Source organism: Ambystoma mexicanum, chromosome 8 (genome assembly GCF_040938575.1).
Source record: "Ambystoma mexicanum isolate Mex_15411 chromosome 8, UKY_AmexF1_1, whole genome shotgun sequence".
NCBI lineage: Eukaryota > Metazoa > Chordata > Amphibia > Caudata > Ambystomatidae > Ambystoma > Ambystoma mexicanum.
In genome coordinates, this window is record NC_090929.1 from 897,734,375 (window position 1) to 897,806,463 (window position 72,089).

Here is a 72,089-nt window from a genome sequence, read left to right on the forward strand (position 1 = left end):
CCATTCAAGAGTGCATTCTCTTTAAAACACTTTGTATAACTTACAAATGCCTCTCTAACACTGCACTCATACACCTTTCCCAAAAATTCTCCAGACCCCTTTCGGCTAGACCCACATGGTCCACTCACGCTCATCTACTGTTGACACCAAGATTCAGATTGCAAAGAGCAGGGGGCTGCAGCTTCCCAGTAGTGGCGGTGAAGCATTGGAATGCACTACCACTCTCTCTAAGAGCAGAACCCTCATTCTGGACATTTTGCAAATATCTCAAAACCTGGCTCTTCTCACATGACCTCTAATCTCCTATAAACCCTTGTTACCAACTACAGGACCATTCAAGTAACTAAGTTCCTTCCCAACTAAGTGTTTTTACTGTCAAACATATGGACTGTCAAGTATTGCCTACTATAACAACTGTAACCAGCGCCCAAATGCCTTTGGGCTTGGTGAGCTATACAAATGCCAAATAAATAAATATATTTGACCAGCATCTTTGTGCTTGCAAGGCTTTGATAGCAAGAGCCACAAAGGTGCACAGGTATAGGATAACATGAATCAGGTGGTTGTAAAGTAGCTAAGTGCCTGCTTGATACCATTGGGCAATGTGACAGCATACAATGGTTCCTTTGTAATTTCTTCCCTGAGGCTGGGGAACACAATCTATGTCCCTTGCTTTTATCATGTTCTCTACCTTATAATTAAATAGTTTGTCAGTGATTGCTTGCTGTGAGATACACTTTTTTCCCATTTAACAACTCATACAAAGGCAGAAATGCTTTGCAAGTATTGCAGGTGTAAAACAAACTCCAAAACCGCCAACTAAAAATGTAAGTGTAGACCTACTGGATTTTAACATTGCAAATGCTTATAGACCTCTGTGAGCATAGCAATGCTGAGACACACTGCTACAGTCACAGTGCAGCATTAGATGAGCCCTTCTTCACTCATACTCATTGGAATCTCATGTGCAATGTCTAACCCTTTGATGAAGTCACAGAGAATCTGAGTCATAACTCTGTATTGCTTAGTGAGGTGCTTCAACTGAGATCATTTAACTCAATGAGTCTGTCCAAAAAGGCAACGAAACATGAAAACACAAATCAGCAATTGCTCAGCTTGTGTGAAAACTGATATGATATGATTTGATGAGTCATTTATAAAGCACCTGTATACATGTGTTCCTAGATGCGACAAGACAAGCTAGGAAGACATAGGGAGGACGAAACAATGATCTTACTAGGCCTTGTGTCATTCAGATGTGCAAGTGCAGGGGGTGGGGGGGGTGAAGTGTCAGGGGGAGGGAGCAAGAGAAGTGTGGCCAGGGCATCAATTGCAGCCAGGGGGAGCCAGCTATGGGAAGTGCAAAAAAGGGGGTGGGGAGGGCTGTAGGGTTACAGATGAAGCCCCTAAGTGCCCAGAGGCCAAGAGGAAGTGCAGGTGCTTGCAGGTCGTGGTAGCAGCCTGGTGCCAGTTGAGTTCAGAGGGTAGCCAGGCAACCAGCTAGCAGTGAGTCAGACAGGTGGTTAGCAAGGGAGAGCAAGAGAGAAGGCAAAAGCGGAAAGGAAGGTCTTGAGCTACTTCTGGAACCTGATGTGGTCCTGCTCGAGTTTGAGAAGGGCAGGGAGGGATCGACCTCCCACTCTCTGTCTGAAGAAACGTCTGACCGTCAGAGAGTTCGAGGTACCTGAGCGAAGGGCTCAAGAAGGAAAATGTTTAGGAAGAGAGAGTTGGATATAGTGCGGTTCCCGGCCCCAGACAGCCTTTTGGGATGATCATGGACAAAACTCATGAAAGAAAACATTGAATCTCTTCTGGCATATTTCCTTGACCCTTGTTTTAAGGTAAACATGGCTGCATTTCAGACTGTGGACAGTAAGACGACAAATCAGCATGCCACAGTTGAAATGTGCAAGATTACACTAAAAAGGCAGTCTTAAAAACATTTGCTTACATAGCACAGCCATGAAGGGCAGACATGTGGTGACCGTTCTCAAAAGAAAGAAAGAATTTTGTCTTCTGGAACTTCTCTCTTACCTAATGCAACTCTGTCTCGCTGTCGATTTCAGTATTCTCTTTCCTTGATTCACTGAGTTCTTCCTTCAAGGATCTTCTCCGGGTGTTGAAGTATCTTGTTTTTTTAGGAGTTGTGGTCTGTCTCTCGGAGGCGAGTAAAGCTTTGTTCCACCTGAGAGCTCCAATTAAATGGCTTGGCTGACTTCTTCAAAAGGGCAATGATGGGTAACACCACCTCTGAAAACTGGGGAATGAAGCGACAATAGAAATGCGCGAGCCCCAGGAAACGCTGCACTTCTTTGTCAGAGGTGGGTACTGGCCAGTCCAGAATGGCTGATACCTTCTTCTTCTTCATCCGGATACCATCGTGAGAAAGAATATAGCCGAGGTAGGGGACGGATGAGACACAAAACAGGCATTTCTCCGGTTTGGATAGTAGCAGATTTTCCTGAAGACGTCTCAAGACTTTCTGCAGATGATCTATGTGTTCCTGAAGAGAAGACAAGAAAACCAGGATGTCATCTAAGGCGATGATGACTGTCAGATACATCATGTCCGAAAATATTCAGTCCATAAAACTCTGGAAGATTGCAGGGGCTTTGACTAACCCAAAGGGCATCACCCTGTACTCATACAAACCAAAAGGGGTGCAAAACGCTGTTTTCCACTCATCTCCTGCGCGGATGCGCAGGAAATGGTATGCGCTTCCTAGGTCCAGTTTTGAAAAAACTCTAGCTCCTTGGACTGCTTCAATGATATCTGTTATCAGAGGCATAGGATATTGGTCTTGGATGATTACCTTGTTAAGACCTTGATAGTCTATGCAGTGCGGAGGTTCGGTTGAGTGCCTTTTTGGGATAAAAAACAGGGAAGCTCCTCAGGGATATCTGGATGGGCTAATGAGACCATTTTGTAAATTGGAATCCAAGTAGGTCTTAAGGACTTCTTTCTCTGAGAGTGAGAGTGAAAACATTCTGCCGAATGGAACTAAGGCTTCAGGTACCAAATCAATGGCACTGTCTTCAGGCCTGTGGGGAGGTAATTCCTGTGATATTCTTTACACAAAAACTTGACTGAAGGGCTCAACTCAGTAGGGATGTGGTGGATAGCAAGTGTCTTTTCCTGATCCGTAGCAAGGGTTTGGACCATGCTGTACTGTATTCCGTTCAGACAATGGCCTTTGCAGTAGCCGGAGTTAAACTCCAGCTGATTCTGGGTCCAGTCTATCCAAGGGTTGTGTTTTCTCAACCAGGTTATGCCCAATATATTGGGAAAGTGTGCTGCTCGGATAATGTCAAACGCAAGACGTTCTGTGTGTCGCAATATGATAACCTGTAGTTCCTCTGTGGTTTGGGTTATGGGCCCTGAACTGAGAGGGCTACCATCAACCACTTGTACCTTTTGTCCTTCTGTTCTTTGTAGGCGGTGGAGGCCCACCCTATCTGCCCAACTGGTATCTACGAAAGTGCTGGCTGCCCCACAGTCCAGGAGTGCCATGGCTTCAATCTTGTGGTCACCAGAAAGGACTTTTATAAATTCATTAATTGATTACATACAAGCAGAAAAAGACTTGTATGGCTATCACCATGAGTCTGGCATCCTCCAGTGGGGGCGAAGAGGCAACTGACAAAGTGACATAGGGACTGGATGAATAACCTCGGAATCCCGTCCCTCCTAGGACCAGAGTCTTGCGTTTCCCGAATGACTAGGTGGTACCTCTGGGCACTCTCGCTGTAAATGACCATCCGATCCATAGTAGGCACATAATCCCTTATCCCTTCAGTATTTTTGTTCTTCGGGAGTCAATGGAGACCTGGCGGTGCCTATTTGCATAGGTTCTTCTCTTGAAGGAGCAGGTGCTGCAAGAGGAGGGAGGTCAGTGATAGAAAAGGCACTTCGATAGCGTCTTCATTCTGTTTGTCATTCCGGCAGTCTGTATTCGATCTGTAGGGCTGAAGACAAGTCTGAGAAGGTGGAAGGTCTGGGGGTTCTCTCAGGTTCATCCTTAATTTCCTCTTTCAACCCACATCGGAATATAGTGTATTGGGCTTGTTCAGGCCATCCAGCCTCGGCTGCAAGCCTCTTGAAGGTAGTGATGTATGTTAACAGGTCCGCAGACCCTTCACAGACGTCTAACAGGTCTTCACACTCCATGTAGGATGTTTCCGGGCGCTCAAATGCCTGTTTAAGATGAGCTATGAAGCTCCCATAATCATGCAAAAGAGGACTGGAACCCGTGACAAGGGGAGTGGCCCATGCCAAAGTGTTTCCAGTCAGGTTCGAAATCACAAAGCCTACACAGGCATGTTCAGAGGTATACGTAGTGCTCCAAACCGTGTAATGGATCAGACAGGCGTCAAGGAATACCTTTTTAATTTCTTTGGCGTGCCATCAAACTTTCCGGTGGGCAAGGTAATGGGGGGCAATTCAGCAGGTTGACGTTCTCAGGTTGTGACAAACTGCCTGAGGACAGTGTTCTTGGCTTTAAGGTTCTGTACTTCCATCGTCAAACCCTGGACCGCAGCCAACAGCACCTGGACCTGTTTGGCTGTTGCGATGTTAGTAATTGGGCATTGCAAGATGTCAATTTCAGGATTCTCTTCCCCTGATTCACTGAGTTCTCCCTCTTCCGCCTGTGTCTGACGATTCCGTGTTGAGTTCTTCCTTCAAGGATCTTCTCCGGGTGTTGTGGTCTACCTCGGTAGGAAGCCACCGTTACTGTCTTTCTCTGACTGTAACAACATAACTCCCCTTCCAGAATAGCCGGATGTGGAAAAAGCCAATCTGGCACAAAAATAGCCAAGAGACTGGTGGTACGCAGCAAGGACGGTGGTTTAGGAGCGTCACTCAGGATTCGAAGAATGAAAGCAAGGAGGAGACCCCGCCTCGTGATCTCAGGTAGGGCGGGGGAATCCAGAGAAGGTAACTCCATTAGGAAGTGTACAAGACAATAGGGGGCAAAGCCCTTGAAAAGGAAGAAGCGCAAAAGAAGGCAGGTACTAGCAGAAAGTATACCTGGTAAATAGAAAGAGGGATAGAGTACGGAAAGTAGAGGGAGCGGTAGGGGAAGCCATGAGGAAAGCGGCAGCAGAGGAAACTGCAGAGTAGCGGCAGAGAGAGAGGCGCGAAAGCAAGGATAGTTTTCGCGTGTGGAACAAGTGGAAAGCACCAAGCGTTGGAGTAGCAGATAGCAGAGACACTGCAGTTGCAACGCAATGGGCCACCGGAAGGAAAGTGTAGAAGAACCTCCCAGCTGCGCCATCTTGCCCAGGAAGACTAGACCGCACATTTGATGCATCTGTGTGTTTGGCAGCACCATTAATGGCAGCGGCCCATCTTCCACCTTTGCCACAACCTCCACACTCCTGGGCATATGACAGGGGAATCCCATGTAGAGTGTGCAACTCTCACACCTATACCCTTGTAGGACTCACGTCCCAGTATGAATTTTTCAATATCTGTGCCTGGGTGTACACAACACTATTAGTTCTCCTGGTGGTCTATGTGGTGAGCAGCATGTGTCCATATAACCACTTACATCACAGGGTACCCCAACTAGGGTACAATCAGAACATGTTTTCAGTGCTACTGATACAAATGTCTCCAACAAAAGGAGAAGCCCTTCTGTGCGACATACCGAACAACTATAGTTCATCAAAATAAATGAGTTGCATGTACCAATTAACTAAGACAAGATATTGGTGTTTCTAAAAGCACAGCAACAGTATCCTGAAAGATGTCAGCAGCTGAACATAGATGAGTCAGAGCATGATGTGTATCCTAGTTGAAGACAGGGCAGCCAGGGCAGTGAAGTGAGGGTTATAGCTACTGTTGTTTTGTATGAATCCTAGAAATTAAGCCTCTGAAGATTTACCAATACTCTGGTTATGATGAGGAAGATGGCTGGGGTGATGAGGATTAACAAATGTGGTGATTCCCCAGAGAGGGAAGTTGCATGCCTGCTAAATATTCTTAATGTATCACAAGAGTTCATGAGGACATTCCCTGCATAGGCATAGTGAAAGCGTTTTTACTATTGAGTTCCCAAGGGATAATTAAAGGACTCAAGAGACAATGAGATAACAGCAAAACAGGTATATTGAATGGTGGAGTAGGGGAGGAGTAAAAGTGAAAACCATGGCGATGTATGTCCATGTAATTAGAGTGACACTAGAAAATCAATAATTACAGTGGCTATTCACAAGGCACATGGTCAGTCTCTATTTCAGGTTGTTACCCTGGAATTGTTCATAAAAGGAAGCACCAGTTCCAAGATGGTCCTTCTCACTAGAAGAAAATAAGGTCCTTCCTGGTTCCTTGGAACCGGTCCCGCAAACTCTTTTTTATTCATGACAGTCATTTGTGCCTCTCAGGGCCATATTTCCAGAGACCAAATGTTGGCCACTTTCAGTTTGTGGACCTTGATCCTGTGCTGCAAATACTCTTCCGAACTCTTCCTGGCAATGGTTGGCCTTCTGCTGTAACAGGCCTACTGTGTATTTGTATCAAAACCACCTGGTTACCGCCGGACTCGTATTACCATTCCGCCTCTGTGATTCCCAGAATTACCGGGGCATTACAACCCCGGTGACCCGGGAATTCCGGAGGCGGAATGGTGTTAATCCCCATTCCATTGAGTCCCATAGGACTCAATGGGAACGGGGATCATGGAAACACCGGCACCATCTCGTGATGGTGCCAGTGTTTCCTCGTCCGCCTGCAGGCGGGCGGTGTTAAACCCGCCAGGTCAGACCTGGCAGGTTTGACGCCTCCGCCTGCAGGAGTTGTGATCACCCGGCATGGAAACAACAGTGGCGGCGGGTTTACCGCCACCGTTGTTTCCATATCGGGTCGATTGTAATGAGGCCCATTGTCTTTATAGTGCCCCCCACACACAGAGCAATCTCTCATGAATCTCTCCTATGGCTGGTAGCGTCAGAGCCTATCACAGCCTTTTCATCTCCCCTGGGTCTTTTGTACCTGGGCTCTACCTTTAGACAATCTAATGGTCCCCGGAACTCAACAGAATCACTGAGTTAGCAGGCTTTATGCCAATTCCAGCAGGGCTGGCATAGAAAGACTACGAAGCCTCTTTTGCATGATTATTCAGACGTGTCTAGTAGTGAATTATATCATTGTTTGGCACAAAATCATTAAGGCTGTCACTTGCTGCAGTCCTGGTATTCTGACTCTGCTCCACCTCGGGTTCCTGACTCAACCTTCTACCTCGTGATTTCATTGACCGTTTTGACTTCACCGATCATAGGCTTTCCTTGACATCACTTATTTTCTCCGACCTCTTTTCCAATGCGTCTAATTCTCATCCAGATGTTCTACATCCTGACTATTCATTTTCGTTCCCATCTGGAACAACTCCCTGCTCACTCCTCCATCCTCTCCGTTGATGCTGCCCCTCTTTTTTCCTTCCTCCTTCTCTTCTTTGATCTTCTTCTTTCACCTGTTCTTGCCCTCTTCATATTCATTTCTCTCACTTGAGGTTTCCCTTCTTTGTGTCTTTCTCCTCTAATCTTCTTCTCTCCTCCTTTCTCCTGCTCTCACCCTTCTTAAACTCATTCCATTATCTGCCCTACATTCTTCCCTCTGCTACGCATTCTTCTCCCCAACTTACTATAAAATCTCACTCTGGTACCGGTGTTTGACTTCCTTTTATATCTGGGCTTGTAATTGGTCTAATTTAATGTTTGTGTGTTAGCACCTGTGGGAATCATGATTTGGGACCTATAATTGATTGATGTCCGTCAGCCCTGCCCCTGGATCTGTTGTTACTAAGTATCTAGTATTGGGAACTGATTGACCAGCAGCTTGGAATCAGGTTGCCCTATCATTGTGGCCACGTAATCCTGAAATGCTTCCATCATTTGCCCCTAAGTCTCCACAATCCACCAGAATTCTGTTTGCCCTTGGCTGAAGCCACAGCATCTACCTTACGTTTAGGGGCACAGAGCAGTTTGTGGGGTATGGCCATGTGCCCACAGGTCTGCTGTCATAGAGGTTTGCAGACCACAATTTCGTCGGAGAACTTGTGTGCCACAGAACCTGTGAACAAGTGTGCACCTTCTGCTCATTTTGGGTGGGGCATTTCTTCAATGTTTCATAGATGCCAGGAAGAGGGGTAGAGGCCCTTGATGAACCACCATACACCACGTCAGGGTCACCATCACACAGAGAGTAGTTTACATTGCCCTCCAGGTTCTCTTGTCTCCCACTTTCTGACCTCACAAATCTGATTCCATCACAAAGCCCTTTTTTGGGTCCTCCAAATGTTCCTTCACTTGAACCACTTCTTTGAGGGACATGCCCCATTTGGTATCGCAATTGTTTTGGATAGGACAGGCTCCTGTTTGTTGGGAATCTCTAAGTCACAATAATACATTTTTCAAGAATTCACTGGCTTTCCACTCTTGGATACAGAACATTGTTGGATTCCCCTTAGACTAGAATTCTAGCTAACATGTTAAGCTCTTTGGCCTTTGGTCCTGAGCCTGCCTTAGTCACCTGTGTGGGGTTTTGCAACATCTTACCCAGAGAGACTGGTGAAATGCAGGGCCCTTCCCTAGAATTTGCAGGTTTCCTTCTGTGAGTTTGACATAGAGGGCAGTTCCATCAGTATTCAATACCTGGAAACCGGATGTCTTCTCTCCTGTTAGCAAGGTGGTAATTCAGTGTTTACCACCTGCATTCGTTGCTACCCTTTCAATGCTTATAAAGAATGCTCCGGGCCTTTTCCCTCCTGATTTTTCTGGAGTATGGTGGGGGTTGTTGGGCCAAACCGATTGGCTTCATTACAGACATTTATATTTGTTCAATTGCATTTAGTTGCCTGTGACTAATCCTTGAAGACGTTTCACAAGAGTTGTTCCACTGCCAGACAGTCCATCGGTTTCAGCACCACTATCTGCTATTTTGCTTACATGGGCAAAAAGAATTTGACCCACTAGGTCCTCAACAAGGAGGTCAGGATCTATTTGTTATCATTGGGGTGGGCCCGCATTTGGGTAAGATGGCCCAGTGCTTTGATACTGTCTCCTTGGCAAAGAGTGTTTTATTTCTCTGCAGGGATTTGCACATAATTTCCCTTTTACAGTGTATTCCAGGGTGACCCGAGGTTCTGGATATTCTAGACCCTCTTCGGTTGTTCCTTCTTCAGCACAGGAGGTTCAGGGGGAATCTGGCTCTGATGGGTTTCTGTAGACCTCGGCTTCTGCCCGTTAAGAAGGGGTTTCCTGTATTCAGAATTCTGTTTGGTCACACACAGAGCCAGAATGTCAGTCTCAGGTTTCTGGTTCGCTGTCAATTGTGCTATGATCAGTGGACATGCGCCATCTGATTTGCTGTCGTAAAGAATTTTGGCTGCAAATACTGTTGGGAATGCATGCGACCGAGAACCTTTGAAGAAGTGTGCAACTCCTGCTCTTTTTTGGCCTCCATTCCTGCAGTAATGCCTAAAGACCAGGAAAAGGAGGAAGGTCCTGGAGGATCCACCACATACCAACTCTAGATCAACCACATGTAGTGGGTAGTTTCTTCTGGTCCCATGGTCTTTCGTTCCCCCACTTCCTGGCCTCAGATATGCAGCTCAAGAGGCTACAGGATGATGGCAGGTGTTGCTTTCCATCAATAAATCATTAGGGACCAGCCTGTGAATGGCTGGTCACTCCTGACATTGAAGCATTATACACTAATATGCCACAAGATGCAGTCATCAATGTTCTAACTGCCATTCTAATTACCAAACCATTACCCCAGAGGGTCCCTACTCATGTATTGATGGTTTGGTCTCTTTGTTCTCAAAGAGAATTACTTTATTTATAAAGGGAAATTCTATAAGCAGATCAGGGGCATTTCGACAGAGGGGTCATTTGCACCCAGTTTGGCGAACTTGCTTGTTGACAATTTTTAATGCACTCATATATGTCTTCCAAATAATGATTATTGTCACATATCACATTGTATTGTAGATACATTGATGATAGCTTAATCTTTTGGAAGGGCAATTTTGCTACTGGTGAATCATTTCTCACATGGATTAATTCTCTGGATGAGAATCCCAAACGTATGGCTACCTATAATCAGAAAGAGATAGCATTCATAGATATGCTACTAAGAGAGAGAGAAGGGAAAATTGAGGTCACGTTATTCAGAAAATCCACTGATCGGAATACCATTCTACATGGTATGAGCCAACACCCGATGAGTCTTCGTAAAAACATCCTGTTTAATCAGTTCCTGAGGGCTCGTCGCAATCGTACATCCTTGAATGAGTTCTATGCCCAAGCCCAAATTATGACACAAGGCTTGGCCAAGAGAGGCTACTCCAAGAAACTTTTAAAGCGCTCTATGAAAAGAGCTCACTTTTATGATTGACGGCATTTGCTCCAACACAGGTCTAACCCGGTGATGGAGAGGTTGATTTGTGCCACCACCTATAGCACATTAAGTAACAAGATTCGGAATGTGGCGAATAAATATTGGCACATACTACAATTAATTGGTCCAGAACTTCCCAAACCTCTTTTTGCATTTAAATGAGTTGTTGATTTTCGACAGTTCCTGGTACGTGGATTAGGTAAGGATGATATCACTAAAGTGGATATTCGTTCCGAACTGGGACTGCCTCCTCTATGTGAGCATTATCCTTGTGGTAATTGCACTTTATGCAGGTTTACTATGAAAGCTACAGAATTCAGACATGTTAACAAGGTAAAGATGCTTAAAAGTCACACTTATTGCAAAACAAAACATGTGATATACGTGATAATGTGCCCATGTGAACTGTACAACGTTGGCAACATTTTGGACCTGTACATACCAGAATTATTGAACATCGTTCTCGTATTCGTACACATACTACTGATGCACCTTTGGTGGCACACTATATGGAGGCAATGCATAATGAGAACGATTTGAGATGATTGGTGATTGAGAACATTGAGGTGAGTGACAGGGGCGGCTCAATTAAACGGCTGTCAGAGAGGGAACAATTTTTGATATACCATCTCAAATCACATTGGTAGATCTCAAAGAATTCCTGGAGTGGAACATTTAACATGGTTGTTGAATCTTTGACTCTTTGGCACGTCCACTGATGTCCATTTTAGCCCTGGTTTGGCTGCATCTTTTGGTGAATTGTCGGCTTATGGATTGTTCTGCTTTCCTGCATTCTATCAGTACCCTTGTTTTCACATTTATGTGCTCATCCTGTATCTATTACTGAGCACGCCCTGTTTTAAAATCGTTTCATTTCCGGTGGAAACATTCAACCAGTTTTCAGTTTAGTTTCCACACAAATGGTCTCATAACCTTGCCGGTACCCTGGCGGTAAACCCTCGAGGATACTGGCAAAGGCTATTACCATTTCTGGCACTTGGTCCAGCGGCACTGCCACCTGATTACGAGTGTCAGAGTGCCAGTGTTAATCCCCATTCATGGAGTCCCTTAGGAATTCATGAGGGGATCTGCTATCATTACCAGCACCAACAATACCGGTGCCGGTAATTACAGCTTTTTTTGCTGGTGGGGTGCCTGCGTTACCTCCAGCTTTTAGCTGAAGGTAACTCAGGTGCCCCACTGGCAAACCTGTTTTTGGCCGTTCCAGTAAAGTGCTGGTATTCATCAATACCAGCACTTTATTACCTAACCTGCTGCCTTGGATTGAGGCCCAAAGCTTCCTTATTATTTCTTAAGGACGGTATGAAGGGAGTTTTGTAGGTTTATTACTTACACTGTACGATCTCTTGGCACGGTACTAATGGCCGCTATTTACTATGAAGTGCTTCACTGCTAATGGTAATGAGGCCCCATTGGCTGCGTGTAACTGGGATGGCATCACGCAGTATGAGAGTGAGTCAGTTTCGGATTCAGCCTTCGTGTATGAGAGCGGCACTGAGGGGGTGTTCTTGCTTATTAGGGAACATGTGGTGGTCTTCCCCATTTGCATTAGATACAAATTTAAGTCACGTGTTTAACACCTAGTTAGTGATTAAGTACAGTTAATTTCCATTAGCATGTTGTCAAACCTTAGTGATGTTAGCTGGAGATGGACTTTGATCCATTTGTCCATTATAGCATTTAATGACTGTATCGGTTTTGACCGGATTTACCATAAATGTTACAATGAGGGACTGACTCCCCTTAATTCAAGGTGCTATTGTCCAGGCCAAAGCCTTAACGGCATGGCATCAGTGACCTCTTCTAGTAGGTCTTATTTTCTTTTTTGTATTGCAGTGTTGGACACGTGGAACTTTAAATATGCTACAGGGCCTGCCATCTTCACAACAAACTCGTTTTAGGTACTGTATTTAGTTTTGAAAGGGTAAGCACGTAGTTTGGTGTAGGGTGCACTTTGTGTGATGATTTTTTAACTATGGAACTTGGGTTCATTTTTCATTGGTGGCCATAAGATGTTAGCAGCTCATTATATCATTAGTTTTTGTGTTTGCTGTAGGGATTATCTTGTGACAGCCTGGTTGAAGTTATCAAGCTTCTAAAAATCTTTTCATCTAGCCAAGACTGAATGGTCTCTGTTTTTCAGCACTGAATAAGACTTTTTAGTCGAAACTAGCATGCGATGAATGAGGGACATTTTCTTTACACAGCCACTGTCTTTCACAGTGGTTGGGTTAATGTTACACTATGAAACGTTGGCACCAATTGGGCTTCTCATTGGCCATTTATTGCATGTGTGTGTACTGTAAGGGTGCAGAAGTAAGGCTCGGACAGTGGCATATTTCTGGGTAGAAACTGTTATTATTCAGGAAAGGGGTGGTAAAATGTCTCTCTATCCCTAAAACTTAGAAGGGTTTCCCTGCCTCCGAGAAAACTAAGGAAATTGTCAAAATTTCCAAAACTAAAAGGTCTGTCACTGTAGTGTCTCAAAAGCCTACCTCTGCCCCTAACACTAATAACTTAAACTATCTGTGTAAGGAGGATCTCTTCTCAAAGTAATGTGTTCATTGTAGTTCCAACCAACAGAACAATTCCCAGTCTCTTGGGTAATCAAAACTGGTGTGATAAAGAAATGTTCACAAATGTAGGCCTCCAAGGCTAGGGTCATGATCCTTTGCCGTAGAGTCCTTCTTGTTCTACTTTCTTTCAATTTGGGCCTCTCAGGCCTGTATTTTATTCAGCAAATGTCACTGGATAATTCACAACACAAGAATATATTTCTTGAATTCACATTGCTTTATCCGAATAGCTTTGCACACCCCCTTTACCAAGGGTAAAATTCCTTTTGATTAAATATTCTTCTCAGAACTGCTTGGTTTACTCTCCTGCCAAGCAATTATCCTCTCATGGACTTCTCATTTGGGTGCGGGTGCAGACTCGCAATATTCTTAATGGTTTGGTTTAGCAATTGTCCTCTCATATTGATGCAATTCCCCGTCTCGTGCTGTAGCATTTTATCCCCTTGGTCTGTTCCCCTGCCAAGCATACAACTCTTCCTTCTTTGTTCCCTTTACAATTAGGGTCCCAGATCCTCTTATTCTCGGTTTCTCATAATGGTGCGGGTTCCCAAGTCGCACTCCATTCCCAGGGTCCCAGACCCTCTAATTCCAGCTTCCGCATTCACCCCCTTTCTTCCCCAAAACTTCAGCACCACTCGGGTAACCGGGATACCTGTTTGTCATTTCTGTGCAGGTACCTGCTTTTCCCGAGGAGCGGCTTGTTTCCTGAAGGCTCTGGTAGTGTTCTGGGAACCGCCAAGGTCTGCAGTGTCTCTGCAGATGTCTTGTTCTTCCCAGCTGCGCCTCCCTTTCTCAGGTGCTTTGTCACAGCCTAGGAAGCCGAGCGGTGTGACTCTGTAGTAGCCCGAGCGGTCCCTCCATCCTGGAACACATTCAGGTTCTTCTCCTCTGGTCACGGCTTCCCTCATGGCTCTCATCTGCTCGGCTGGTGCCTGGCTCGCTGTATTCCTCCTCAAAGGACAGCGCTCTCTCAGCGTCTCAGCTGACTTGCCTTTGAACTTTTGCACTGGATGGTTGAATTGCTTTGGTCCAATCACATATCGTGAGACACTAGAGCTCTCACGCTACTTCTCTAGAGTGATCCTTGGACTCCCGATCATCTTCTTCTTCTCAGTACTCAAAGTAGAGCCATATGTAGCATACTTAGTATTCTCTGGTGTTTTAGTTTTGTCAAGTGGTTTAGGTTTCACAGTATACTTGAAATAGAGCCATATGTAGCATACTTTGCATAATCATTGTTTGATTCTTGTCACATATATTAGGTTGGCTAACGACAATAGAACAAATTGGCTCTATCTAAAAAGGGGGAAGGAGGAATTAGCACTACGAAAGATTTGGGTGTAGGGATGTTGGGGTATACCGCGTTTTCGGAGAAACATCGACATATAGTTGGCCCTCTTCACTAACTTCTGCAATTGTCTGCATTCCACTCCCACCACGGCAGGACAAGAATTATTACTTATTAATAATATTTGTGGTGGGAAGGATCGCTGTCCCTATTTATACAGTTTCTCCGTAGGCATGTGAATAGAATATTGTACTGTCTAGCTAAAGGTGTATAGGGAGACCATAAAAGCCACACTAAATGATTCATTCTTATCCAAAACAAATGTCTTCTGGATTTCTGAAGGAGGGCAACTTCCCTTCAAAGGTTTACCTTCCCTTGAATCATCTTCTTTTCAACGCCCTAAACATCACACTAAACTACATGTCGTTCTTCGTTATTTTTACATTCCTTTATTTTTGTCTTTTGAAAATGAAAATAACATAAGCAGCCCCATCCCATGCCCTTACTGCCAGTGCTACAAAAACTACACTGTTAGCATTTTCACATGTCTTTGCGGCAATGCTTCTGAAAACGGAGAAGGCCATTAGCCAATCTTGCCTTCACTGTCCCAGCCAAGGATTCAACAGATGACTTAAAGTCAAACTCCCTGTTCATTTACGTTATTAGTTACAACAGAAAAGCTAGCGGACTGGATATGACTGAAGCCAAAAGATGGAGCTGGGAGAAAAAAATCAACTACAGAAGCTTCTCTTTAGGACCTTGGCCCTCAGGCCTTCCTTCTCTTTCTTCTCACCAAATCCGCCAACCTGGTAGCAAAACTGCTTATCACAGTATTTGGGGATTTTAGTGCCCCACACATCTTTCTTGACACTTGGAAGGGCTCCAATGGTCAAGATGTACCATTGGTCCACCTTGACTTCTGGAATACCTGTCGTCATCACCAATGGTACCCAGGGTCCTCTTAATGTGACCCAGGCATCCCACGCGTTAACTGCAGTTTGGCCTCGAGAGTTGCAGCCTGATTCCTCCCTTTCCAGTGGCGTGGTCTAGCTCAGCTGCTTTCTCTCCAAGGCCTTATAATGATGACAAACATTTCTCCAACGCTTTATGAGCAGATGTAGGGTTGCAATAGATGGTCCTTTCCCACCTTGCCCTCTACTCTTTAGCTCACTCTTTCCCGCTCTTTCGGATTAATTTCTGCCTTAGTCTCTTATGTCACTATCTCGCTTCTGTCAATAGTGGGGCTCACCTGTGATTCGGTGTCTGATTCGCAGGAAGATATTTCAGCCTCAGCAGATAGCGTCGTCCGGTCCGGAGTCTTTTTTTTAGAGAAGAGATACGGTCTGTTCCGGGAACTCGCCACAGTGGTTGTGTAGGGAGACAAACAGCAACCAATGCGGAGGACTCCCTGCACAGCCTGTTGAGGGGAAAAAGCCAGTGGCAGAAAAAACCCCTGAATTGTTTGAATGCGTACAGGGCTGGATGGAAGATCTTTCAGTTCCGGGAAGGAAACAGTCACTGAAGTGCGTTAGAGCAAGCGCCCCGAAAGAACAAGGGCAAGAAGGTCCGCAGCAGAGGATCCGGAAAGTCCCAGGTATCAGATCCAGCTTCGATCTCCGACAAGTTCCTTCATCCACCCAATAAGGATCGACAGCAGGTAGGGCGTAGTGGAACACAGGAGGAAGGCCAAAACAAACTACAAGACAGAGCCGTGAAACCAGACGTGATACAGCAAGACGCTAATGAATAGCACCGGAGAAAAAGACCATAAGTATCGAAAATAAGGAAAGGCAGAATACGGATGAATTCACCAAATGTTTGCGGAGAGAGAAAGTAAATGGAAAAGCCAGAGGCTCGAAGGAGCAGTAAACGTGGCAAGTTGAAAATAACAGAGCCGGAGGAAAGGCAGTCCGAAAATGCCGAGAAAAAGAGGCGGAGTCACCTGAAAGTGCAAAGTCGAGCGGAGGTAGAGAAACGGAGGAAGGAAACAGAAAGAAAGAAAAGATTCCGAGAGTAGTACCGCTAAAGGCTGAAAAAGAACAAGGACGCTAAGGAAGAGAGAAATCCAAACGGGAGGTTATTACACAGAGGGCACGGGAACCGAAGGCACCAGTGTAGCGAAGAACAGGAAACAGTTGCAACGCAAGGAGGGGGCGTGGCTAACCTCAATATGAAGAGCCCAGGACGTAACAGCTAGACCGCTGCACAGGGCGCCGTGAAGGGTGCCTTAATGGCGCTTCCATCGCGTCCAACACTTCCATCGCCCTGTCCCCATGACAGTATGCCCCCTTCTAGGGGTACCTACCCCGGGTTTACCGGGATGAAGGGCATGAAACTGCCTTACACATCTGGGAGCTGAAATACCTGTCACAGGTTCCCAGGAATCTTCAGCCTGAGAATATCCTTTCCACCGGATCAAGTACTGAAGTCTGCCTCTGTAATATCTGGAGTCCAGGATCTTGTCTACTTCATAGACTTCTGGGTCAGGTTCCCGGCTCTTTATCTGGAATCTTCTTTTCCGGTGGTGAAGATCAGGGATAAATGACTTCAACAAAGAAGAGTGAAACACTGGGTGGATTCGGCTGAGTTGATGAGGAAGTTTTAGTCGAAAAGCCACTGGATTAATCCGAGCAGTGATTGAATATGGACCTAGATATTTGGGGGCCAATTTTGATGGATGAGTCCATCTGGGTAGGTACTTGGTAGAGAGCCAGACCTTATCTCCGACTTGCCAGTTAGGATCTTGGGTGCGGTGTAGGTCTGCCTGATGTTTATATCGGGCTCGACTTTCTTGCAGATTACTAACAGCCATCTGTTGGGTCTTGTGTATGTTTTCTAATAGGGAATCCACTGTTGGCAGGTTTGAAGGTTGGATCTTATCCAGCGGAAAGGATCGGGGGTGTTGCCCATATGTGCAGAAGAAGGGTGACATCTTGATGGCTGAGTGTACTGTATTATTATAAGAGAATTCGGCTAAGGGTAGGAGTGACACCCAGTCGTCTTGTTGATTATTGACAAAGCAACGGAGATACTGCTCCATGGTGGCATTGAGCCGCTCTGTCTGTCCATTTGACTGGGGATGGTATCCAGAGGTGAGAGCTCTTTCAATCCCTAGCAGGCCACATAACGTCTTCCAGAATGTTGAAGTGAATTGTGAGCCTCGGTCAGATAGGATGGTAGTTGGAATACCATGGAGTCTAATCACGTCTCTGAGAAACACCTGTGCCATCTCCGGAGCCGAAGGTATTCCTTTCAGAGGGGTGAAATGACCCATCTTGCTGAAACTGTCGACCGTAACCATGATTGCAGTGCATCCTTGTGATAACGGAAGATCAGTCACAAAATCCGTGGAGACATGTGCCCACGGAGTAGTTGGAAGTCTGGGTTGTAACAGTAGCCCTGCCGGTTTAGAAGGGATTGTCTTACTTCTGGCACAGATAGGACAAGAACTAACAAATTGTTTGATGTCGGAAAGCATGGACGGCCACCAAAACATCCGTCGGATAAGGTCAGATGTGGCAGCGAAGCCCTTGTGCCCTGCGATCCGAGAATGGTGACCCCAATGAAGGACTCGTTCTTGTAGTCCGGCAACAGGTACAAAGAGTCTTCCTTGATGGAACCACATTTCTTCTTTCTTGGTTAGTTTGTTCTTTACACATTTGGGAAGAGGCTTGAGAGCCTCTATCGAGGCTTCTTTTACTTTCTGAAGAAACTTGGAAAGTGAATGAACAAATCGGACTTCTGGGAACATATCTTCTCCCTTAAAAGGTGGACTGGCAAAAGAAGAAGGACTCCTGGATAAGCAGTCTGCCAATATGTTCTTGCTACCTGGAAGGTAGGTAATGTAAAAATCATATTGAGCAAAGAAATAAGCCCATCGGGCTTGTCTGGAGTTCCTGCACTCCATTTGTTGTAACACCTTAAGATTGCTATGGTCTGTACGAATTTCAAATGGGTGTCTTGACCCTTGAAGTAGATGTCTCCATTCCGAGCATGCCTTTTTAATGGCCAACAGCTCCTTTTCAATTACTGAGTAATTGTACTCACTGGGGTTTAGTGTGCGCGAGAGGTAGGCAATAGGGTGTTCAACCCTGTTGAACTCTTGTTTGAGTACTGCCCCCAGGGCTCCCGCTGAAGCGTCCGTTTCAACAATGAAGGGTATTCTTTGATCAGGTTGTTTTAGTATGGGGGCGGAACAAAAGGCTTTCTTCAATCCTTGAAACGCTTGTTCCGCAGTGTGATTCCAACTGAAGGGAACGTTCTTTTTTAGAAGAGTAGTGATGGGGAGTACTTGTTCAGAGAAGTTGAGAATGAACCTTCTATAGAAGTTGGAGAGACCCAAGAAGGCTTGTACCTCTTTTACAGTGGAAGGAGAGGGCCATTCGAGAATAGCCGTGACCTTCTTCTGATCCATTTCGATGCCTTGTTCAGATAGGACAAATCCTAAGTAGGGTACGGAAGGCACAGCAATAAGACATTTTTCGGGTTTAGCAAAGAGTTGATGGCGCCTCAGTCTCCTCAGAACCTCGGCAAGATGTTCCTGATGTTGATGAGGATGGCGAGAGAAAACTAAAATGTCGTCCAAGTAGACAATAACTGAAACAAATAATAAGTCACCAAATAGATGGTCCATAAACCTCTGGAAGGCTGCCGGGGCATTGACTAGACCAAACGGCATAACTCTGTATTCAAACAGTCCAAAAGGTGTACGGAAAGCCGTCTTCCATTCGTCCCCTTTCTTTACCCTTAAGAGGTGATAGGCACCTCTTAGGTCAAGTTTACTAAACAGGCGTGCCCCTTCGACTGCTTCCAGTATGTCCTTGATCAAAGGCATTGGGTAGCGATCTCTCACAGTGATCTTGTTTAGTCCTCTATAATCGATGCAGGGGCGCAGCTCACTAGTATCCTTCTTGGCAATGAAAAACAAAGAAGCTCCAGCTGGAGATTTAGAAGGCCGGATCAATCCGTTTTGTAGGTTTTGATCTAAATAGATCCTTAAAGCTTGCTTTTCGGGTAAGGTCAAGGAGAACATGCGCCCAAAAGGGACCGAAGTCTCCGGAATCAGGTCAATAACACAGTCTTCCGGACGATGTGGGGGTAGATCCTTAGGTAGTCGATCTTCAAATACATCAGCATACTCCTGAAATACTGAATGGATATGATGGACCTGAAGAGTGTCAGAAATCACCGAGGGACACGAGACAGCAACTCTTTCTGTTTGATTATGGAGACAACAATGATGGACACAAAACTCCGAATCAAATCTTATGGTGTTGAGGGACCAGTTTATCGTTGGATTGTGTCGACGTAGCCAAGGGATCCCAAGAATTACAGGAAAATGTGCTGCTCTTATGACATCGAATTCGAGGATTTCCTTGTGATGAGAAATACATACTTGGATGTTGGTCGCTGCTTGCACAATAGGTCCCGAACTCAAGGGGCGTCCGTCTACTCCTTCCACCTTTTGTTTCTCCTCTTTATTCACTAGGCAGATGCCTTCTTGTGTGGCCCAGTTTACGTCGAGGAAATTGCCAGCTGCTCCGCTGTCAATGAGGGCTAGGGCTGTTTTCTCAGGCTGATCTTTCCACTGCAGAGTGAGTTGTAAAACCATAAGATGTGGATCTTCTCCTGAAGTTTGAGCACAAGGTGAGCCTTCCACTACACCCCGGTAAGCGGCTCCTTCTAAACCCGGGGTCTGTCGTTTCCCCGACGCCGTGGGGGTACTTCTGGGCAGTCCCTAAGGAAGTGAGCGTCAGATGCACAATACATGCAAAGGCCTCTTTCTTTTCTTCTGTTTCTTTCCATGGAGGAAAGGGGACCCCTGGCTGTGCTGATTTGCATTGGTTCTTCCCCTCCCCGGTGGGATGGTTGAGGTGTCGAGGATGGGTTTCCAGGAACTGGGGTTATCTGAGGTCGACCCTTTCTTCTTTCTGTCTTCCGTTCCATGATACGATAGTCGATTTGAAGAACCAGAGAGAATAATTCAGTTAGCGTAGCCGGTCTAGGAACCCTTGCCAACTCGTCTTTTAGATCTTCATGTAGACCTCTTCTGAATGCAGTATATTGCACGGTCTCGGGCCAACCCACTTCAGCAGCCAGTCTCTTAAATGCTGAGATATAGGACATTAGGTCCGTAGATCCTTGCTTGATATCAAACATTGCTTCACCCGCCAAGAAGCCGATCTCCTGGCGTTCAAAAGACTGTCGTAACAAGTTAGTGAAGGCGTTATAATCTTGTAGGACCGGATTGTTGGACGTGACCAACGGAGTAGCCCAAGCTAGGGCATTCCCAATCATGTTTGATATGAGAAATCCCACTCGAGTGCGGTCTGAGGCATATGTAGTGGGCCGGAAAGTAAAGTAAACCAGGCAGGCATCCAAAAACTCTTTAACCTTCTTGGGTGCTCCATCAAATTTCCCAACTGCAAGAGAAAAAGGCGGTAGGTCGGACAGATGGGCGTCTCTAGTGGTCACCATTTGTCGGAGTATTGCATTTTCCGTCTTCACTCCCTGCATCTCCAGGGAGAGGCTCTGTACTGCATTTATCAGCTCCTGGACCTGCTCTGCTGAGGCCATTACTGGGCGTTGCAATCTGTCAATAGTGGGGCTCACCTGTGATTCGGTGTCTGATTCGCAGGAAGATATTTCAGCCTCAGCAGATAGCGTCGTCCGGTCCGGAGTCTTTTTTTTAGAGAAGAGATACGGTCTGTTCCGGGAACTCGCCACAGTGGTTGTGTAGGGAGACAAACAGCAACCAATGCGGAGGACTCCCTGCACAGCCTGTTGAGGGGAAAAAGCCAGTGGCAGAAAAAACCCCTGAATTGTTTGAATGCGTACAGGGCTGGATGGAAGATCTTTCAGTTCCGGGAAGGAAACAGTCACTGAAGTGCGTTAGAGCAAGCGCCCCGAAAGAACAAGGGCAAGAAGGTCCGCAGCAGAGGATCCGGAAAGTCCCAGGTATCAGATCCAGCTTCGATCTCCGACAAGTTCCTTCATCCACCCAATAAGGATCGACAGCAGGTAGGGCGTAGTGGAACACAGGAGGAAGGCCAAAACAAACTACAAGACAGAGCCGTGAAACCAGACGTGATACAGCAAGACGCTAATGAATAGCACCGGAGAAAAAGACCATAAGTATCGAAAATAAGGAAAGGCAGAATACGGATGAATTCACCAAATGTTTGCGGAGAGAGAAAGTAAATGGAAAAGCCAGAGGCTCGAAGGAGCAGTAAACGTGGCAAGTTGAAAATAACAGAGCCGGAGGAAAGGCAGTCCGAAAATGCCGAGAAAAAGAGGCGGAGTCACCTGAAAGTGCAAAGTCGAGCGGAGGTAGAGAAACGGAGGAAGGAAACAGAAAGAAAGAAAAGATTCCGAGAGTAGTACCGCTAAAGGCTGAAAAAGAACAAGGACGCTAAGGAAGAGAGAAATCCAAACGGGAGGTTATTACACAGAGGGCACGGGAACCGAAGGCACCAGTGTAGCGAAGAACAGGAAACAGTTGCAACGCAAGGAGGGGGCGTGGCTAACCTCAATATGAAGAGCCCAGGACGTAACAGCTAGACCGCTGCACAGGGCGCCGTGAAGGGTGCCTTAATGGCGCTTCCATCGCGTCCAACACTTCCATCGCCCTGTCCCCATGACAGCTTCTTCCTTCCATTTCTCTTGAATACTCGTGGTTCAATCACACACCCCATTCCTTTGGCTCAAATCCTTTCTTTCTGTCACCTGGAACCTCCTGCGCAATAGCTTTTCTTTCTTTTCTCCTCTTACTCCTTTGATACCCTCCCTCTCTCTTTTCCTTCTGACACCATCTGTTTCATTCTGCAGCTGTTTACTTTCTTCTCCTTCTCTCTGTCTGTTGTTAGCTATTCTTCACTGCTTCGTATGCCCTGTTTTTTTTTTTTTTTTTTATTGTAAAACTTCAACTTGATATTTCATATCATGTTTTTGTTACATTTTCAAAAGAAAGAAAATTTAGATACATTTTCTTTTTTTTCATCTTTTCATCTTTTTCATCTCCTCCCTGGGTAGCCTTAGTCAAATTTAACAATAGATGTTATACTATAGGGTAACACAGTTACCGGAAAGGGCAACCACCATGAAGGCAGATCTTTCAGATACTAGCGGCCTTCAATTGGGTACTGACTTTAGGGCTTCATCAAAGAAGTTGATGAGGTTGCAGGAAAGCTTGATGTTAACCTGCTGTGGCGTAGTCCCACCAATCGTCAGGCTCCTGGGATTGTGTTTTGAATTCATTTAGGTGCACCTCACGGAGATTTGTCAGCATTGGGCACAATATAGCTAGGTGCTTTAGGGATTCGACTTCTGTAGTTTTGCAAAAGTGGCAGTAATTATTTGCTGTTTCTTTATTCTTTTGCCTCCAGAGCATCTCATTAGTATTTAGAGCGTTCAGTCGCAGCCTTAGAAATTGTGCCCTATGATGGCGAGGCGGACAGTTTGTGAGATATTTTGGTTGACAGTTCAATTTGACTTGACTTCTGGAAGTGGGCAGGGTTGATTTGAGGGCTAGGCGGGTATTGTAGGTTGTGATCCAATCCCATTTTGCTAGCTTCTTCTTGGCGTGTTGTGGGCGCTTGACTAGCTCTTCCTCCGATATGCCTGCATCAGCCATAATAGAATTTAGTTTGAGCTTCCATGTGTGAATAAGGACATTGTCGATGGATTCTTGCCCCGGCTTGAAGATGTTGTATGCGGGATGGTAGAGCCGAGTAGTATTTTGCGCAAGGTAGATAGAGATTTCCAGACAATTGTCATATACATAGAGTTCAAAGCTAGCTCGTATCTCAAGGCTGACATAGAGATATAATTCGGAAGGCTCAGGACACGTCTCCAAAACTTTCCCTCCAATTGGCACCATAGGTTGTGATTGATATTCAAGGCTGCTTTGCCGCCAAAAGTGATAGTTGGAATTACTTTTTGAAGATAGAACATTACTACGTGAGTGACAGAAAATTTCCCGTAGTCAATGTTTATTTTGGCAGCTTGGAGACTCAGGATCTTTATTTTGTCCATCAGATCACTGCTCCATGCAGCTTCGCAGACCGAGTCATTGACCATTACTCCAAGGTAGCGGATAGACTTGACAACATTTAGCACTTTTTTTTCTATGTGCCATTGGAAAGACCTGTCTTTTTTTGACCTACCTTGACCGATGCACATGATTTTTGTTTTCTCTGCATTTAAATAGAGCTTGTTAAAGGTTAGAAACTCATGCAGGCGAAGGAGAAGATGTTGAAGGCCAATTTGAGTTTGATCAACCAACACTATGTCGTCAGCATAAACCAGGTGATTAATGAAGGATCCATTAAGCTTGGGGGGAAAACAATGGACAGACTTTAGCCACTCCGGTAAATCAGCTATAAAGAGTTTAAAAAGTTCTGCTGCGAGGGGGCAACCTTGTTTGACGCCTTTAAATGTTCTTATTGGATCTGTGAGGTTGCCTTGTGAATTGACTCTGATTTGAATGGACGTGTTGGAGTGCAGGGCGATGATGGGCTCTAGCAGATGCTCTGGACAATGCCACAATCGTAGTTTTGCCCATAGTTTGGTCCTATTTATGGCGTCAAAGGCTTGTCGAAGATCGACAAACGCCAGGAAGATTCTTTTTTTCGCCTCCATCGCTGACAACTTTAAGAATGATAATATTGTCAGATTCACGTCAGTCCCCACGTTTTTCGTGAACCCTGTTTGGCGACAGTCAAGTTTTCCTGCTGAAATTGCCCAATTCACCAGCTGTTGGCGCAAAAAAGAGCCGAATACTTTCCCAATAGTATCTAGGAGGGCGATCGGGCGATAGTTAGTAGGATCGGCTCGACATCCCTTCTTGTATATCAGAACTACAATTGCCCTGCACCAGGAGGAAGGCAGTTTCCTGCTGTTTGAGATCTGAGAGAACAACTCGTGGATGAATTTCGCCCAGTGTACGCTGTGTTTTTTGAGCATGAGATTTGATATTTGGTCCGGGCCAGCAGCTCTTGAATTTTTCAGCTTAGAGATTGCATGTTCAATCTCTTTGCAAGAAGGTGTGATGTCCCAAATAGAAAGTGTCACGTCAGGCTGCGAGGGATCTTCAGACTCAGGTTTTTCGTACATTAAGGTGAAGTATTCGCGAATTTGTCGCTGGTGATTTCATTAGATATTGCTGGGGATGATTTGGAGCGGCCCTTATTCAGGATGGCCCAGATTTCACGGGTATTTTTCTGTACGAGAAGTTTTAACATCGTTTCTGCACGACATTGATCGATGATGGTTGAGTGTGATCTCAGCCAATTTGATAATCTTGTCGTCAGTTTTTGATCTTCATTGCCTTACAACGTAGGTCGCACGGCTTTCTTTTAATTTGCCTGAGATCTTTCCTTAATAGTTTTTTTGCCAATGCAATTTCAGAACTATATAGATGTTTCGGCAATGATGCGAACGTTCTTGAGTTGGAAATTGTTTGAGTGTGGTCCATCAGCAGATGTGTATATTCTACTATCTCAAATTCGTTTACGCTGTGGCTTAGGTTGACAATAGCAGATCCATTGATTACTAATCGATTGCCTGCTGCATTTGTTTGTAATTGAAAGGAGTATTTGTCTGGCGTGTTGCAGTGCTCTTCACGCCAAACAAGCCGCAGCAGGTTATGATCGCTAGATGACATCAGCTGCACTTTAAGGGAAGAGACTTTGTGGAAGAGATCCGCCGAGGCCCAAATATAGTCGAGGGTATTTGTTCGAGCCATGCAATGCCACGTCGGATTTGCAGGAGAATCACCCTTTATTGTTCCATTTAGCATCTGGCAGTTGTGTTCCAGAAGATCCTTTGACCAAGTTTGGCCTCGCTGAGCTACTTCAAGATCAGGAAGCCGAACGTTTAACTTAGTAAGTGGGTCATATTTAAACCAACTGCAGTTGAGGTCGCCGCAGATGAGTACAGAAACATTGTCGTATTCTAAAAAGGTGTGATCTATTTCATTCAAAACTGACTGAATGAAAGATGTTGATGAAATCATGGCGGGATTCCAGTATCCATTTATTATTAGAAGATTGGAAACGGTGGCTCTTAGTGAAATTTTGATCAGAGTGCTTTGCACGAATGGATTAGGGTTGGTGAAGACAACGAGCGACCACCAGTTCTGGATTTTCAAGAGTGTTAACAAGCCCGCAAAAGGTCGACCTTTGGGGTTCTTGCCAGCTGGATTTATCAGCGTAATGAATCCATCGCGAGTGGGGGGATCCCGTAGCCACGTTTCCTGTAGGCATATCACAAACACATTCACCAAAGATTCTTGAAATGTGTTAAACAAGTGCGTGAATCCTCTGGTGTTCCATGACAGTAGAATTAGTTCTTGTTGTTTGACGTTGGCTCATTGTTATCTACGTGGTCCATTTGGGAATCATTTCGCATTGTTGGCTCTTCTTTCAAATGACTGATGCGTGGCAGCATCTAAAATGTCGGGTGATGAGACTAGAGATTGGCGCAAGGCCAGTCGCCTGGCGGTGCCGTGACTTGCTTCATGGTCACGATTTGCCTTAGAAGATGAAACGGCTCTCGTAGTAAGAGGCTCGAGGGTGAGATCGAAGCCGTAAAGCAGGAGATCTTCGTTTGCTTGAAGTAGCATGTTTTTTACCGCCGTCGATGAAATATGGAGAAACACTTGGTCGGAAGACGTTTCCGTTATATATTCCACAATTTTGATGTCGTCTGATGAAATGGCTCGCAGTGGTGGTATGCATGCGAGCAGTTTTAGAATGTTTCCTCTATTTAGATTAACTTTGTTGCCGTCTTAATGAATGTTTTGGAGACGGAGTTTCCACTTGCTAGTTTGAGACTCAAAATTGGCAGGACCGGAAGCGCGCTGAACTGGAGGCAAGCGCAATTTTAACTGATTCGACGTGTGTTTAGGATTTAGCCTAGAACTTAGTGGTTGCTGGGCTTTCCTCTTTGTTGAGGGTGAGATTTGTCGAACATTGGGCCTTGATTGTGCGATCTTCGAAGTTTTATTTGCCTCTAGCTTCTCCCTCATTGATGGCCCAGTTGATATTACAGCTGGGGCTACAATAGAAGCATTGGTGGAATTCTCAAGGTCAGCTGAGTAAGTCGATAGATCACATAGGTCAACAGAAGAGTCATGAGAGCCATTTCCAATGGAAACATCGTTGGAGGCTATGCGCTGGCATTTTGCTGAGGTCCTTGAGGGACTCGGTCTAGCACCTATTGATCTTGATGGTGCATTGTTTGTAGGTTTTATTACAGTCGTTGTATGAACATGCCGAGTGAACAGACTTGTCTTCTTCGGGGTTGTTAGGTTCCTTATAAAAAAAAAATTGATTTGCTGTTGTTTTTGTTTAGGTTGAATACATTTTTTGTTAGGATGCTCTGCCTGTTGTCCGGTAGACTTTTTCAGATTAGTTTCGGCGCTTGTAATGATTGTTTTTGCTGGCCCTTTGAATATATTAAATTAATTCACTGATGTGGAGGTTTGTGCCGGTACATGTCCTTGTGACGGAATTGCTTTTGTTGCGAGACTGCTTGTTTGAGGGATTGATCCCTGCATTTTCGAGTTTGGAACCGAAGTGTCATGGGAGGGAGCCAGAAGGCTCATTGTTGGATCAGACTGCGGGGGTTTGTTTTCAATTGTCGCAGGTGCGGTCGAGACTTGAGGATGAGGGGATCCTGATGAATTTTCTTGTGTCTTGCAAGCGTCTCGGGAGGCGAAGATTGTGTTTTTTCGCATCCATTTCACGGCGTCCAACAAACCTTCCATTAGAGAGTCGTTTTGACAATGATGACGAGCAGCTAGATCGCTCAACCTGTCTTGCCATCTCGCCGCATTTTCAGCATTTGATGTCATTTGGGCTTGAAGGAAGCACGAAAAGTGTTCAAGTTTATCGATTTTTGCCGTTAGGTTAGAGATGGCAGCACCTTGATCACTTATAGATCCTATCAATGATTCAAAAATGTTGGTGAATGGAGCTAAGGCAACAGCCGAGGCAGCTAAGACATTGTTGTGTATCTGAGAGAGCGCTTCGGGTGAAATGCCAAGCGATTGAGGTGCAGAATCATGAAGGGACAAGGAGCCAACTGAATTATCCAAGTTATAATGCGGGTTAAAGGTGGAAAATATTTTTGCAGAACTCGTCGGATGAACTTCTTCGCCAAACTGAGATGGCCTTGGGTGTGGAGTACTTGCATTCAGCGTTGAGTTTTCACATACAGGAGGTATGATGGAAGTACGTTTTGCCTTAAGCTCGGCGACTCTTTGCAGGCGACTAGCGCGAGCAATCGCACTCCAATCGCATTGAATAGGGAGTGGATTGAGTTCTGGTGCCGGTGGCTGAGGGGTGCTGAATGGCTGAACATCGCTGAGCTGATCATTTGCACTCAAGATGGAAGAGCGACCAACGTCTGGAGCTTGACATGCCAAAGCACTATCGTTATCAAGTTCGGTGCATTCAAAGGCTGCTCCTAGAGCAGTACGACCTGCTGTTTTTAGAATGGGAGGATCAATTTGGGAACAAATTGGATTGATTGTGGCCAAAAAACGTGGAATATTAGCAGGGGCCATCAATGTATTTTCGGTGCTGACCAAGGCGATCTTGGGGCCGCGCGACAGAACCGGAAAATGACAAGAGCTTTCCTCCTGTAACAGAATGTCATTGGGCCTCATTACGACCCTGGCGCTAAGTGAAAAACGATGGCGGTAAATGGTTACCGCCATCGTTTTCCGCCAGGTCCGATCATGACCCGTGACCGTTAACTACGATGCCATTAGCGGCATCGTAGTTAACGCTGCCGCTAACTGCGCCAAGGGGGCACGCACGCGACCTCCCACACCGTACTTAGCGCCATGGCGGAAAGGTACGCGAATGCCGACCCAAGCGGACATGCACCTAACGCCATCACCCAGCCCGTTAAGTACCTTACCGCCATGGTGCTAATTACGCCATCGCGAACCAACCGTAAAGGGCCATGTAAAGTGAATGCAGCTGCCACAAGTGCACAGAAACAGCACAGGTGAAGGCAATACAGACTCAGGAAGTACAAAAAGAGCACACCCCACCCCTTCCCACACCCAGTCACACTCCACAATGATACCAATACGACTAGCAATGTTGGGGCTGGAGGACCTGATAGCAATGCAAGTGCTACAACAGCAACAACAACAACAGGCAGCACAGAGGAGACGCAGGAGGAGAAGGAGGGCAAGGCAGGCCCAGCAAGCCCCACCAGCACAGCCAGTGCCACCACGCAGGCAGCCCCCAATCCCACGCATCAGAGCCAATCCATTCAACCTCACTGCTGAGCAGATCCACACCCTGTACCGTTTGGACCGGGACACCATCACCGCCATCGTAGACATGACACACAACGACATCGTCAGCATGATAGAAACTCCAACCGCCATCCCACCCCTACTGAAGGTAGTGTCTGTACTACACTTCCTGGCCACAGGCACCTACCAGCACACAGTGGGGCACTTGCATGGCATTTCACAACCATTATTCTCACGAACACTCATCCAAGTGCTCAATGCCCTCCTCAAGCACACAGACGACCACATCTCATTACCACGGACTGCCCAGGAGATTGCAAACACCAAAGTGGGTTTCCATGCACTAGCCGGCATACCCGGTTGCATCGGTGCCATCGACTGCACCCATGTGGAATTGGTGGTTCCACGTGCCATGGAGGTACCGTACCGCAACCGGAAACAGTTCCACTCAATCAACGTGCAAATGGTCTGTGACTCCAACAAGATCATCACACATTGTTGTGCCCGATTCCCCGGATCAACCCATGATTCCATGGTCCTGATGAACTCCACAATACCACGCTACATGGAGCGACATGCAGGCCCAAGATCCTGGCTACTCGATGAGTCCAATGTCATGGAAGTGGGCAGGTGAATGACATACCGATGCATACTCCACCTGGCTGAGGGGGGGGGAATGATGCATACTCCACCTGGCTGAAAGGGGGGGGGAATGATGCATACTCCACCTGGCTGAGGGGGGGGGGAATGATGCATACTCCACCTGGCTGAAAGGGGGGGGGGGGAATGATGCATACTCCACCTGGCTGAAAGGGGGGGGAATGATGCATACTCCACCTGGCTGAAAGGGGGGGGTGATGCATACTCCACCTGGCTGAAAGGGGGGGAGGGGAATGATGCATACTCCACCTGGCTGTGAGTAGCAGAGAGAACGGAGACAGAGGATACCCTGAAGCAACCCATACTCCACCCAACACCAGTAAAGCCAATAGCCAATGCATGCAGCCCTATCATGTGAATGAGATTGTGTCCCAACAATGACACAACCATCTTCAAGTGCATTCTACCAAATCAGACCACATTGTCAACAATGAAAAGCACCTACCTGCACGTCACCAAACACCATCAACCGATAGGCCTGTCCCCCATAACTGCCCACGAAGGAGGCACATGACGGACAGAAACATCAACACACCATTACACAGAAAGCAGGGCCCCCCACAATGTCCCTGTCTACATCAGCATTGCTCACTGGGGTCATGATGAGGCCCACAGCAATGTTGCAATGATGTGCGCATTGCCCTCACAGGACATGTGCCAGGCCAACTAACCAAACGGCATGAACGAACACAGTGGATGGGCACTCACAATGCACCAACCCCTCTGCATACATTGGGTGATGGCATGCAAAACAGGCCATGGGAGCCATGAGCATATACTGGTTGCATTGCGTGAATCAATTAGTGCATGTAGAAGTGAGCCAAAGTAACAGTTGGATGCAAGCCATGGTGGCACATCATGTTCTTGATCAGGCGACATGACTGACACATACATTCTCGCCTACATACAGGTGATGCAGGCTATCCCCTGAAGAGGTGGCTCCTTACACCAGTCCGGAACCCGCAGAACCAGCACGAGGAGGACTTCAACCGTGCACATACACATACTCGTGTGGTCATAGAGCAGACATTCGGCCTATTGAAGGCACGGTTCCGAAGCCTCAGCAGGTCTGGTGGGGCACTCCTGTACCGCCATGAGAAGGTGGCAAAGATCGTCATGGCATGTGTCATGCTACACAATATGTGCGTCAGACGGAATGTGCCCCTGCCCACTGACGCAGAACTGCAACCACCTGACGATGAGGAGGGTGCAGATGGGGCGGCACCCCATGGAGGAGGCGATGCACAGGAGGGGCGTGCAATGCGCCAAAGTATCATCGACCACTGCTTCTAGCACACACGGCTGGTGTGTATCACATGGAGACTGCACTTGGGGCACTGTGTGTCTCTGGGACATGCACACTGTGGACTGTACACCAATAAAGCACACATATGCAATGAAAATGTCCACAAATTTCATTTCGGGAAAGCAAAAAGTGTATTTCAATCATAAAACGTCGTGACACAACCACTTCCCCCTCCCCCCTCCACCCTGCACACCCCAACACACCCCCTCTCCCCTCCCCCTCCACATCCCAACACACCCTCTCCCCCCTCCCCCCTGCACACCCCAACACACACCCTCCCACCTCCCCCCTGCACACCCCAACACACCCCCTCCCCCCTCCCCCCTGCACACCCCAACACACCCCCTCCCACCTCCCCCCTGCACACCCCAACACACCCCCTCCCACCTCCCCCCTGCACACCCCAACACACCCCATGTAGGTGTCAACAGATGCCTGTGACAGCGGCCACAGGCTGTTACAAGCCCCCTCTCCCGGCCCCCGGGGCACCCCTGGCTGTGGAGCGCAGGTTACGCCCGGAACGTCGGACGGGGCTGCTCTGTGCAGAACTGGCAGCGGAGGATGTCCCTGCCTGCCCCCGTGCATGCACGTCCTGTAGGGTGTGGGTGAGCTCAGTGAGCGCACGACGCAAGCCGGCAAGTTCACCACAGATGTCCCTGGACATGGCCTGCATGGCATCCATCAGGGTGGCAGTGCTCTGCGCTACTTCGGCCCTTAGGGTCTCCGTGGCCTGTTCAATGGTTGCCCTAGCCCCCACACATTCCGCGGCATGCTCAGTCAGCATCGTGGACAGTTGTTGCTGCCGTTCTATGATGTCTTCAAGGGACTGCTGCCCCTGCTGGGCCATGCCCAGTGCTGGTGGTGTGATGGAGGGGCTGCTCCCCTCCTGTGGACTGAGGACTGGGCATGGGGTAGAAGGCCACTCCTCTACCTCTGTGTGCCCCTGTGTGTGATCCTCATGGGGGCTGGCGTCTGACAAACAGGGGGAATGTAGTAGGTCAGTGGGGCTTCTGACTTCGTGCTCCTCAATGTCAGAGTCTGAACATGCAGCAATTGCAGCTGTTTCTCCCATGTTGCTGCTGGCCGCAGACCTGGTGCCTTCTGTGGCAGGCAATGTTGGTACAGGTGGAGCTGCTGCTGCTGGCCTGCTGCCTACAGGGGTGCTTGCCGGTGGCCCGTCCGGTTTGCTTCAGTGGATTCTGCTTGTTGTGGGGTTTGCCTCACTGCAGCTGAGGTTGAGGGTGCGGGGATGGTATTATTGGCCTTCTTGGCTCTCTTCGTCACAGGGGTGTCCTGGTCCTCGGGGTGTGAATCTGTGCCTGTGGTGGAGCAAAGGAGGGAGGGCGTTATTGATGGGTCTGCGGACTTTGGAATGACAATGATTGACATGATTCTGGTCAGTAGATGAGGCAGATTTCAGGCAGGGCCATGCAGGTTGTCTCCTTTTTGTGTGGAATATGGATGCAGGTATGTGGGTGCCAGCAGTGTATACAGGGTGGTGCTCGCATGTGGCTATGGGCAGTGTGGAGCTAATGTGTTGCATTTACACTCTAGGGCAACCTTGTGCTACACATGAATGGACTGCAGTGACTATGGGATGTATTGTTTGAGGCACCTACCTTCATCGCCTGATGTCGGAGCTCCCCTTTCCATCCCTCCGACGCCTTCAATGCCTTCCATGCCAATCGTTGTTGCACAAATCTCCTCCCACGGTTGGAGTTTTAGTGGGGATTCCGAACCTCCACCGGTACCCAGGGCAAGGTTGCGGTTCGCAGAGATGACGGCTCTGACCCGTATGCGAAGGTCATCCCAGCGGTTCCTGCACTGCTGTGGTGTGCGGGTACGGTCCCCACCGCGCTGACGCGCTCGGCCACCAGGGCCCAGATGGCCTTCTTTTTCGCTATCGCTGTCCTGGTCATTTCCGGGGAGAAAACGACAGCTGTGTTGTCTTGCAGGGTCTCCGCAAGCATGCAGAGTTCCTCCCGGCTAAATCTTTCCTGGCGCTGGCGGTCACATGCCTTCTTAACAACTTTAGGCATTTTTGGGTAGTTGGATGGGTGGGTGATTGGTTGGGACAGGTGTCTGGGTTGGATCTGGTGTTGTTCGGTAGGAGGGCAATGGATTGTGTTTTTAAAGATGGCCGACGTGCTGTTTCCCGTTCCGCCGCGATGACGCTATTTCCGGTTCTGCTTTTTACGGTGACCGCTAATTGCGGCCACCGCTAATTACGGTGGCTGCTAATTACGGTGGCCGCTACTTACGGTAGCGGAAGTGCACCTTGCTCGACTTACGATGCCGGTAGGGGCCTTTTCCGCCATGGCGTTAATTGCATTACCGCCATGGCGTGATGCTCGTGCGCGATGGGTCGTAATGTGGCGCTCTTTACGCCATCGGCCCACGGCGTAAACGCTCATTACGCCATGGCGGTAATGACGGCAGATTACCGCCTTGGTCGTAATGAGGCCCATTGACTGTGGGGAGACAAATCAACCCCACAGATGGCGTAAATAGTCGTTTATTGTTCAGAGCTTGTTTGGGAAGTAAATCGTTCATCGCAAAGTTTCCCATCTCAAGATTCGAGATTTTTAACAGTTCTTCGTCAGTCACTAAACGTGACAAGAGACCTTTGTCTGTAGAAAGACCAGCAGCATTCGTGAAGTTGTTGTTATGAAAGGGCGTAGGTGCCATTATAGCCGGTTGCGTCGTTTGTGATGTATCAGATGTTTTAACATCGGACCGAGGCACCGGAATATCGCCTGGAACGCTAACTGAGTTCAGGGAATCCACCTTACCCGCTCTGTTTGCTGATATGTCTGTTTCACCGACAAATGAGATTTCATCATTAGATAGTGGGGAATCTCGATGAATCGAGATTGTCTGACTGTGCTGCTAAGGCATTAGATGGAACTGTGAGCAGTACAGGTGGAATTAAGGCATCGGTTTGCGCGCATCGCTCTTCAAGAGACAACAAGGCTAGGGGCTTTGGAGAGCTGATAGCTTCTGTTGGTAATAACCCATTTGTAGCCATAAGCGCACGCCCAGTAGCTTTGCTTACCTTAGGGCCGACTGCAGCTTTCATCATGGACCAAGGATTTGTAGATCGCCGTTGCTGTAAGGATTTTTTTCGGGTCTGTGGGCCGTCTGCCAATAAAGTCATTATTTGCGGCGGCTCGGCAAGAGTACGTAGGATGAAGCCACCAGTGCCTAACAGTCGCTTAACAGTCACAGGGGTTTACTCCTGAGTGGCTTAACGCCGCAAGGGTGGGAGCCTCTGTCCTTTCAAGGCCGGCCCGAGTCACGTGATGGGGTCACGTGCCGATGTTGCCACGCCTCGTCCAGGAAGGGTGTTGGAGCGGCGTTCGGGGCAGGAGCAGGGGGCAGCTCGCAATGCCGGATCAGGTGGAAGCAGCTTCTGTGGGCAGCTTCTGAGGGCTTCAAAGTGCTTTCTGTAGTAAGTTCTACACACTGGGCGAGCGGCAGCCTCTGTCCTTTCAAGGCCGGCCCGAGTCACGTCATGGGGTCACGTGCCGATGTTGCCACGCCTCCTCCAGGAAGCGTGTTGGAGCGGCGTTCGCGGCAGGAGCAGGGGGCAGCTCGCAATGCCGGATCAGGTGGAAGCAGCTTCTGTGGGCAGCTTCTGAGGGCTTCAAAGTGCTTTCTGTAGTAAGTTCTGCCATGGTTTTAACTCCTTCACCTCCTCAGTTTTCTCCTCCGACTCTCTGCTCTCCCTTTTTCCTCATCCCCTCTCCTTTCTTCTCCCTCCGCTATTTTATCCTCCAGCACTCTACCTGTTTATTTGTCTTACTCCTTTGGTCTTTTCTCCCCCTCCGTGGCGCCCCCAGCTGAGGTCCTCTTTTAAGCTCCACACTTCTTTCCACCTATGCTCCTCTTTCTCCCACCTTGTCTCCCTTGGCAATCTCCTCTCCACCTCAACATCTTTTTCTCCCTCCTCCACTCTCTTCTCTTCATCAACTCCTCTTTCTACCTCATATGCTCTCCTCCTTTGCTCCTTTGTCTCCACCTCTCCTTCTCCTCACACATAGCCACATTACAAACATATTTGCTCCTGTTATACTCCTAACTCCAACACTATGGGTCTGAGCGAGTCCCCTTTTATTTCCGCTGAGGCTTGGTTCCATGTGTTTCCAGTGAATTAATGTATTCAGCTGTGCTTGGGTTATGTATGTAATTGGTGATTATTCCTTTGAACTACAGAATAAGCACTTGGGATCAATTGCCCCCAGGCTATCGGACAACCTATCAAAATGACTGGTTGCCCTCCTTGTTCTGCATGTTATGCACTGACTGTTCATACTGGTTTTAAGCCTTGAGCTTTCCTGCTCTTGATCAAGATGACACTGACGTCTACCAGTTCACATCAATGGACACTTGGAAGCTCTCCAGACTGCTGAGCGAGCCACGTTCGCAGGCTTCTCAATTTGAACCAACCAGGTCTCACTGATACATAATCTGTGGATCCCTGTTCTGATATCTCTGTGAACTAAAGAGTTGTTCTGTATCATTCTGTTATGTGACTGGTGTTGTATGCTTTCAACTTGATGCTTGTCTGTCATTCTTTTACAAGTGCTGAGTTTGTGGGCAAGCCTTATGGTGGCAAGGTGGTTGGGATTATTAGGTGGGAAACACATGTGAGGTTTTGGACGGGCTTGTGTACTTAGGGGAGCCACCATGACGCCCTCTGTGGCCTGTAACACATATCTACTGGAGGTCACCAGCCCCCAGGGCCACCCCAGACCCGCTCGCTGGTCTCCAGGATGGACATTGTCACGTCCATGCACTATGCAGCATGTCCTTAGCTATCGGGCAATGTTGTCCATTTCCCTACCTCTAGAACACTGAGATGTGTACCTGCATACCTTTGGATGCTGCCTGTACTGAGTTTGGGCCTTCTGTATGGAGAGCAAAACTCGCCCGCTCGTCCATGCTGAGAGTGGAAAGCCTTCTCCTCACTTTCTTGAGGTTGGGTTGGGAAAGTGTCATTTACTTTTCTATTGCTGCACCAGAGTAGTTTAAACAGAGCTGCTGCACTCAGTAGGTGGCTGGCTGATATATTTTACCTCCTCATGGTCACCAGAAACAAAGTGCATTGGAACGTTTCAGAATTTGCTAGTGAAACCGCCTCTGTGACCAAACAATAATCTGCAGCACTAAAGGATGACAGCAGAAGGGTACGGATCCTTCTATCCTACATATATTCCTAGAGGGGCATCTGTAATTGCCTTGCTTGGTACTAATTGTTCCTGGTCCCTCAGCTATTGGATGTGCCACCATCAACTCCACCACCCTTCAACTGGCAAAGAGATCTTCCCTCCATGTATCCCTCAGGCTCTTTGCCATTAACATCAGTCCCACCATCACCACCAGTCCCACCAACAACCCCAGCAACATGTCATATAGCTGTGCCACCCCCTCTTCAGAGGCAAGGTTGAAGGACAATATTTCCATATTCACCTGCTCCTCTGCATCACGATCACCATACCCACAGATGGTCAGCAATGCGTCACCATCCTCCCAGCAGAATTGGCTTCCTTGAACAAACTCACTTCACAAAACAAAATGGCACCCCAAACTAAGAAAAGAAATAAGGGTTCCCTACCAAAAAAACAAAGGTTTCAAACAGCATGCAATCCTCCTCCCTGGCAAGACAGCAAATTACTGCCTAATACCCCTACAAACTTCTCCACTGATCCTCTTTCTGTTGTGTGGACTATCTCTTCCTCACCTTCGTGCAGCCAAACTTAACCAACAAAGGAAACAGAAAGCTGCTAGCATCCTACCTAGACATCCAAACTCGCTTTCCACTCATGAATTCGCCTGAATCCTCTCAAGAATTCCTGGAATCGCACATGAACATTACAATCTTGGCTGAATACTTCACTAAAATCTGATTCATGGTAAAGTCTTACAATCTCACCCAAAATGTTTGGGCATCAGAATTATTTCACAGTCTCCCATGGATTGACCTGAATCCAGCCGTTGAGCCTGCAGGGATTCGTCAGAGGGTTTTCAAGAGATTCTTCCAGGCTTGTACGAAGCCCAACTTTTTAAAATGTTCTTTATTTGAGGCCTATTCAATCTAGCTCGATTAAAGCCTTTCTGATTTTATGTCATTTAATCCGATTTATAAAGATCCTCAGAGACAGCAAATAACTAGTATCAGGTCAGTGTAGATAGAGAAACAGCATCAGTCCAAAACTCAGCTTATGCATGGAGATTGTTGGTATTATTTAGCAGGGGATGCTGCTCCATAATGGGCGACATGGCGTCAACCCACCCATTTTGGATGAGCTGCCACCAAGCCAACCAAATAAAAACACAAGCAGCTGAAGGAGCGCTCCTGAGCTGGCTTCCTGTTTGTACCTTTATTCGAATGTCCAATGGGCCATGCAAGGCCGGGGTATTTTGCTTGGCTCATTGGATGCAGGCTGCGGTTCTGCAGCTCTGAATCTGCAAGAGGAAGCACCTGAACCTCCCCGCACATGTAGAGCTTTTAGGAGCATCCTCCAAGTCACGTTCCGTCTCCGGTGCACATGCGCAGGGACTAAGAAACACTCCCTGCTTCCTGGCTCATGTTTCTCGGAGCTGACCATCGCGGGACCTGGCGGAACAGACTCAGAATGGGGTGCTTGCAGGACAGGAAAGAAATGTGAATGTGTGCATAGCTGGGTGAATGATGAATAAGTGTATGTGTATGAATGTGTGATCATCAGAGCTCTGATTTGGAGGTGCAGTGGTGCCCCAAATCAAAAGCCCGCTCACCAGTATGAGCAAGCATTCAATTTAATTCATCAAAACAGAGACCCGTCGGTGAGAGTGTCTCTGCTTTGATTCCTTAAATAAGAGGCCTGCTTACCAGCACACTTAGTAGCACTCCCTGTGCTGGTGAGTGGGCCTCTTATTTAATGATTCAAAGAAGAGACATGCCAGTGAGCGGGTCTCTGTTATGGTGCACTCAGAGTACGCACCGCCGCCGTGAGCCCCCTCCCGCTAAAAGACTGCACCAGGACACGTCTTCACAGTTTGGCCTCCCCGGTTGCTCTGCGTGGCCGGGAACGCCCACTTTATTTATACTGCACGCGGCGGAGTGCAACGTCACTCCAACGCGTGCGTGCAGCCTTAAAGGGGCAGCATAACACTCAAACCTTTTTCATATCAAAACAAACAATGATCAAAGGATGCTTAACCGTTCTAATAACTACAATCACTGCACACAATCCTCAGAGCCCCTTTAATATCAGCTCCCAGGTCCCCGGGACATTCAGAACTCCCACGCACAACGTTACTCCAACACAAATTCTGTGAGACTCGTAGGTTTCCCTCACCCAGTCCTCTGGGGGTACCTCCTGCCACTATCTCCGCTCGGAGTTCCTTCTACGTCTGGCTCCCCCGCCGGTGATCCGGGAAGTCCAGGCGAACCACCCCCTTCATCAGGAACCTCCATGGTCGGCCCACTGGGCGCAGGATCAGTCTGTGTCTCAGTGCGTGGCTCTCCCAAGCGCTTAAAGAAACTCGCATTGTGTGTTACAGAGGTGCTTCCGTCAGAGGCGGTCACTATCGACCCCTTTACCGCCACCACATCCAACGGTGCCGGCTCATACGTCAGTGACAGTTTTCCTTGGGGATGCCGGTTCCGTACCAGTACCTCATCTCCAGGCACCAACCTCTGCGGCTTCAGTCCTCTCCGAATGTTCTCGGTTGCTGTCCGTTCATGGCGCTTCCTCTCCACCTCTTCGTTGTTGATTATGGCAGGCTCTCACTCACCCACCTCTGGTAGTAAGTCTCTGGGGCCCTGCTGGAACATGGTCTCTGCCGGGGCCACCCCTGTGGAGGTATGGGGAGTGTTGCGATATCCTCTGAGGAACTTGTACAGTGCCCTTTCCAGGCACTTCCCTTCCCCTTGGGCAATGCGAAACACTCTATGGAGCGTCCGCATCATTCTTTCTGCCTCCCCATTGGCCCGGGGCCACAGCGGTGTAACCTTGCGATGATGTTGTCCGTATTTCTCCATCAGGCTTGCAAAACTGTCCCCTTTGCAAAAGGTGGTCCATTATCGGAACAGAGCACTGTGGATAGGTCATGAGTGGCAAAGATCTTTTCAATGGCCACCGCCACCTTGTCGTAGGCCACCGACTTGATGAACTTCACCTCTGGGTAGCAGAACCACTCATCGACCACTACCAAGAAATGGGTGCCCCGTGAAGTGAAGCCAAAGTGTGCATGGATGACCTCCCATGGTTTGGTTCCCCTTGGCATAGTTTCGATCTCCGGCTCTCGTTGAGCAGGGGATGCCGCCTGACACCACACACATGATGCCACAAACTCCTCCACCCTCCTTTCCAGGTCGGGAACCTAGACCTTCTGGCATAAACGGGCCTTTGTTTTGGCCGCACCTTGGTGGCCTTGGTGTGCCAGCACTATCATTTGCTGTGTCTGACTCTGAGGAATGACGATGCGGTCACCCCCTCAGCAGGAGTCCGTTATCAGAGAATGTCAACTCCCCTCTCACTCTCCACACAGCTGTTCCAGTGTGGACTTGGCCTCCTGCGTCCTGGCTGCCAGCGAGTCAATTACCATATGCCACGAGTCCTGTTGAATGGCAGACTTAAGTATTCTGAAACAGTCATCCTCGCCAGATGCTTTTTCCAGGACCTGTATAGGCAGCGAGTTGGGAGTCGTGGCCTCCACCATGAGCTGTACATGCTCATCCGCCTCCTCTGCGCACGTGGACGGCACGCCACCAGTGCCCTCTCATGGGTATCTCGATAGATAGTCTGCTGCGTTGTTGCTCCCAGGGCGATAGACCAGTGACACGCCATACTCTAACAGGGCCGGCATCCACCTTTCAATTCTGGCTGGTGGCTTGGACGACGAGCCCGCCAGGATGGGCAGCAGGGGTTTGTAGTCCGTGACCCCTGTCACCGGTCATTCCAAAATGCACAATTGAAAATGGCAGCAACCCGACAGGATGGCAAGGGCCTCCCGTGCGATCTGGGAGTATCTCTGTTCCGTTTCCGAAAGCACTTTGCTGGCATAGGCAATGGGACAGACCTCCTGGTTGGCACCTATCTGTGTTAGCACTGCACCCATGCCAGACGGGCTCGCACCCACCACAATTTCCGATTCGCGCATTGGGTCAAAGAAGGCCATGATATCTTCAGCCCTTGATATCCTCGAAAGCCGCCTGCTCGAGAGGGCCCCATTGCCAGGACATGTCCTTTTTTGTAAGGGCCCTGAGCAGCTCAGATCTTGCTGCAAGATTGTGGATGAAACAGCCACAATAGGTGACCATTCCCAAGAAGCTCCTCACCTCCGTGACGTTCTCAGGGGCCCTGGCCCCCACAATGTCCTTGACCTTGCGCGGGTCGGGTGACACTCCACCAGCCCGGAATACAAAGCCGAAGAATTCGATGGTCGTGCAGAGGAATTCACACTTCTCTCAGTGTAGTGTCAGGCCCAGATATTGTAGGCACTCAAATGTCTTGGCTAGTTTCACTATGTGATCAGACTCAGATTTGGCGAACACCAGAATGTCATAACTAATATTCAAGACGCCCTCCAGGTCCGCCCACTTGTTCTGCCACAAGTGATATTCTGAAATACCTCTGCTGAGGAGGATACCCCGAAACTCAGCCTCTTGTAGCTATAGAGGCCTTTATGCGTGGTAAATGTTGTAATGTACCTTGATTCGGGGTGCAATACTACTTGATGGTACCCGTCCCTTAGGTCAAGCTTTGAAAAGAACCGGGCACCCTGCAGTTCAGTGATGATGTCATCAATCATGGGGGTCAGGTGTCGCTCCCTCTCTATGGCCTTGTTGGGCAGGCGCATGTCCACGCAGATGCGAACTGAGTCTGGTTGTTTTGGTTTCCGAGCCACAACAATAGGGGACAACCACAGTGTAGGGCCTTTGACCTTTTCTATGATGTCCAGCTTAACCAGGTTGTCGAGCTCTTTGTCCACCAGATCTCTTAGGTGAAAAGGGACCTGTCTATGCTTCAAAGCAATGGGCTGCACCGAGTCGTCTATGTGCAGTTTGACCGGGTCCCCAACCATTTGTCCGATTCCTTCAAACAGAGCCCTGTGTTTCTCCAGGAGGGTTTGAATATCATCCACGTACACGGAGTATGCAAATGTCCCTATGCCTAGTGCCTCTGCCGCCGCACAGCTTAGTAGTGTGTTGCTGCTGACCGGCATCACATAGAATCGAGCCCTTATGGCTGAGCTACCATGCTCAACATCGGCAATGAACGCACCGTCTAGCTGTATTGGGTCTGCTCCTCCAAAGGTAAAGATGCGGGCCTTCGGCCTCATCAGGGCGGGCGGGCATGCGACGGCGTCATAGTGTTTGCGAGCCATCAAGTTGACTGAAGCCCCAGTGTCTACCAATACCAGGACTGAGGACTCGTTCACCATCACCAGACATTGAGGCTGCCTCCTTGTCTTCGCCTTCGATACACCAATGCTGGATACAAAGAACTCATTTTCTTCTTCCTCCTCCTCTTCCTCATCGAGGGCTGTGTTGTCCTCCACCTGATCAAGTGATTGGGTCCACCACACCTGCCGCAGGTCTTCCCAATCGCAGGGCATTCCACTGGATGGGGAATGTCATATCCACATTTAAGGCATGAGTTGGTGGGTGCTGACACTCTCTCTCGTTGGCTCGCACCCCCCACGTCTGGCCCCTCTCCCACGTCCGACTGCACAGACCTCTTCAGTCCTGCTGGGGCGCACCCCTGCCTCCATGCGGGATGCACTCAGGTCTGAGACCTCCTGGCACCTACCAAGTTCCAGAATGCGTGGCAAGGGGATGCCAGGCTCCCTCAGGACTTGTCTTCTTAGTTTGCCAGACATGCAGCCCTGGATGAGCTGATTCCTGATCATTTTGTCAGGATCCACCCATGCACTTGGCACTGTGAGCCTTCTCAGCCTACCCTAGAGCGTGTCAAGTGTCTCATCGTCTTTCTGGCGTGCTGCCCCCATGAGAAATCTTTCATAGTCCGCGTTGGCAAGGGGTAAGAAATAATCATGGCGAGCATCTTTGGCTGCAGCATAGGTGACATTACATGGCTGAAGCGAAAGGAATACCTTGTGCACAGCTGGACCTGCACAATACAGCAAGGTGGCTAACTTGCTGTCATCATTAGTCTCCAATGTGGCAAGAAAATACATCTTCCAGCGTGGCCATAGGCTCAAAGGCGCCCCTGAGATGTCAAACTCAGGCATTGGTGGTAAACCACCTGGATGTCTTGCACCTGGTAGCTGCGAAGCTACCATCACGGGGGGCTGCGCTGGAGGCTGAACCGGTGCTACTGGAGGCTGAACCGGTGCTCCTGGAGGTTGTACCAGAGGTTGGACAGCTGCCAGAGCAGGCTGTACTAGAGGTTGAGCAGGGACTTGAGGCTGACCTTGATTAGGTGGTGCTGCTGGTCCACCGCCGTCCATCGGCCAGAGCGCCCAGGCACCTTTGTGTTGGACACCAAAGGCCGCAACTCAGGCCCCCTCCCCTTGTAGGCACACAAATGCAGGACAGCAGGCTCCCCTCCTTGCAGGCCGGCAAATGGTCAGTCCACCAGCTTCACTTTGTGAAGTGTCAATGATCTTGCCAGGGTTAGATGTTACCCAATGTCTTTCCCCACCTTGTGGGTAGGAGTTCCAAAAATGGAGCCAGGTGGGGCCTAGAGATGTCCTACTGGCTTAGCAGGCCTCTACAGGGACCACCATTCACTCGGTGAAAAATAGATCAAATAACAAAATTTCTGTCCAAAAACCACAGAATGTGGTCAAGGCAGCTCTCTGCTGCCAAGCGTTCCAAAAATTGGCCATGGATGGCCTTCAGAAGTAAAAGAAATCACTGCTGCAGCCTTTCTAGACCCAGTCACAAAATGACCGCCGACCACGTGGATTGCTTCCTGCCCTGCGGCATGATCGAACGGTGCTAATATTTCAAAATAACAAAATTCACCGTTTGACTTTCACCACCCGGCCCGGGATGCATCCGCGCCTCGTTGCCACTGTTGTGGTGCACTCAGAGTATGCTGCGCCGCCCGTGAGCCCCCTCCCACTACAAGACTGCACCAGGACACGTCTTCACAGTTCGGGCTCCCCGGTCGCTCTGCGTGGCTGGGAACACCCACTTTATTTATACTACACGTGACGGAGTGCAACGTCACTCCGCCACCTGCGTGCAGCCCTTAAAGGGGCAGCATCACAGTCTCTGGTTTGGTTTATCAAATCAAAGGCCTCTCTCACCAGCACAGTGCACCGTGCTCCACGTGCTGGAGAGAGAGGCTCTTTTATTTAATTAATCAAAGCAAAGACCCGCCAGTGTGTGGGTCTCTGCGTTGATACATTACATCAAAGGCCCGCTCACCAGCATGGAGTGTGGCTCTCACCATGCTGTTGAGCAAGCCTTTGATTTGAAAATTAATTAAGAGGCCTGGTCACCAGCACCGTGAGTGGGCCTCTGATTTGGGGGTCCCCATTCCCTCGTGCCCCCAAATGATTTGGTGATGCAGGGAAAGGGGGGGTGCATTTAATTACTGGGCAGCAATAATAAAGCAAAATTCATGTTTGCTTTAAAAATGATGCACAGTAAAAAATATGCCATGCTGGAGGCATAAAGCATAACCAGACTTACTGCAGCAATGCAGTCCGGTCTAGCCAGGTAAAAACGTATCTTACAAGTTACCTGGCTATACTGGTCTGCATTGCTGCAGCCAGTCTGGTTATGTTTTGCACCTCTGGCATGGAATATTTACTGGGCATGATAAGCATGTTAAGTGTTATTTCGTGGCTAGACTGGCATTTTAGTGCAGCTTGTCTAGCCATTTCTTACTGTGGCATGACATTTTTATTGGGCATTTATGATAAATAAAGAATGTCAGGTGTTATTACATGTTTAGACTGGTATTTTGGTGTAGCCAGTCTATCTATTTCTTATTGTGGCATGATATTTTTTACTGGGCATCTACGATAATGTTAGCATAATAAGTGGTAGTACGTGGCTATACTGGCATTTTGATGCAGCCAATCTAGGCATTTCTTGATGTGGCAAGGCATTTGTACTGGGTATCTAAGGCAAAGCAAACATAAGTGATATTTCGTGTCAGACACGTTTTCTTACTGTAGCGTGACATTTTTAATGGCAACGCCAATAAGAGTATGTCATGTGCAGGTACTGGCATATATTGGCAGAGCTCGCTTGGGCATGTTTTCTTATAGTATCCCTACTGGCATTATGTATGGCATTATGGAAAATGGAAGCATGGGTATGATCTTATATGGCAACACTGGCATGTATAGGTTCAGCCAGCATGAAAATGTATGTGCACAGCCAGCATGAACATGTTTTCTATACTGGCATATGTTGTGGGGAAAGGCATCATGAAAATGCGTTGGGAAATGCTGCTGTGCACTGTTGGTGACTTGCATCTATTGGAATTTTTCATGTGTTACCCTACAAAACCGATTTCAAAATGCAAGCTGTACATGCACTTTCCCAAATATACTGCTCTTGCTACCTGTATTCCTGCTGCCAACAAGTGAGAAGAGTTCCATCTCTTCTCTATCCCAACTTGGCATCCATGCCCACTCCCCCCTTGCACTCCCAACCCGCTTCTGGATCCCACTCGTGCTCTGCCATTGTGATATGATATGATAGGTTATTTATAACGAGCTTAATACCCAGAGGTTTCTAAGCGCAGACCCGGGGATCGAACCTGTGTTGCTCCATGTCGTCTTGCTTCCAAGGCGAGCACGTTGCCCCTGAGCGATCCTCCCAAGACCTTAGGCTTGCATATACCTTGTTTTTCATGCGCCTGCAGCATGATTATTTACACATCCTCTAAACCGCAGCCTTGCACAACCACTCACAGGAACCCGCTTGGTGAAGCTGCGCTCCACCCACCTGCCCTGATCACACCTGTTGCATGCAGCCGTGCATGGCTAATCCCCACACCACACCATTCTTGCCCTTTTTGATTAACCCTAGCCGAAAAACACCCCCCCCATCCACCATCCTTAACAAGACTGCTTGGATTAGACAACACAGTACCTCAGTCAATAACGACCGTAGGGTAATCACCTTACCCCTGCACAACTCCACTTCTTCCCAGCCTTCACACCCCTAAGAGCTACACCGGCTGCACCACAACACCAAAACGCCTACACCTCAACAGCACCCAAGACACAGCACTCAAGACACAGACCACTACCCACCTCAAACACACCCAACCCTGCCTAGGAGCCCTGAGAACAGCCAGTCTCAGCTTCAGGATGCCATACCAGGAATCCACTCAAGACCTCACAACCCACACCATCATGGGGACAGAAAATGCTTCTCACATTCCAGCTCACACCCAGCATCACCCCCCCCCAACAGGATCCTCAGACCCACACACCACATCCTCCTAACACTCAACCGAGCAAACACCCCTTGGACTACACCCCATCGCTCAAGGGGGCCTGATCAATGCCCTCTCCCTCTGTGCCCATGCCACCAATATCAACAACCTCATGTAGAAAAGTCTGCTTGATTTTTTGGCTGTAACAAAAACCTGGTGGCACAGTGCCGCAGGTCTATCCCTATCGCTTAGCCTACTAACTATTCCTTCATTAGAGCGGACAGCTCTGACAAAACAGGAGGCGGCATCACCCTCATTAGCAATACTACAGTGGTCTTCAGAAAGATATCCTTACCCCCTCAACCTGGCTATGAACTACTCAGTACAAACTTCTGATCAATCCACAAACTACCATTAACTTCCTCACTCATAGTCTATCGCCAACCCAACCACCAAAACTGCCCTGAACTCTCTGTTCCCCTCCTCCTATCACCTCTCATCAAGCTAACCATCACATTCCTAGTTCTAGGAGATTTTAACCTCAGCTTCAATGATGCTACAGACTCTATAGCAAAAGACCTAGTGACATCACTCACTGAGCTAAACTCAGTTCCTTAAGTGGCACTACAAATCGAGCCGGGGCTCATCGGGGCGTGGCCTAACAGCGGGGGTCCTGCTGGCCTGTTAGGCCACGCCCACTTGACGAGCCTCGGCTCAATGGGCTACTGGCACCCCTGCCAGGCAGCCTTTTGTAGAGATCAGCACCCTCTCCCTGTTAGGGAGAGGGTGCTGATCTCTGCATTTATTTTTTATAGGCTTACCTGGCAGGGAACAGCGCCTTGCCTATTCAGCCTTAATGGTGGCAGCATCACCATTAAGGCTGAAAGGGTGAGGCCGCTGAACCTGAGGCCTTTTTCCTAAAGACTGAAAATCCCGCAAATCCGAGGGAGCTTCAGTATTTAGAAAGCTTAAGGCCTCTGCTTCCAGCGGCCTCACATTATCTCCTTAATGGTGGCGCCGGCCCACGGGCATCACTTGATTAAAGGGATGCCTCGCAGGTGCAGTGCCTCCATTATGGCCGAAATTTCGTTTTGAGGCGGGGCCCTGCCGGGGCACACTAATCTCCCCTGGCAGCCCCGGCCACTACACGAAAAGCATTTTTTTTCTGAAGCCTGAAGCTCTCGCACACGAGCGAGAGCTTCAGGCTGTGGAAAAAAAAGCCTTTTCGTGTAGTGGCCGGGGCTGCCAGGGGAGATTAGTGGGCCCCTGCAGGGCCACGCCTCAAAACGAAATTTCGGATCCTGCTAGGGCCCAGCCCTGGCAGGCCCTGGCCCACTTAAAGCCCTGGCTAGACTTCACCCAACTTGTCCACTCCCCAACCCATTCTAAAGGTCACACCTGGATTGGGTCCTTACACTGAATACTACTGCCACCATCACCTCCATTCTACCCATTCTGTCATTTAATTCTGCCTCTCCCACGCACAAACGACTTGCAACCCAGCTACCACGCTTCCACCCACCCTTGCACGCAATACGCGGAGACTCACTTAAGCCAGCATAGCCCCTACATTGCTGGAACACCTTGTCAAATACACACCAGCATGTGATGACCCACAAGCCCAGGCCTCATGTACCCTTTCTGCCCTCTCACAAACCATTGATCATCATACCCCGCTCAAACCTAGTATTCCCAAACCAGGCAGAAAAGCCAACACCTGGTTTACAGATTCTGGAGCCAACACCTGGTTCACCATGCTCCGCAGGCTCAAGCATGCCCTTGAACACACGTGGTGGAAAAACCATACTCCACTCAACCTAAAGGCCTTTCACATTGCCTCCAAAACCTTCAGAGAAACCCACATATTGAGAAAGGCCAACTCTTTGAATACTAGAACCAGCAAAGCCAGTTCCTGCCCAAAGAACTGTTTTCCCTACTGAAAGAACTTCAACACACAACCAATATCCCTTTGCTTATCCACATCAACAAAGCCTGGTGCACCACCATTCAAACAGCCCTCTCAGAAAAGATTGTCAAACTACAAGACAAAATCCTCCCTAAGAAACCACAACTCCTGTCCAAACCCCCACCACATCAACTCAGCCCCTCCTCCCCCCACAAACATCCCCAATTCCATTTCTCAGCCATCGGCACAGAAGACATTACCACCACAGTCCAGCAGCTCAAACCCTGCAACTACAAAGGTGATTCCTGCCCTGCACACATTGTCAAACTCTGTGCAACCACACTCGCCCAGGCACTTGCCGATTTTGTCAACGCCTCCTTTGCCTCCAACAATGTTTCCACATGCCTAAAAACAGCATGGGTCTCCCCCTTATCAAGAAACCATCCCTCGATCCCACCTTTTGTCTTGGGAGGATAGCTCAGGGGCAACGTGCCTGCCTTGGAAGCAAGACGACGCGGAGCAACACAGGTTCAACACCGGGTCCGCGCTTAGAAACCTCTGCGTATTAAGCGCGTTATAAATTACCTATCATATCATAATTACCGACCCATTCAAAACTACCTTGAACGACTTCTTTGAACAACGTCAGCTTCTAGGCTCAAAACAATCCGGATTCAGACCCAAAACACTGCACAGAAACAGCTCACTTTGACCTAAAAATATAGCTTAACCAAACCTGTTCTTCAGGCAACTGGGCCATTCTACTCCTCCTTGACCTATCAGCAGCATTTTACCTCATAGACCCTCATGTCCTCTGCCAACACCTCCTCACAAACTTTCACTTCTCCCACCAGGCAGTTCACTGGATCAAATTGTTCCTGAGTGAACGCACCTCCAAAGTCTTCATAGATGACCACTCTGAAGATCCCATCCCTGTTCCATGTGGCGTCCCTCAAGGCTGTTGCATCTCCCCAGCACTCTACAACACCTACACCAAACCTCTTTTTGATCACCTCGACGCTTTGGGGATCCCTTACACAAACTTTGCAAATGACACGCAAGTCCTGCTGCCGATCTCAGGGAACAATGCCCATGACGTTGAAGTCATCAATCAGACATACAGTGTTATACAGTACTGAATGGTGACCCACAACCTTTGTCTCAATGACAAAAATACTGAGGTTCTCATTGTAGGCTCCCCCCACTGGCCAAGCACCTTAGACCCATCCTATGCCTCCTTTCCCATTGATGGGACAACCATCCAGGTCTCTAAACACGTGAAGACACTGGGCGTATGTCTCATCACTGAATTTAACAAGTCCTGCCACATCAACACACTGGCCTCCTCCACTGCTTATACTGCCAAGTTCATATTCCTGAGTAAGAAAATGTATCTCACCCACAAACTGCCTCCCCCTTGCATGGGCTATCATTGGGGGTACGCTTGATTATTGCAACATGCTGTTCACCAGCACCTTCTTCCAAGAACTTGGAAAAACTTCAACTCCTACAAAATAAGGCACCTAGGGCAGCCCCAGGCCTCATACCCACTGGCCACATCTCAGCAGCTCGAAGGGAAGTTTGCTGGCCTCCGATAAAAGCACAAATTGACTTTAAAACACTTGTCCTTGCCCACTGATATCTCCACCTGAACACCCTCTCTTACCTCACTCCTGGCATTGCTGCAACACCAGTGGCTCGATGTCTCCGTTCTTCATCAAGCTGCTCATGACTCACCCCCAAATTCCAATGTCAGTGAGCAGGGGGGCTCCAGCTTCCGTGTGGCCTCTCCTTCCCTCTGGGACACTCTCTCAGATCACATTAGAAATGAACATTCACTCCTGGTACTCCAAAAACTCCTCAAAGCATGGCTATTTAACAAATAAGCCTCACTGACTCTTACCTCTATGGTGTATACTGTTATCTACTGCTTTTGACTGTGTTTCACCACCTGTACAAGCGCTGTGATACCGCTGGGTCTGGGCGCTATATAAATGAAATCAATGAATCAATAAATAGAAAACTGCTACGTAATAGCACCTCCAACAAAAGCATGGGTCGAATAAGGGATAACCTTCTTCATTTTTTTTATTCATTTTTTTATTTGTATTGGCTGAAATAAATCAACCTTTCCAATAAATTCAATCATTAGTACACATATGATAAAATACATATTCCTTAAAACATTGAAATTAATTATTTTGTTTAAACTTCCAATTAGATAAAAGAACACAAGATAAAATTCAAAACATATACAAAAACAAAAGAAGAAAAACAAGTGCAATATAGAGAAATAAGAAACAAAAAACGTCTTCTGTGTTGCTTGGGTCTGGTATGTGGCTTGATAGGCATTTTTATATGTTTACATTTTTAAAGCGCTCACACAGGGGCATCGAGGCGCTTTAACAGGAGTGTCTTAGCTGCGTATTTATAACACGCATAATGCCCAGAGGTTTCTAAGCGTGGACCCGGGTATCGAACCTGTGTCGCTTCATGTCATCATGTTTCCAAGGCGAGCACGTTGTCGCTGAGCTATCCTCCCTGGACGCGTCCTCTAATTGAAGTGGTTCAGTCCAATCAGATCCAGAGAAGAGTTGGCTTGGTTTCAGACCTTCTTTTAGAGTCAGGGGAAAGACAGACATAGGGGAAAAGCATGGCAAAATGAATGCCTTTCCTCTTTTACATAAAGGCCTCATTCTCAGGATTTTCAACATGGTGCAGAAACCCTTTGAGGAGCCGCTCAGCCAGAGTGTCCCCATGGAATTTACGACACCGCACAGTAACTCCTCAAGTGTCTTCAGGGTTGAGTTTTCTGATCCCAGGAAAGGCTGTATTCCTACAGATGTGACTATGACATGCTGCAAAATTAAAGCTGGTGTCTTACCAAACAAGATTGTAACATGCTTTGGAACGAGCCGCGCTCCCACAAGCTGGGTCATGAAGTAGCGCCCTGGAAGTTGGCTGTTCCCTCCCCTCCTTCTCCACGACCTCGCTGCATAAGTGGCAACATTTGGGAACAAGCACGTGGGAGATTTCCTTACACGGGGAGATTTGCATCTTTCCATTCACATTCATGGGCATGAAGGGTGTTTCAGAAAACTTGGAAAATGCCAAAATTGAGGAGTCTGTGTTTTATATAGATTTTTGAGCTTTTCTTGATTTTTTTAATGAGTTTTAACTTTTCTCTTTATTCGTATTTTGTATTTGCATGTTGTGTTTTCTTTTATCTTGTAATGATATGGATTGTTTGGTATGTGAAAGATCGAAGTTTATAAACAAATCACAATAAAAAAATAAAAAAATAAAAAATTGAGGCTGAAGGCCCAGTGTCTTCCTCCCCAATAGGACGTTGCCAGATTAAGATCGGCAGGGCTGTACTTGATGGTGACAGCCTTTACAGCTTGATTTTTTTGTTGTTGCGTGAATGCACTATTACATTAATGTGATTACATCATAGGCCGGTAAGATAGTTCAGCGTGTTGCGCGCTCGCTGCTGCGATCTGAGCGTTCGAATCCCGGCAAGGCCAACTCAGCTTCTCATCTTTGCGCGGTGGATACATTAGTAAACATTTTGGTTGGCTGATATCGTATGTAAATATGTTCTCTGTAAAGAAGTGATAACACTTCATTATCATTATTACACGGGAAGGTTCCATGCAGAAAATGTGTCCAGGGAACCCAAATGGGTTCACGTAACATTGTAGCGTAGAACTGGCAGTGTAGGAAATGTGTTCGTCTCAACATCGTGTATCCTCCACGGGGAAACAGGGCTGTGAAGGCGGGGCTGCATGGTGTTGTGCTGTGCGGTACAGCCCTCATAAACCAAGTGATTGCATCGTGATTCCCGTACAGAGAATGGTTAAGGACAATGATTCATCGCTAAATGAAAAAGTCCATAATTGGTGTCGCAGCCACACCAACAAACATAAACGTATGATGTGCTCTGTAAGTAAACCCAACAACTCCACGCACACGCCCTGCCCCGTGGCAAGCAAACAAAGCAATTACAGGGATGAGCACACCCCCTGTGCTCAATTCCAGGGACATACCTGGCTCATTAAGCACTCCCGAAATGCAAATAGTGTTGCTACATCGCGACTGGGCAAGGCACCAACTTGTGTATATAAAGGGGTCTCCCGAGCCATAGAGCCAACCATCGCACTCTCTTCACCATCTTCCAGACGCCGATCGTATCACTCAGTGCCAGCAAGAACCATGTCTGCCAAGGGCGGAGGACACCAGAAGACCCAGTGCAATGAACCCTGTCCTCCAGCGCGTAAGTACCCTGTTTCTTATAGTTGCCGAGGGTCAACCGGCTCAGGTGCTGCCTCCAGTGAATTTCCACAGCCAGAGTCCATGGGTCGCCCGAATGTGTGGCCACTGCGCGGAATCCATGGGTGCTGCAGTGTGCATTTGGTTTTCTCTAGCAGAGGGGTTCTATGGAGTGGCGGGCTGCACTGTAACAAACTCGGAAAGGATGGCACAGCGGGGCTGGGCAAAGTCACTCATGTGTCAGGCAGGCTGGCACTTCTGATGGTTTGGTAGGAGCACGACAGTGTTAGGTACACAGCAAGAGACCAGGGCACCTTAGGAAGATGCTAACTGCGCTCAACATATAGCTGCGTGGCAGAGGTCTTGTGAAATCTGTCAACTGCCCAAGATCACACGGCATATCAGGGGATGTAGAATTAACGTGACTTACAGTCTCATTGCGACCATAGTGTATGCACGTTACTGTTAGCAGGCCCTTCATTCAAGAAGACTTTCACGAACTGTCCATTAAAACAATAGTTCTGTATAAAGAGCGGGCAGGCAATCACAACACCCTAGTTCCCGCCTGTGTGATTGCACAACTCTACAACAACGTTGCAACAAAGATCCGGGGTAAAACATCCTCGAATAATGTGACATGAAGGCTTTCCACATTGCATTATAGAGCATCCCGGAGCGTGTACGCCCTGTGCTCAAATTCCTGGCAGGTGAGAATTTTGAAACTAAGTCGACTATTTTAACAAACCTTCATTATGGTTGGGCATGGAAACTGGGGTACAAAAAAACGATGCTAAAGTTGTGAAAATTGCAAAATTGTTTCCTATGCTTCCCTGTTGCTTTATGCACAAAAATTGCACCTGTCTGGGAAAAATCTGTTACATTTGGCCATTAACCCCAAAAACATGATTTTGTGATTGAATGAATGCAAATCACGTCACATTTGTTTCACTTATGGCGGGGGGGGGTGAGCAAACCGACTTAATGAAAGCTGCTGGTGACACTGAGTCTCTTTTTTGCCTCTTACTTACAAGCATTAGGCCACCCTGTGCCATCTTGTTTAACCCGGTTGACCTTGGCCACCTTACTGGATATCTAACCCGTATTCGGGCCTGATTTAAAACGCTGGTGAAACCCTGGCTGGTTTGAAAGCTGCAGTCAGATGCATGGCCCATGACCTCTATGGCTAAATTGTACCAGAGTGGAAACATTTCACTGCAATTGGTGATTTTCCAAGTGGCGCCCCAAGAAAGGATTACGTTTGCACGCTCATACGCCTCATTTTCTGAGTGATGGGCCCCAACGCAAGCGTGGGCATACTCTTGGACGGATTTTGACCAAATTACAAACATTTAGAACACTGACTCTCACGTTTTTGAATGTATGTTATTTACTGTGGCAATCCCTTTAGATTGTGCAAGTCTCGCGCATTAAAATAAACAGATGTCTCTAACCTTGGGCCTTGTCTTGCCGCAGCACATCTGTGAACCTGACCATGGCAATGTTGGTCTCTTATTTATTTATTTGGCCATTAATATGGGGCACCAAGCCCGAAAGCATCTGGGCACTGCCATGGTGTCATGACCACTCTAGAACGCCACTAGAGCAGGGGTCTACAACCATTGGCTCGCGAGCTATTTCAGACTGCAACTCCAGTCACTGAAGTCAGTAGCGAGGGATCATTGTACTTGCCAGTGCCGGCCCCAGGTCTGCCAGAGCCCTGTGTGAAATGTTGCAGTGTGCCCCCTGCTGTGGTGGCGCACCGAAAAAAAAAGTTTCTCCCTGCCGCTTGGTTCACTAAATTCAAAGCACCCTGGGTCTGTCACTAATCGTGCCAGCCTACCCAATAATGCCTATCAAGAACAAATATCAGCTGAGCAACAGAACTGAGCGTGATTCTCTATTAGGCGCTGGCGCCGCCCCTCTTGCCCGATACTTTAGTTTGTATGACAGTGTGCTGGAGTCAAGGCACCCTTTATTTGCTGCGCCGTGGTGGGCACCCTTGTGCCCCGGCTCCACACCTCCTTACCGCACCTTGAGCCGGCGCTGGGACTCGCAGTCCAAAACATCTGGAGAGCCACAGTCTGTAGAACCTCTGCGCTAGGGGGAGGGAGGTGGGAGGTGGGAGGTGGGGGGTGGAACTGACCCGCCAATTTATTGTGGTGCTTCCATAAAACGAATCCACATCGCGCTGTCTTGAAATCTCTTGATGGGCTTTTCCCTTGGAAATCCAGTATCTTTTCCTGCTTTGAATCAATTCCACAATTAACCTGCATTGGAAGATCTCTGTTTTTTGCTGCCTTCACCCACTCCACTTGCTCTTGTCTTTGAAGTCCACTGAATCCATTTCCCTTTCGCCTGCCCTTTGATATTTCTGTTGTTCCCCTGCGCGACTCCATTTCCCCTTTTCCGTTCTTGAAATCATTGACCTTTCTCTGCCTTAAAGACCGTTGGTGTTATTCAATGAAACAATTGTTTTTAATGTGTTTTATTTGCCTTAACCGTATGGTTCAGAGATCCGGTTTATAACACCTATGGTCCATCATTGTTGTCCATTGTCCCTTACTTAGGTTGCCCTTTGTGTTAATGTTGGCACGCCGATGCCTGCGGGGTGTTTGGCACATTACAAATACACAAATAAATAAAATACTAGAGAGAGGGGAGCAGGGTATTGAGACAGGTCACACTGCGGGAGGTGGGATTCGAACCTGTGATCTAAGCCTTCATTGTGATTTGGTACATGTTGTTAGCCCATGATGTAGCATCGCACATGGAATGGTTTTCTGACACATACATGTTCTTCCTTGCAGCTTGCCAACAGGTGGACCAGTGCCAGGACCAGCAGCCACAAATATGCCCAGGTAAGAAAGTTTTATTTTACATGACTGCGCACCAGCAGGCAGCAAGGTAACCCGATGATTGGTTCACGCGGCCCCTCACAAACAAGGGCAGCTCCTCTAGATGGAAGGGTGAAAGGTTAGTGGGGGGGAGGAGGGGCAGCGGATTCTCTGGGAGATCCTCACACCTTCTGGCCCTAAGATCAGGGCATTCTCGGTTTAGGTTCTGAGAGCTGTGCAGCACCTGCCTAGTCACCAGTGGTGCTACTTGGTCCATATTAAGCGCCTACATATTGCATGTATGAAGTCGGAGCTACACGCGCTAATCATTAGCACAGGTGATCAGAGTAGGCTTGAAATTTCAACAACGTTTTGAGGTGCAGGCCTCAGGAATATGACTAGTGCTTTTGTGCATTATATATTTTCATTAATCTCTGCTGTCAATACTTTCTTTTGTATGCAAAAGTTTGAGATGTGTTTTGATTACACCTCACACAACAGTGATGCCTCCCCCCCTCTCCCCTTGCCCCCAGGGGCTCGAAAATCCTGAATATGTTTTGGCCAATGTAGTGATATTAGTTCATTGCATCTGTTGTGTAGTACGTTGCCAGTTCGCTGTAGAGCGTCAGAGACCAGCAAACACACGCTGGATTTAAGGAGGTCACAACCAATCCACCCTCAAACCACCAGCAACATTGTTAATGAAAAACAGCAGAAAAATGAGCACACAGATACATGTCTGTTTACAGGAAATAATGGTATCCAGTGATTATAACGAATACAAAATAAAGAATGATTTTGTTAACGAATAAAAAACAAAAGAAATGATTAAAAATAATATATATGTGGGGGTGGGGTAAGGGGCTGCATCTGGTGGGCAGGGGTGGGGTTTCAAACATGGGGAAACAGGTGGTTGGGGGGGGCAAAAATGCATTATTTATTTATTTATTCGTTAAAATCATATTTAACCGAAATAATGATATCCGAAGGTTTAGATGTCAAAGAGGTCAAGAGCACGTCAGTAATAGGTCTATGCGTGTGTAGTTTGTTAGCAGCAGGCACATGTCGTTTTTGTAGGAATCAAAATGAGTGGGCACCACTCGAAAATTCATTTACTTGTGAAAGGTGTCGTTTTTGTGCCTGTGTAACACTTCTTTTAGTGGTGGCGTACTGAGAACCTGCAAGCACCACAGGGAAGCATTATATACGTTGGGGCGGTCCCTCACTTGCCTGTTTCTTTGCCTTCCCCAGAACCCTGTAATCCTGATCCATGCCAGGGGGCACAGAAATCGCAAGGAAACCTGCAGGCAGGAGGAGGCGGAGGCATAGGCGGAGGATACGGAGGTAGCGGCGGCGGATCCTCCAAGAAGTGCTGAGAGGTTCTCGCATGCGCCCTGGGATGCTTGAAGGAAAGACGATGCCGAAGGCTAGCGTGGGTGCCGGCTGCGAATGCCTCTCTCCTTTCGAAGTGATCATGTCAACGCACCGAAACATCTATAATCAACGCTTGCCATGAACAATGTTTTAATGATTTAATAAATCCATTTAGACTAGAGAACCTACCGTCTTGCTTTTTCTTTGCCTTCAATGCAGGCATTTGTTACTGAAGATATACTGGCTTTGTAGCCATGCACCCCCTAGAATTCCACATCAGAAGTTGGTGTTTCCAGCGCAATTCCAGCAAGCTTTTCCTGACCGCTGCTTGCCTTGTGCCCTGACTCCCATAGACCGGAGAGACTATTGCAAATGCTGGGGGCTGATCAAGCTGCCGGCCCTATCCCAGCCTCCAACCAAAAACCATCGGTCCGCCCATAGGTTGTGATTCCTCAAATAAGAAATGCATACTTGCCAACATCCTGTGGCCAAAAAGATGTAGGATTTTTCAAGTTTCAAAAATAATACTTTGCATAACAATACAGATTTCTTCCTGCAGTGCAAGATGAATAACTGAACAACATGGAGACTGCTACCCTCCTCAGTCTGATATGCAGATGCTGTGTGATGGTGGTAAACTCGCCCACTTGCCTTCACTGGTGGTTCACCCAAGGGCTGTCCTGGGCCAGAGTGCAGGGCAGAGTCACGCAGATGTCAGGTCACTGGATTGGTCTGAGCCCAATCAAAGTAATCACTTACCTGCCCACTGCACAGACAGACTAACTAAAATGTTGCTTGCTTTGTCCTGGCCCGTCCTCAAGCAGCCTGCCTTAGACTCACATAAATTACTTGCCCCTGTAAAAGCAGTAGTAGGAACTGTCACCCAAATCTGTAGGCGGTAGGACTGCTTAAAAAACAGTAGCCTACTGCCTACATCAGTAGGATTGGCAAGTATGAAAATATTAAAGGAACAGAGACAGCATTTTAAAAACACAATCAGAGGCCTCATTGATGCATTAAATCAGACGCTCATACAGCTCCTTTCTGCCTTCCCGACTTGTATTAGGCCCCTAACTTCCACAGAAATCTTCCTGATGGATACAGAGTTGCATCAATAGGGTTCCATTCTGTAATGGCCAGGGGACGAGCAGGCAACTCAAAAACCAGTCTTTATTCTCACTCATAAAGGGGGTTAGGGGTTAAGAAAGATATAATAGTGTTGGGGTACAGGGTTAATCAAGTCTTCTGTTCACCCCTCCCCGTCTGCATCAGGGCCTCGCCCTGTGTGGCTCAAGCAATCACTGTGAGGTTGCATAGAGTCCAAGTCACTTGGTTCTTTAACAGGGCCTTTCGTGAATGGCATCAGGTTCATCAGCATGGCAGGTTGGTCCTGCAGCACTATTCTACCGGGTACCACGACCCCAGTATCCTTTTGAGGGCACACAAGTGGGGGTTGTATGCAAACAACAATTCTCTCATGGGTTTTCTCTGGTGCTCTTGGAGTGGACTATGGCCTCAAACTCCAGAGGACTATATGAACCATCCACCACCTTGGAGTCAGGCAGACCATGTTCCTTAGCAACCCAACTCCAGGATGGTGATGCCAGCGTGTGCTGCTGATGTGATGCCCTGCGTGTACGCCCTCCGATGCCTCCGGCCTGACTGTAAGCTTTACCAAACATTTTCAGGTGCAACACATGATGTTAACCGCAACCCACACTCATGCATCTATCACTTGCTGGCACTGGGTAATTGTCAGCTGCGTGCAGTGCCCCATTGCTATGAGCATGCAAGCTTGAGGAGCTCCAGATGTCTTTCCTTTGTAATTTTATGCTGCAACTCTGGGACTACGAAGGTGTTTTTGTACTGTGGAACACATGACGCTATGCATGGGATGAAGGTTGTGGTGAATCCTGCATATATGGCCTCCGGAGCCTGCATCATAGTGTGGGCAGTGGTGTCCAGGCTCAAGGGTCTCCCAATTTAAATCCCCTATCCTTTCCAAAGTGACTTTTGGGCAGGCCCAACACACCTATTCAATCCCCTATCCTTTCCAAAGTGACTTTGTGAATGGCCCAACACGCCTATTCAATCCCCTATCCTTTACAAAGTGACTTTGTGACAGGTCCAACACACATATTCAATCCCCTATCCTTTACAAAGTGACTTTTGGGAAGGCCCAACACGCCTATTCAATCCCCTATCCTTTACAAAGTGACTTTGTGACAGGTCCAACACACCTATTCAATCCCCTATCCTTTCCAAAGTTACTTTGTGACAGGTCCAACACACCTATTCAATCCCCTATCCTTTCCAAAGTTACTTTGTGACAGGTCCAACACACCTATTAAATCCCCTATCCTTTCCAAAGTGACTTTGTGACAGGTCCAACACACCTATTCAATCCCCTATCCTTTACAAAGTGACTTTTGGGCAGGTCCAACACACCTATTCAATCCCCTATCCTTTCCAAAGTGACTTTGTGAAAGGTCCAACACACCTATTCAATCCCCTATCCTTTCCAAAGTTACTTTGTGACAGGTCCAACACACCTATTCAATCCCCTATCCTTTCCAAAGTGACTTTGTGACATGTCCAACACACATATTCAATCCCCTATCCTTTACAAAGTGACTTTTGGGCAGGTCCAACACACCTATTCAATCCCCTATCCTTTCCAAAGTGACTTTGTGACAGGTCCAACACACCTATTCAATCCCCTATCCTTTCCAAAATGACTTTGTGACAGGTCCAACACACCTATTCAATCCCCTATCCTTTCCAAAGTGACTTTGTGACAGGTCCAACACACCTATTCAATCCCCTATCCTTTCCAAAGTGAATTTGTGACAGGTCCAACACACCTAGTCAATCCCCTATCCTTTCCAAAGTGACTTTGTGACAGGTCCAACACACCTATTCAATCCCCTATCCTTTACAAAGTGACTTTGTGACAGGTCCAACACACCTATTCTTTGTATCTCTGCCTTCTCGCACCACCTCATCTACCCAACCCAACTGTGACCATCCAGTATGGGCAATGCCTGTCTCCACTAGCCCCTCTGGAAAGCAGCCCACGATTACTAGTCACACAAACCAGTGTTACCCACATAGCACCAAAAATAGTCCCGACCAATAAAGGCGATCATGGGACCCAAAAGTAGCACCATTTTCACAGATCCTGTCTACCCATTCATACCAGAGAAATTCGGACACAAAACGTAATATCTTTGCCAAATCAAGACACATTTTTCAACACTGCTCACACCGACGCCTTGGAGTCAAACAGTACCCCCAACCTACCGCTCAGCCCCAACCTAATGCTCAGCCATTGAGATGTCTCCTCATCATAAGATCTGCAGTTGCTCACTCCAACATTTCCAAGAAATGGAATAACAAAGGAAACCCTTTTAAAAGACTCCAGAACATGTTCATGCTTCAACTCTCTTCAACCTATCAACTCTGCCCAGAGCAACAGATCGCCTCTTCAGGGAGGAGAGGCGGCGCTCTTAATGCTTGAACCCTCACTACACAGAGAGTGCATGATTGCATAGCCTGCTTAATTGGACTGCCACAATGCTCTAAACATATTCCTTCTCATGTAACAGAGGTTAACTTCTCCTGTACCCTCCTCAACCTTGCAATTGCAGGTGATTTTAATGGCAGAGTAGACATCCTACCTAATCCTAGAACTCTAATACTCATGGTGATGTGGGGTATCCCCAAATCACATCAGGCACGACCATTAACAGGATTTGCCACACACTAGACCCCTTTTTCCCACACTGTGTCCAAGCACCTGCAAAACATTTACCCAAGTCACTTTCCAGAATGCTTGATGAGTCTGGCAATGCTCAAGGTTAGTCCCAGGAGACTTAGGTGCCTGTGACAAAGTCCCCTGTCTAACTGGTCTGCTGGAAGGTGGGGCGCCAGGTGCTGCCACAGGTGACTTGATGCTGGGTCTGGTGGCAGCATGCGAGGCATCCCCTGATTGCCCTTACCATGCCAAAGATGGTGGCCAGAGGTTTGTCCCAGTGCAACCATACATGCTCCTGCCCCTTCAAGCAATTGGATAGTTGCAGTCCTGGAGAGGCATAGGGCCTGTAACCTCAGCTCCCCGTGCACGGCTTCAGAAGCCACTCACAAATGTATCAAGGGAAAAAAGAGGGACTGGAGGTAGGTCAGGAAATCTGAGAGGCATCAGCAAGTCACTTTTCCAGAAACCTAAAGAGTAAGATGGAGTTAGGAACTCTAAGATGGCAAATGCGTTTCTTGAAGCTGCAGTCCAGAAGATACTAGGGAATGACCCAGAACACTGATGGCTCCCAAGTTCCCTATACAAAGCCTTCTTCCCAGAGTTCTCTTACTCAATAGAGAGGCAGGAAGGCAGGGACAGAGTGTGGCAGGCAGAAAGATGACCGCCCAATGGCAGGGAAGATCCAATCCCACATCCCACACCAGAGCTGTAAGCCATATCCTGGAACTGAGCCCAGCCACCGATCCTCATTCCAGCTACCACACCTGAGTCTGATTGCACCAGAGAGAGGCTGGAAGGCGGGGCCAAAGTCCAATACAAACTCAAGGTCTGTCTTGCTTTTGGCTTTTTTAGGCACGTGTTGGGACCTCAAACTTACGCCCCTCCCAGAACACAAAAAGACAAGCTATTCAAGAAAAACACACTCACACCTAGTTATATGAATATACAAGTGGCTCGATATAGGCCCTTTATTCACTCTTTATACATATATACATAACATATATTCTAATACATATAATCATACAAAGAGAGCATCACTGTTAGAATGGTTGCAGAAGACACCTTCATCTCATCCCGCAAAACACTGCTTAGTCCCAGAGCAGTTATGCAGAGAGATCACTCATACTTGGGGTCTGGAGTAGAGCGTCCTCCGTCACAGCGAGACTGCATCACCCAGGGGTCCAAATCTATCTGCCTTCACAAAAGGACTTCCTTTTCCATTTATAGGTGAATCCCTGCCCCTCAAAGGTTACCAGACTGCCCTCGACCGAAGAGCAGACAATAAGCATGAGGTGCCAAGAGTGGACATTTCCAGCTAAAAGTGGGAAAACCTGGCTTCTCGTCCCTTGCCTTCTTTCCCAGTTCCCTTATCACTGCACCTGCCAAATGCTCCAACTCCCCTTATGGCTTGTCCTTCAGCAGACAACACAACAGCGATTCTCCACAGTTAGTTCAACTAACATCATTATGTGACCTTGCCTCTGCTGCAGAAATGCACGTATACTAACTGGGCCCACAAGAACATAGGCTTTCATTGTGGTAATGGAAGTGAGTGTTCAAAATGGCAGCGCCTCAGCGGCATGTTCTTTTTTGCAAATTTTTCATACACGCACTACACTCCACCCCTTGGACAATCAACTACCATAACCCAATGGGCAAAAAGATGGTTCCCAAAACTTACGAAACATCTTCCACACATTTGGAATACAGGAAACACAACAACAGACCAAAATAACTAAAACTCAAACAATCCAAATAAAAACGGAACGCATGCTTCAGGAATCTGTGCAAACAACTTACCCCACCAACCCCCGCCCTGATCTGGAGTTACTCGGGCAATAAGGTATTTTAGCCCACCAATATGTTTCTCAATGGAACGGGAGTGATCTTCCAAATTAAAACACATTCCTTCTACTGCATTACAACCTAAATTATGCTTCAAAAAGAAATAGTCGATGGCAGCTCTATTCTAGCCTTCCTAAAATGTCTATTATCTAACAATAATACTGCTAAAGCCCGCAAAGTTTCATTAAGCCCTTTCACTACCAAGCAAGCAAGTTTAATCATTGTTTTATGTCCCCCAGCTGCTAGACCCCAAATCCCTACTGACGAAATGACCAACGCCAATACTTCGGCTTCAGATAATAAGTGCACATCAGAATTACAATCAGGTGACACAGCAGTTAAATGAATGGCTCGCGTAGACCGCTGAATAGCAGTCTGCAAGAAAAACATCATTAATTCAAGAGGTGTTAAAGCACAGGGGCCAGCTGAAATGTTATCAGGGATATATGAATAAGTATAGTTCCCAGAGGAGAACAACCACCCTGTAGGAAGTTTCACGTGATACAGATGACTGGCAGACAAAACAGTATGGTTACACAGCATGTTATTACATACATCAAACACATGTTTGCATAATGCATACATAGGCGCTGCTCAAAACCGGTTCTTACTTCTCCTTTGTCCAAATTCAATTGTCGGCATTTGCCAATATAACTTGGAATACAAGTCATGTAATAACAAACATCAGCAGGAGCAATATCATGAGTTATAATATGAGTTATGTTCTTCCATTTGCGGTCTGTGTCCGCACAAAATTTACAATACTCATATACGGAAAAGGAACTTCGTATGTCGGAATCCTCCACTAGAGAATCCTCATGCAATGCCCCAAACAAGTGTTGCAATACTGGGGTAGGTGTTGGTACAGCCACAAGGCAGGTGGAGATTAGATTTGCAGAATCACGTACATCCGCCGAACAGAAATGTGAAATATTCAAGACCCGTCATGGCATCTAAACCCATATATTCTGAGGTTGCCCCTCAATGGCTGAATAGAACATAGAAACCGCAGGAGGAGGATGAGGTACTATGTTCGAACCTCATCGTTTTGACGGAGAACCACGCTAAGCTGCATTGGATGCGTCCTCTGGTGCAAAGGTGGCAGTAGACATATCAGTCCTCATCCAAATTCCTGATTCCATCTGCAGGATGGAGACATTTGCCAAATCTTCCAGCATGTCCCCGAACCCCACCCAAAAACGGTCCACCTCGATCCACACAAACCATCAGCATGCTCAGGACCTAAAAAATCAGAATTCAAAAACAAGATATCAGTGGAGTACATCACTCGCGTAAATAACATTTGTCAGCAGGAGTATGGGTACATTTTCTTTTTGAAGGTTCCATCACAAGAACCACCTGGTCCTTTGCTGATGCAATCACATCCGTCGGGAAAGGCGGACAGTTGGGCTTCTCTACCTACACTTTCACACCCAGAATCTTTGTATCTGATGAGCCAAAACCTCTGTCCCCACGAGTTGTCACTATCATGGGCGGCTCCCCCATCTTCGCACATGGAGAAATTCACAGGGACCAATATCAACTGTGCCACCCTATCTCCCGTATGGATACGCAGCACATTTTCTCTGCTTTAAGAATTACCTTGATTTCTCCTTGATAATCTGCATCCACAATCCCTCCCAACACCTGAATACCTCGCAGGGCTTACCCAGATCTGGGAGCAATTAATCCCATATGATTCGGTGGAATTTATATCCCAATCCCCATTTCAATCACAATGATGCCTCTGGGTTCAAGTCAAATCTCTTCCCTTGCATGCAAATCCACCCCAGCAGATTCAGTGGTGGCTCGATAAGGAGGCAATGCCACAGGGGACATTTCTGAATGCAAAAGGGTTTCCATAGCATTATTAGGTCAAACTTTCAAGGCTGGTGTTAACATATGCATCAATGGAGTCTCACCATTCACAACAGGATGGTTATTGAGGATCAGAACCACATCCAATGCTCGCTCCCACCACCCTTTCAGGGAGCCCTCACCAGTTTTGTGCAACTGTTCTTTCAATAATCCATTCATTGTCTCAATTAGCCCTGAAGCCTCAGGGTGATAGGAGATATGGAATATCCATTAAATACCCGTTTCTTGACAATAGTCTAGCACAAATCTTACCTTGAAATGTAACCCATTGTCACTCTGAATCTGCAAGGGTACTCCATAGTACACAGCCACTTGATCCAACAATTTGACCATAATCAATTGCGTGGCTCTTTTACATGCCACCACCATTAAATAGACTGAGTACGTGTCCACAATAGTACACGCATATTGACATCCTCGGCTAATGGGCAGGGGACCGATATGATCGATCTGCCAAATCTGTCCAGGCAATTTACTCTGTTTCAATGGACTGTGAATTATATGTGGAATAGATTTTTGTCTGATGTTGACACACGGGACATTGTAAAATCACATTTTTCACCATTTCGAACGGAAGGCTAATTCCTCTGTCTTGCGGCCACCTGATAGTAGCTTTTTCTCTGAGATGCCCACTCTTCTGGTGGGCCTACTTAGCAATTCCCTCCAAGTTATCTTCCTCAGACCTTCTGTTCATGACCGATATCTTGGCATGTTCATCTGCAACAGAATTGAGCCACTGTTCTAATGAATCTGTTGCACAATGTGTGTCTACATGATACACAGTTACTGCAGTATGCATTAGCATTTCAGCTATGTCGTTACATAATTCTTTTCCCCATATCTCTTTGGTATTAATTTTCCATCCATTCTTTTTCCAAGAAGGCAGCCACACAACCAATCCATTTGCAACGGACCATGAGTCCGTATACAAGTAACAACACCCAGGTGGCTCTTCCACTTGCCAGAAGTGGTTAGCACCTTTTTAGTTTTAGGATTATATGCAACAGCTTTCCAATGTCGCTCACTTCCCACATATTTAGCTGAACCATCAGTAAACCAGGCATGTTCAACTCGCTTGTTATTTCTTCATAAGTGCCCCATTTCACCGGAAATTCATCAGTATTCCTACTCTGCGTGCTGCAGATCCATTAATGGAACCGCCGCCACCTGCTCATGTAATTTCGCCACTCCACCTTTCCCTGTTTTGGCACGATCTTGAATGTGCCATTTCCATTTGATAATGCTGGATTCTTGTGCATGGCCTATTCAATATGTTTTAGGGGAGCTCAGTACCCACTGCATAATTGGTATTTCCGGTCTGATTAATATATCATGAGCCACTGTCATTTGTTCAGTATCCAAAAGTTCCCAATAACATGGTAATTGTTTCTCAAAAGGAGTATATCTGTCACCCACATTAGGCAGTTTCCTACTCCAAAATCCTAAGGGAACCCACTTACTGTCTTGTTTTTGCCACAAACTCCAATTTGCATAGATATCCTGTACAGATATATTCAGTTCCACCTTTCCGTGTCTCAATGGCCATAAATCAAACACTTTCTGTATAGTGTCTTTGGCTAATGTTCTTTGCCACAATCAAAATCAAATTTCTTATGTGTCACTTTGAAAAGGGGCGCTATGATCTGTCCCAAATGTGTTATATGTTGTCTGCAAAATCCAAAAAGCCCAATAAACTGCTGAGCCTGTTTCTTCGTTCTCGGTGTGGAAAACGAAAGAATTTTTTTACTTAGCTTTTGGCACCATTTCACTATACCTTTTGTGCCACTGAATTCCCAGAAAGATCACAGTCTCTGCCAGACCTTGTGTTTTGGTCTCAATTAATGCACAATTTGCACATCAGGCATATATGGAATTGTATCCAAGTGTTCTGCCACAGCCGGTGACAGATTGTCGGGCTATGCACGTATCCCATAGGCAGGTGTTGAAACGTGTACTGCCTCCCATCTCAGAAAAATGCAAACTGCTTCTGAAATTCATCAGTAATTGGTACAGTAAAGAAGGCATTAGCCAAATCTGGCACCGGAAACGAGGTTACCTCAAACTTCTTTACATTTTCAATTAAAGTCACTGCCTCAGAGATTACAGGTATTAACAGAGGAGTATATTTATTCAACTTGTGATAATCTTGTGATAATCAACAGTCACACAGTAACTTCCGTCCGGCTTCTTGACCAACCATATCAGGCTGGTTCAAGCCGTGGTTATGGGGCGTAATACGCCAGCTTCTACATACCCTTTAATGGTGTTTGCTACTTCCTTCTGCCCCCCAGGAATCCGATATTGTTTCATGGATACTCGTTTGGTGGCTATTGGAACCTGCACCAGGGGTAGTTTCAATTTTACAAATTAAAGAACTCTTCTCAAACTGGTAAAGTTTTCCTCCCAATCCTAGGGTTAATCCCTCTAATAATGTATTCAGGAATATGAACCACCAATACCTGATAGGTGTCCCTTTTCAAATTTCCGATCTTCATATCAAGTTTAATCTGAACGACAGGGGTCTCTTTCCCCCCCAAAACATGTGATCATAAAATGTCTTCCCTTGAACCTCAAAGGATTTCCATGTATTAATGAGGCCTCCTCCCAGTATCAATTAAGGCGCGTACCTCCTGTATGTTCCCTGACTGCCAAAATAACTTCACCTTTACGTGAGTTCGTCTGTCTACCTTAATATGGGCAATTGTTACCGGAGTTTGACCACAATCTTATTCATACTTGTAGTGCATGTTCTTAGACTCCATCTCCACCATTGTGCTCACCATTTTCCTCAAATCTGCATAAGTCAGTTGGTACAGGGGAGATGCACCCGAATACTCATCCTCGCCCTCCTCAGGAGGGGGTGCAGAAGGAACATCATCCCTCCTGTGCTTATATACCTCCTGTCGCTTCATCTGTTTGTGATGCTCTTTCCCATCTAATCCCCGCTTTTTATACAGTCGATACATTTCCCATGTCTCGATTCCATCCATGTCTTCCCTTGGCACTCCATCTTTTAGTAGTGCCAAAAGCATATCTTTTGTAGATATGCAGGAATCTCAGCTGTCAAACCTTTTCGCAGGAGTACGTCTCTCACTTCGTCCTCATCTCTCTCTCTTTTGAGGGTTTTCCTCAATTTCCTCCCATTCCCCTAATTCTGACAGTTGCCTAATGGCCTCCAGGACCTCCTCAGTCATTTTTCCAGTCATACCAACCAACAACTTCATGATGACATTTTTATATGCAGGAGGTGCTTTTCGAATTAGAACATTCCTGGCTTAATCTTTGGACTACCTCTCTCAATTCATACCATTTTCTCTCCTCACTCAGCCAACCTGATATCACTTGGCACTTCTGATGACATCCTTGAGCAGCTAAATGTAGTATCGAAACTTGTTGATCCACCCCTTGACCATCGGCTGGGGGTCCTTCACACAAGGCTTCCTGAGTATGGGTCTCATGGGATAGGAACCTAGAGGCATCCGTCTCGTCTACCATTAAACTCGCAGCCCCTCCATCAAATAACCTGACCATCCACATCAGCAATGGTTCACTGTTTCGCTGTTTCAACCCAAAATATTGTGTATAATCCTCTAGCCTGGTCATATCCACCATACCACCTCCAGGATTATTTGAATGTGGTCCTGCTCTCCGACGTAAAATCGGATTCGTGGTCACTCTCTTCCTAATAGACTCAGGTTCCGATGGTGCCTCTCTCTCTGACCCGCTACCTGAACTAGTACTGTCAAATACATCTCCATCCCACTGGTCGGGGTCCCAATCAACTCATGCGGAAGCAACCACAGTTGCCACCGTACGAGAATTCACTCTCCCTCTTCTCTTTCAATATTTGTAATGTGCCTCCCTCAGGGCAGCTCGCTCAGCTACCGCCTGATATTTGTCAGCCTTATCATGATACAATGTAATTTGGAGCTGCTGCATTAACGCAATCTTCAAAAGTAGAAGATAGACGTGGCGCTATTCAGATATACATCTTATCACACCTCCCAGTTTGAACTCACAAAAATTCCTTGATCATTTAGAAAAACTCACCTATTTAGCCCTGTTTGTCATCTATCAGCTGCACTCTGTGCTGTACAATGCTTACTGAATTGGGGCAGCGAAAAACATGTGTCCTATTGGAAACGCTGTTAGCCACGTGCCATCTTTCTGTAGGCATCTATATCGCGTATCTCAGTAAGCTGAATTACAAGTAAGTCTAGCAAGACCCTTGTAATAGTACGATAGGGAAGAATGGTGCATTTTATCACCACCATATGAAATCACGTATTCATTTGCGATTCCGATATGTACCAAGGTATGCATCTCACACATGCACAATATCTGTTATTTTGGTGCCATCTTGGGTTGGTTATAAGCTTTTTGCTCAATGCATATCACTCATTATTAATCGCCACACCTCAGTGTTGTCTGGCCTCAATGTGTTCTAGTTCTACTATTCCAGATTCTTTTTTATTGGCATATTTGAATTTAGAACACATTCTGGTATAACGGGTGTTGTTGCATAATTTACCAACTAAGAGTTTAGGGCAGTGTGGGGAGATAAAGCATTTCAGAGCTTACTTACTTCTTTCTAGTCATCTTTCAGTTTTTGTGATTATTTTCCAGTGGCGAACAGTCTCCTCTTGTTTTTACAGAACAAAAGTTCTGACCAATCATTTAGTTACTTATCTGGAAAAGAGAGGGTGTATGGAGATCTTCTATGGAGCCCTCATACATGAATAGTCCCCATTCGACACAAGAGTTTAGACCACTCTGGAACATACCCAGTTTATAAATCCAATGTTGTTCTGCTTTTCTTAATATTAGATTGCGCTCTCCCGCTCTGACTGGGGCTGCAATGACTTGTATTACAAACCAGAAAATGTCTGAAGGTTTATGCTTATATTTTATAAAGTGTGCCTCCAGCGGTTTATTGTCTACCTTATTTCTAACACATGATCAATGTTTTCAAATTCTTTGTCTCACTTGTCTCTTTGTTTTTCCAATATAGGTAAAGTTTCATGGGAATTTTATACCATCCATGGCCCATTGTGTGCAACAGTTTGTGAAGGTTTTTAACGCTGAGATTGTGCCTTTCAATTCTATGGATTTCATGTCCTTTGTTAGGGTACAAACTCAGCATTTCCAGCATCGGAAATGACTGACAACGGACGGCAGGCCCCATAGTGTGGTCCTCCTGGCTTATGTGCTATATAAGGCTGGATAGGTGTGGACCAAAGTATCTTGAAGGTTTTTTTGTTATTTAAAAGCAAACCTTGGTTTTGCTGGTATGAAATCTGGCATTTGTTTTATTTGCCAGTTCTTAAGAATCATCCTTCTGAGGTCATTGCTTATCAGACTAAACGTTGTCACACAAGCTATTTTCTCCAGTTTAGTCTTCTCTAGGGTATCAAAACAAATGTCCCGGTTGGCATATTGGGCCCTTTTATGAGCAATCCGAACGTGTTTTTAAGTCTTTGCTGTATTTCTCAAATTCAAAAGGGTGTGTGCAGTTTCTTCGCATTCTCAGGAACTGACTGATAGGAATGCTATTCTTCATACTTAAAGGGGAGAAACTGTTATATTGAAGGAGGGTGTTCTTGTCTGTTGGTTTCCTAAAAAGTGTCGTCTCTAGGCCGCCGCTCTCTGATTTATAATTCCGTAACTCTAGAAATGGCATTTTCTCAAGGTCATATATCATAGTGAAGTTTATAAATTGGTCTTGGTTGTTAAGCCAAATCAAGAAAGACTCCAATTCTTGCACAGAACCTTTCCAAACCATGAACACATTATCAATGTAGAGGTACCAACCATCTATCATATGACTATGCGGATTGTTCTTGTGTTATATTGAGTTTTCCTCAAGGTGGTCCATATAGAGTTTGGCAATGCCTGTGGCAAAAGTGGCACCCATGCGTGTACCATGTTTCTGGTTATAGAATTCTGCCTGAAAAGGGAAAGTAATTATCTGTTAGTGTGATCCTGAATCACTCTTACACAAAAGGTGTTGGAACTTTGTCTAGTGTTGTGGTCTTTTTATCTAGGTACTTGCTCATGACCATAAAACTATCCATTTGCGGAATACGAGTCTAAAGTGTTCCGCATCAAAGGAGACTAACAAATCATCCTGCTCTACTTTCATGTGGGCTAAGGTGTTAATCATCTGTGTAGTATCTTTTATAAATGACCACATCTTGCGCACAAAAGGTCTTAGGAAAAAAGTCGGCATAGATAGATAGTGGTTTCAGGGTTGAGCCTATGGCTGATATGATGGGTCTACCTAGAGGAGATGTGTTATTTCTGTGAATTCTTGGCAAGATGTAAAAAGCTGGAACAGTCGGGTTGGTTCTTGTGAGGACGGTCTATCCCTCGTTATATATCCAACCTTCAAGGAAGGCATGTGAGGTGAGGCTGGTAATCTCTTGTCTTAGCTGTTGGGTTAGATCCACTGCTAGTTTTTGTATAGAACAGGGGATTATGCAAATGTTTCAATACTTCTTCTCTATAAGCTTCATCAGACCAGGGTACAATCCCACCCCCCTTATCTGCAGGTTTAATAATGAAGGTTGGATTGCTTTGTACATTTTTCAATACTTCTCTTTCATTTTTATCTAGGTTATCGTGATGGTTATTTTTGGACTTTAATAAAGATCCAGTTTCACTCGTCCTTTTATTCTCAAAGGCAAAAATTGCTGGATTTACCATAGTGGAGGAAGGTTAGAACGTAGAGGGAGCTTTTAGACCAGTAATGCTATGTTCTCTTGGGGGCACAAAATAAGTATTTTAGGTGTACTAGTCTAAAGAAGTTCTGTAGTTCTACTTCGCTCTGGAGATGTTTTGCCCTTGTCGTTAGTACGAAATGTAGTCCCTTACTGAGGACCTTAATTTCGTAATCTGATAGTACATAATCTGTAAAGTTGAGGAATGGTATTACCAGCCCTGGTGTTGTCTGCTGTACCACTGCCAGATTCGCATTCTAGGAGGGTCCCTGTTGTTTGTTCTGGCCGGCGTTTCCTTCTCCCTCAAAAAAATGGAGACTGCTGGTCAGTAGACCCTGCTAACGCAGTCAATGTCCCTGCATTGTTAGAATCATAGTCACTCATGGTTTTGCCATTTGAGGTGTTTGACAATGTAACAAACCTCCTTTTCTGATAACCTGTGTTAAGCCTTCTGTTGGTATTGTGTATCAGTTTAATTTGTTCCTCATAGTATGTTTCCACTAAATAAGGATATGTCTTTTCCTCTTTGTAATTTTCGATGTCTTTTTTTAGTTTCCAGATCTATTTGTCCAAGGTACACTGTTTAAATTTCACAATTTCATCTGACATTTTCTCTAGTTTACCTTTAATCTCTTGTATTATTTCTTCCTGTTTTATCTTGTTTTCTAGGGTGTCTATTTCCTCTTTCTGTTTCTTGGCCTCTTTCTCAGCAGTATCAATGGTCAAAATGACCCAGTCTCTTGAGCATTTATTACCGACTCCACTGAACCTCCCCTTGAATTTCGGATTGTGTTTAAAAACCATTGATATGTTACGTACTTGACGGCTTCCTGAATGACCCCAGCCTTCAGGTATTCTAACATTAATTGTCTGTGAGATTCAGTTCTGATAAGTTTTATCCTCTTTTGGTTCAGAGTTTCAAGTCGTATACTCGGGGGTTGACATTGTGTACGCTGGTCTCGTAGGTCAAGACAGATGGGGGGCCTATCAGTCTTTGGAAGTGTTCCTTAGAAAAGGAAACTGTGTTTACATTTTCCATGATCACACTTTTCAATTCTTTATAATCAATTGGTTACCAAAGTTGAACCCAACAGACCATTAGGTTGTCCTAACACAGCAGTGTAAAAATGGGTACTTCCCTATTTTTTGTTATCGAGGGACCAGTTTCAATGCGGGAAGGTTGCACACAGTATGAAAAACAAAAGTTACCCCTCCCTTATGCCCACATCACTTGTTGAGACTGACATTTCAATACTGTTTTTGTTTTGTTTTGTTTTTTTCTTCCAACACTGTATTCAACCAGGCACTTTTTTTATGCATCACAATTTCATCAATGTATTCAATTATTTGGTTAAACAAATATTAAAACAGTATTTTTTCTAAATATTGAGCACACATATACATTTATATAACCATAAGGTTTTCCTACTGTGGGGTTAGTATAGCATGTGACTTGATTTTTATTTGACACATACAGTGCTTTTGAACTATCAAAAAGTAGAGTGTTTCCTATTTTAATTCACAATGAAGCACTTTACACTGTCATGTACCAATGCTCAAACTCTGCTAGAGCACCGGAAAAGCATAACAAAGTCTCTTTATTATGGCCTTGGGAAAGTCAACCTATCTTTCGGCCCTTGTTTCTTATAACGTTATTCCTAACGCTTTCTGACTGTTGTTGACGGGCCTTCTTCAGGACGGTATATTCTTTTGTGTGACGACTTAATCTAGGCACCCGTTGGATGTTTTGTGCGCAGACACTACAATATAAACAAAATGTTTAAAAACTATTCATGTACTAAAAAGGTTGATGAAATAACCACTGGTGCTGGTCGTTTGATGGTACTCCTCAAATGTCAGACACTAACATTAATTTCAGTGCAAGTGGACATGGGCTGCATCTACAGACTTATTTCTTCTATCCGAAGCAGAAAGCAGAATAGTTTCTTTAATATTCCCTGCTGGACAACATTTTTTTGTTTTTGAAATCAGTGTCACATAGTCGAAATTCTTCATATTGTTTCTCCTAGCCTAGATTTTTACTAACCTTAATTGTCATCTCTTCAGTCAATCAGAGATCTTACATTTTGGATAGATTTTCTTCATTATTTATTTTTCTGTAAAAGCGTAAAACTGTAGAGCAAGGCCCTGCCGGATCAGCAGAGGCAGCGGAACCTGACCTTCAGCAGTCCAAAGGTCCACTCGATCATACGTGTTCGTATGTGTGCCCGGTTGTGGGCCTCCTCATACCTGTTCTGTGGTCTTCTGACTGGGGTCATGAGCCATGGTGTGAGGGGGTATCCGGCATCACCTGCATGGGAGTGACAGAAAGGTGATAGGATGTAGGTGTTGGGGATTTGGTGTTGGCAATGATAGCATGTACACAGGCCCTGCATAATATTAGCGCACAACATAGTATAGGACACAGATTTTATCATGCATTCTTGTAAATTGACTGGGATGAACTGTTCAATATTTCACACTTGGGTCACACATTCCTACTGTGACTGTTTGGCCTGCTCAAATGTCTCCATTTGTGATGGCCTGCTAGGTAACTACATATCTAATTCCTTTCAATTTACACAATGTTGTGTTCCTATGTGGTAGGGGC

General features: G+C 46.8%; 1 long non-coding RNA gene across 1 annotated transcript; it reads left to right on the forward strand.

Moving 5' to 3' along the window:
- The first annotated feature begins 50,941 nt into the window (after window positions 1–50,941).
- LOC138472549 (uncharacterized) lies at window positions 50,942–55,463 on the forward strand. Its single transcript, XR_011268637.1, has 3 exons — window positions 50,942–51,075; window positions 53,879–53,929; window positions 55,157–55,463. It is a non-coding gene; the product is annotated as an uncharacterized lncRNA (long non-coding RNA).
- Window positions 55,464–72,089: the final 16,626 nt, after the last annotated feature.